General features: G+C 41.3%; 3 protein-coding genes and 1 pseudogene across 3 annotated transcripts; 2 read left to right on the top strand and 2 right to left on the bottom strand.

The window, feature by feature from the left end:
- The first annotated feature begins 1,355 nt into the window (after nucleotides 1-1,355).
- LOC112178127 lies at nucleotides 1,356-5,407 on the top strand (annotated as a pseudogene).
- Nucleotides 5,408-6,420: 1,013 nt separating this feature from the next.
- On the bottom strand, nucleotides 6,421-7,675 carry LOC112178758 (NAD(P)H-quinone oxidoreductase subunit T, chloroplastic). The gene is made up of 2 exons (XM_024316969.2): nucleotides 7,213-7,675; nucleotides 6,421-6,951 (listed from the first exon to the last, which is right to left on the bottom strand). Exons 1-2 carry the CDS (start codon nucleotides 7,572-7,574, stop codon nucleotides 6,528-6,530), a joined length of 786 nt encoding a protein of 261 aa, XP_024172737.1. The 5' UTR covers nucleotides 7,575-7,675; the 3' UTR covers nucleotides 6,421-6,527.
- Nucleotides 7,676-52,550: 44,875 nt separating this feature from the next.
- On the top strand, nucleotides 52,551-56,287 carry LOC112175360. Its single transcript, XM_024313032.2, has 5 exons — nucleotides 52,551-52,561; nucleotides 52,656-52,787; nucleotides 55,368-55,465; nucleotides 55,551-55,684; nucleotides 55,846-56,287. The coding sequence occupies exons 3-5, from the start codon at nucleotides 55,404-55,406 to the stop codon at nucleotides 56,166-56,168; spliced, it is 519 nt and encodes a 172-aa protein (XP_024168800.1). The 5' UTR covers nucleotides 52,551-52,561; nucleotides 52,656-52,787; nucleotides 55,368-55,403; the 3' UTR covers nucleotides 56,169-56,287.
- A 7,214-nt stretch (nucleotides 56,288-63,501) lies between these two features.
- Nucleotides 63,502-64,839, bottom strand: LOC112178124 (retinal-binding protein). Its single transcript, XM_040511490.1, has 6 exons — nucleotides 64,768-64,839; nucleotides 64,584-64,643; nucleotides 64,422-64,517; nucleotides 64,030-64,131; nucleotides 63,771-63,851; nucleotides 63,502-63,528 (listed from the first exon to the last, which is right to left on the bottom strand). The coding sequence occupies exons 1-6, from the start codon at nucleotides 64,837-64,839 to the stop codon at nucleotides 63,502-63,504; spliced, it is 438 nt and encodes a 145-aa protein (XP_040367424.1).
- Nucleotides 64,840-72,089: the final 7,250 nt, after the last annotated feature.

Genomic DNA, 72,089 nt, shown 5'->3' with positions numbered 1-72,089 from the left:
ATGTTTTTTAAATAAGAGGTTAAAAAGTGGGTTAATTTTAGTATGAAAAGTTGTTTCATCCATGAATGAAAATCAATACCTACTTCCCTTTGGAATGAAAATGGAGTCATTCCAAATACCCTGATCTGTTGTCAGGATTCCGATCACATCCCCTCTATGGAGAGAGATGCGGAGGAGACTAAGTAAACAAAAGCCTACCTCTGTTAGATAATGCCGACGAAGCTGCCATCACCCTCGCAAGAGGCTCAAAAGAGTCTGATGCCATTTCAAAACCAACGTGCAAAAACGCCGCTAAGAAACGCAAGAGAGAGCGTAGAGAGAGAACTAGGGCTACAATTTGGTTTGGTAATTATCAAACCGATCGAATACCAACCGATATTTTAAGTTTACCACTTTTAGGTAATCTAGACCGAGAAAACCGAAATCGAATATTATCGAAAAAAATTGTTGGTTTTGATAAATACCGAGTCTACCGATTATTTAAATATTAACTATATATACTCTAGTTTTCACTACACATACATGTGTATTAAGAAATGTTAACATAGTTATGTTCATAAGAGTATTAACATTATTACTAATACTAGATTAATAGTACATGTATTTTAAGTAATTTGGTAAAAAATCATTAAATGACTAATGTTATTGAAAATAACTAAAACTTGATGTCATAAGTAAATAAAGAGAGCTATAAATCTAATAAGTAGATAAATACAAAGTTTTCAACAACTTATCAAATTATATAATCTAGTATTGTTCATTCTAATTTATATTACAAAGAAATACTTGTTGTAAAGTTTGTAATACTGAAAACTGAAATACCGAATTTAATAGATATGATTAAAAACCGAAAAATTTTTGGTTGGTAATTGATAATTCAATTTTAAAACTGAAAGTTTTAATTTTAGAATTGATAATAGTTATAATCGATTCGAACCGACCGAGTGACAAACTAGAGAGAACCCATAATGAGTTGGTAAGTGCTGCGTTGTAATCTTGATCAATTCTTAACCAAATTAATTCAGGTAACAAGATGACTTGTCAAAAAATACATATATACACACGCGCGCGCGCGCGCCACGTGGCAGTCTGAGACGAAAGATACAGTAACGGGGTACAAGGTTTTACATTAGAAAGTAGAGTATCAGAGCATTTCAACCTTACAGGGTTTTAGCTCAAATCAATCTCTCCTCTTCAGAAATGGCCTCTCTGAAAATGGCAATTCGACGCGCTCGAAGCCCAGCATTGTCTTCTTCCATCTTCAACAAGGTACGTCCTCTCCACCCTTCTCATTTCACTGCAATAACAACACCACCAGCAGCATCCAGACTCTAAGCACCTCTGCCATATCCCAAATGAGTACTCAACCTCTGCTCCTCCGCTTAAACCCTCACCCCACGATCCCAGGAGTTTCAACAACCCAGAACCAGACCTATCCTCAGCATTAAAACCATAACCAGCTAAACCCTCCCAGCCAAGTTTCAGCAACCCGGAAGCCCAAATCAATGGAACAATCAGAATCAAAATCGAAGGTACCCACAAGCTGGAAACCGTAACCAGTCGAACAACAACAATCAATCAGGAGGAGAACCAGAACACAGTTGTTGTACCACCTTCAATTGACGATTTGAGGCGGTTGTGCCGAGAGGGGAAGGTGAAGGAAGCTATTGAGTTGATGGGCAAAGAAGGGGTGAAGGCTGATGCTGATTGTTTTCATTCTTTGTTTGAGTTGTGTGGGAATTCGAAGTTGCTAGAGAATGCAAAGAAAGTTCATGATTTCTTTTTGCAGTCTACATGTAGGGTTAATCGTGACTTGAGCCATAAAGTAATCGAAATGTATGGAAAATGTGGAAGCATGACTGATGCCAGGAGAGTGTTTGATCACCTGCTTGAGAAGAACATTGATTCTTGGCATTTGATGATAAACTGGTATGCGGAGAACGGGTTAGGGAATGATGGGTTGCACATGTTTGAGTCGATGAGGGAGCAAGGTTTGAAACCCAATTCGGAAACATTCCTTGCAGTCTTTTCGGCTTGTGCCAGTGCAGATGCTGTTGAAGAAGCATTTATACATTTTGAGTCGATGAAAACTGATTACGGATTTGATCCTGTAGTGGAGCATTATTTGGGGATTCTTGATGTACTTGGAAAATGCGGTCATCTGAATGAAGCAGTTGATTATATTGAGAAGCTCCCATTTGAGCCGACTGTGACAGTTTGGGAGGCATTGAGGAATTATGCCCAGGTTCATGGAGATATTGATCTTGAAGATCACGCTGAGGAGTTAATGGTTGCTCTTGACCCGTCAACGGCTGTTGCTGGTAAGATTCCAACTCCACCACCTAGAAAGCGTAGTGCTATTTGCATGCTTGATGGGAAGAACAGAACCAGTGAGTTTTAAAATCCCACATTGTACAAGGATTGTGAAAAGTTAAAGGCTCTCAATTCTATGAGAGGAGGGGGTTATGTTCCAGACACAAGATATGTTCTTCATGACATTGACCAGGAGGCTAAGGAGCAAGCACTGCTCTATCACAGTGAGCGTTTGGCAATCGCATATGGCCTGATTAGTACTCCGGCAAGATACCTCTTAGGATCATTAACAACCTCCGTGTCTGTGGTGACTGCCACAGTGCCATTAAGATCATGTCCAAGATTGTTGGAAGGCAATTAATTGTTAGGGACAACAAACGTTTTCATCATTTTGAGGATGGAAAAGGACAACAAACGTTTTCATCATTTTGAGGATGGAAAATGCTCTTATGGTGATTATTGGTGAGTCAGATATGAGATATCACATAAAGACCTATCTAATGAGATCTTCTCCAGTTTGGTGTGTAAATACTTTGAAGAATGCTGACCAATATATGGGATACTGTGAAGATAGATGAGCACCAGTACTACTAGTTGGTAGGAGATGAACTATCCTTTCCTTGTTTTGACATATATTTGAGCTTGGATTGTCAGCTTGTTTTGACATTGAATTTGTCATCTGTCAAATTGCCCAATCATATTTCCATATCTTCTTTGGCCTACGGATTTCTATCTTTCCTATGCAATAATATAAGGAATAACATTCTGTCCACGGTGTCCAAATGCTATAGGAGGGCAACTTACTTTCAGAATCAGCATTCATTTGTTTTTGTTGTTTTGATTTTACTGGGTCAGTAGTTTGGAGTACCATTTCACCAGGAACTTATGGGTGCATATAGATTGAATTTCTGTGCATCTCTGCTCCTGTTTGTGTTCTGTGTTACTCTGCTATTGAATCCCATCCGCATTTTTGTGGGATCTGGTCTATTTTATTGGACAAGTATGGCTTTCCTTGGTTGAGGCTAGTATGGCCATTGTTCACTAAGTGAGCAACAGCCATGCACATACTGTTATCTTGAAGCTTTCAGTGGCTGTGACTGTCTGCTCTTGTTCATGGAAATAAGAAACAGGAATGCTACTGGTGATAGTCCTAAATTCTATTATGGTTTTTGTTCCACACCCTCTGATCTAGCGGCTGCGAGAGATTAAGATATTGGTGCTAGTTTAATTTAACGTGTTTATTGGTGTGGCTTGGTCTGCACCATTCTTGTGACGCCTATTGCTTTTGTATTGTTCGATTGGTGCCTCTTAGTGTTTGTTTCCCAGTTTATTGGTTGCTGGTTTTTCCCTCGTATTTTGCTGTTAGCTCTCTTGGGCATTGCTGTCTGACTGAGTCATCTATATTGACTGGGTTCTCCATTACTTTAGTTGATATCATCTTTTATTTACCATATTTTTTGTGTGTGAAATTATAGTTACCAAAATAAGAAATAAAATAGGATCATGGCATATCCGACTTTTATTTTCTATGAATGCGATAGTGTAATAGTGTTCATTAGTTTGATTATCCATATTTTCCACCCAGAAGTCTGAATTCTGGAGTTATAGAATGCTCAATTATTGGAACGCCTGTTATTTTCTCGCCTGGTCCGATTTGTGGTGGGTGAAAGACTGAAAGTAGTCAAACATCATTCCTACAAGAAGGTAATGCTCTGGAGTTAAACAAGGGTATTGTTTATCTGAGTTACCTCTTGTCGGAAATGTCCGTTGGCAGCAGTCAGTCATCTCAGCAGGTTGTGATAGTCCTGGAACATCCGAAATGGAGATGAGGCAAGATAAAAGAATGGATGGTATGGCTCCCCTGTAAGAATTTTAGAAAATCACATTCTAGAAATGACTCTGTAGCACGGGACAATATGAAGACAAGCTTCCTTCAAGCTTCTTATTATACTAAAATTATGTGCCCTACTGAGATTTGGTCTTTGCTGTGCATAGTCTTGAGTTTGAGCAACTGAACTTCCTCCTCCTCCTTACTGGCAGAGATCATGTGCTAATCATTTGGAACAGAAATTTGATGCCTCTTGGGACCCCCATCCTGCTGATGGTGCAATGTCCCCCTTACCTGGTAAGTTTTCGCCAATGATCACTCAAGACTCTAGCTCTTTTTCACAGGGATATAATTTGCTCCAGGTGTAGGTCGCACAAGGGTGGAGACCGAAGCGGATGCTAAAGCAGTGATTCAAGTCCTTGTGGTAATGAGGGAAGCTTGCTGCAGTCAAGGAATTACATGGGTGAAAATACTATCCCTTGATAAAACTGAGGAAGACTAATGCAGGAGCTATTTTTAAAGGAATTAGAAGCTTGATGCAGTCGTTGGAATTTAGTACATGGAGATACTTTCTCCTGGGGGTAATGGAGTAGCACATAGTCGGCAAGAAGAGCACTATCTTGCTCATAATTGTTTCTTGTTTGCGGTAGAACCTCCGTGGCCGTCTTAGTGTCTGGAGGCTGATGTACTTGATGTAATTGTTGCTTAATGTTGTGATACTCTTTCCTTCACTCGGAGTTTATTCTATTGAATTTTATCCGAGTAAGGTTTTAAAGAGGCCACCATTTTTGCAAATACCTTTTCCTCCATGACTTCAAGGCACATGAGTCGCATATGTATATTCACTAATCCTATAGGGACAAGTTGCACATGACTTCAAGGCCACCATTCAACGTGATACTCTTCCAGTTGCAAATGTATTCACCAAACATGGGGAGCAGTCCTTCACTGACATTTGTGCAAGTTGCTCATTCTATACATCCATGCTCCAGCTTGGCGACGCATTACAGTATGAAAATTGAAAATGGATTTCAATTTCCTTCCTTATTAGTTGTACCATGATTCTTGGGATTTGACTGTTACAGTGATTCTAGTAAATCAAGCAGCCAATCTTGATGTAATTAGGAGCTAAACGGTAGTTTCCTTTTATTATTCCAAACTATCAATCTTGTGAACAATTTCCTTCTGTTAAATGTTGGTGGAGATGTAATCATGTAAAGTTGCAAAGCATTGAAATCCAAATCAGAGAGTTTCATCTTTCCATTTTGTCAAGGAGAAGTACTATACTGTTAACCAAAAAAAAAAAGGAGAAGTACTGTACTGTAGCTAGGCCATCATTCTCTCTTATATCCTCCGGAGGCCGGACCAGTACACGAACTAAGGTGATCTCTTGAAGGTAAGGAACAACATAAAGCTTGTGATTCCATCACAAATTTGGAGGACTATCTGCAAATCATGAAGAAAGATAAACTAGAATAAGCTTAAACGCTTCAAATGTTCACTTGGTTTTTCTCTCTCTTTAATCTGTATACGAATTTTTCCAGTACTGTTAATCAACAGAAGTTTCACTTCATTAGCCCAATTTGTTGCACACATTGTAACCATATTTCAATTATTTCAAAATATGTTCTTTTCTATATTACTTTCTGGCTAATGATATTGGATTACAAAGACTTGTGTTTGAGAAGGCTTCCCATTAGCTGCAAATTTTTGTTGTCTCCTAAGTATCTATACTCCCCTGCAATAGTATAATTTCTTTCTTCTTTATTCTTGGTATTATTTTGAGTAATCTGTGTTTTCTTTAGATCTCAATATCTCATCTACGTATGCAATTTTTGTTTCATGTAGATCTCATCTCTCGTTTCAACAATCCCCAAGGTGATGATCGATATGGAACACATGGGAACTACTACAAGCTGCCAAACTCATGGAGCTTGTAAGGAGCTTATAGACAGATTCAGTATTTTAGTCTTCAAAAATACATTATCATCTCATCAGAAGAACCTCTTCTCCAGCAAACCAAGGTGTTAGCAGACATGACAGAAAAAGAACTCTGGCCTGCAGCTTCTGTCACAAATCAATTTTCACACTTGAGTTAGCTTGACTCGAAATTCCAAATTCAGATCAATATTCCCCGGGTGGAACAATTTGCATGATGTAGACATCTGCGTACAGCAGTACTGCTAATCACATGAGGCTATATAGATATATATATATATATATATATATATATATATATATTATAGAATGTATGAGCATCATTATAGAGATCCAAACACTTGACAAAATATAGTTCATGATCAATTTCACCTATACTTATGTGCAATTTTGTCGAATCATAATGTGCACATTGCATCAGTTATAAGCTATATATATATCAAACTAGCTAGTAATATGGCTCCTTGAATACGATCACATATACAATACAACAAATAGCAAAGATGATGATGAAAACATCAATGGTAAGGGCTGTCACTGCTTGATCGCCAAGGGCCATGTTCCTTCCACCAAGACGATCCACCATGTCCGGGATAGGTTCATACGTCTCCACTTCTTTCACATAAGGATCCTCCAACCTCATTCTCATCATTTCAGCCTGGCGGCTTGCAGCCTCTTGAGCAAGTGTCCAATTGTAAAATCTGCGGCTCTCTTCGTTACTCAACACATCATAAATTTCTCTTAGCCTAACAAACTTGTCGGACGCAGTCTTTAGTGGAAGAGAAGTGGTGTCTGGATGGTACTCTTTGGACAGTCTTCGATAAGCAGCTTTGATTTCTTCTATATCAGCTTCTGCTGATACTCCTAAAAACCTGCCCAATATTACAATGAGTAAGACTCTGCATAATGGCAAGTGAAGGCAATAAAAACTAATGTACAAATATTTTATACGACATTGAACTACGTATATATCAACCAACATAGAAACTGTATTTTGAACCTAAAACACATTTTGGGATTCTGTTCGAGTTGCAGAGAACTTTACCCCAAATCAGTAACAACAAGAGTTTGAAAATGAGATGATATCCATATAAGCTATATCAAAATGAAACTAAAGACACTAAACTACTCACTGGTAGTGCGAATCAGCCGAGTCATCGAGCAAATCAGCAAACTTGTTTCCCCAGACATCCTTGTGCTGCTCTTGCTCCACTTGTTGTGTTTTGCCATTCGTCTTGCTGCTGCTTCCTCCAATCCAGCCTTCATCTTCGTTGTCCCAGTGTATTCTTGTATCTATACCCGGCGCCGGTGGGGGTCTTTCTCGCTTGCTTGGACCCTCAGCTTGTGACGATGAGGTTGATGCATGCACATGAAAAGTACCAACATAATTCACATGGCGGCTCGAGTTTCTGGTTGTTGTTGCTGCTCTTCTTGATTTTGGGCTACCAAGTAAGCTCAAAGTGTGTGAGGCCTGAGGAGCAGCAGCGAAAGCCATGGAATGGAATATGAAACCAAGGGAGACAAAGATGAAGGTGTGGCTTTAGAAAGGATTTCTCATTTCCTGACCGCCTCTATGTGGTTCAGAATAAACGGCTAGTGTCACGCAGGTTGGTATATGAGTCTGACCCACACAGGGTCTAAACTCTCGATCGGACATATATGCGAGAGCAGTCGCTACAAATCCTTTTCTTCTTCTTCTTTAATTTTAATTTTATTTCAATGTGAAACCATTAGTCCTCGTTTGATTCGCGGATAGAAAAATAATTTCTCTACATGTTTTTTATGAAATTAGAAATTGTTGAAGGATGTCGACATCATGTGTGTCTCTTCAAACTAGGGTTTTAGTCGTAGAGTTGTAATAGGAGAATGTTCTAGATTTCCTAGTTATGTTCGGCTTCTATTACCTTCCATGTACTCTGTAACTCCCTATATAAATGGCTCCTATTATCAATAATACGACACAATTCTCTATGTTATTCCATTTTTACTTAAACATGTTATCAGCACAACCCTAGCCGCAGCTCTCAACCCTAGCCTAAGAAAAAAAAAAACAAAACCCTAGCCACAAGACCTACAGCCTCCTGCCGCAAGTCCTGTAGCCTGCAGCCTTCTGCCGCAAGCCCTGCAGCCCCTGCTACCCTTGCAGCGCACCTGCCAGCCCACCGGAACCTGCACACCAGCCTACCCTTGCGCTGCAGCCCTGCTTTCCTGCACTGCAGCTCCTACCGCAAGCACCTAGCCCGTGCTAGCCATCATCCTCGCTGCTTCCCTGTGCGCGCTCCCTGCAGCGCCCAGCCTTGAAGCCTCCGCAGCCCTGCAGCCTGCCTGCCCACTACTGCTTGCACTGGTGCCGCATCCTCCTGCTGCTGCCGCAAGCCTTGTTGCTGCTGCTGCTGCCTGCTTCTTGCTGCTTTCCCTGTGCGTCGCTGCTACCCCGCACTACTGGCCCTCGTTGCTGCTGCTGTTTGCTGTTTCGGCTATTGCTTTGCTGCTACCGTTTGCTACAACACGCGCGTGTTCTCAAGCCCTAAACCATCACGTAAGTTTTTGTGATTAAAGTTGCTGCTTTCTTGTATTTTTTAAATTCCTTTTATTTTCTGCAGAATTTTGAAATATATGAACATGGTTTTGAGTATGTAATAAGCGGAATTGTGGGGATTCACACTTAACGAACTAAGAGCGTTTGTAACCAATGAACTAAGAGTTTTCATAATAAACGAACTAAGAGCGTTCGTAATCAATGAACTAAGAGTGTTCATAATATTCGGCCTAAGAGCGTCCGCAAGCATCAAATTGTGACCATATTAAAACATCATTGTTTGGTCTAATCCAAATATTCTTGGAAATTGATTTCTTGGTAGCATAGCTCGGAAATCTTATTATTTGTTGTAGAATGAACATAAATTAACAGAGAGAGGGAGGGAGTTTAGATGCAGAGAATGGAGTATATTGTGTGTTATTCTTCTCTCAAAGGAGGGTTTATATAGGAGTACAAGATAGTGCGAATGCTATAGGAATAAGTCCATTGTTGTGGCTACATTAATTACAGCTGCAACTCCCCATGGTGACTGCAATGGTGGTTGCTGCCATGCTTGTTGCTTCCCCACATGCTTTATGCCACACAAGTCTTCATACCTATATCTATACACTCAAGTATCTATTTACATGATATAGCCATTATACTACAACACTCCCCCTTGGATATTTCATGTCAATAGTGTTGCCTAGGCCGTGAGCTTCTAAGTTGCCTCGTTAAAAACCTTGCCAAGTAATAAAAACCCTATGGGAAAAAACAACCTTGGTAGAAGGAGAAAAAGAGCACAACGCGCGTTGAGTGTGGAGTATGTTTCTGGATACTCCCCCTGATTTCGACCCCCCCCCCCCCCCCCCCCGAAAATATAATCATGGGAGTTCGGATAACTTTCTCAATCCGATGCTCTTCACATGTTTCTCGAAAGGGGATTTTGGTAACGACTTAGTAAATAAGTCCGCTACATTGTCCTCTGATCGGATTTGATTTACTTCAATATTTAGAAGTGCTTGTTGTTGCTGACTGTAGAAGAATTTAGGCGATATATGCTTGGTATTGTCGCCCTTGATGAAACCTAATTTCATTTGCTCAATACAAGCTGCATTATCCTCGTAAATGCATGTAGGTTCATTTGTGGTAGACTTCAAACCACAAGTTCCTCGAATATGTCTAATTACAGACCTTAGCCATATGCATTCACGCACAGCTTCATGTAGAGCGATAATCTCTGCATGATTTAAGGAAGTAGCAACAAGGGTCTGTTTTGTAGACCTCCAAGATATCGAGGTGCTTCCCATGGTAAAGACATAAGCCGTTTGGGAGCGACCTTTGTGAGGGTCAGAGAGATATCCTGCATCAGCAAAACCCATCAAAGCATCACCGTTATTTTGATGGAGGGGAGGAGGAGAAAGTCGGTCACCATGGACGGCGCCGCCGCCGTCTACATTACCGAAGGTGGCGTTTTGCCTTGTGGGGTCTGATTCCATACTTCCGTCTTTTCTTTTCCCTCTGTAGGGATAAAACAATCCCATATCAATCGTACCTCTCAAATATCGAAAGATTGTCTTTATACCAACCCAATGACGGCGTGTTGGCGCTGAACTATGTCGAGCTAACAAGTTCACTGCGAATGAGATATTCGGTCTTGTGCATTGAGCTAAGTACAATAATGCGCCTATTGCACTTAGATAGGGCATTTCAGCCTCTAATAAATCTTCGTCCTCATCCTTTGGACGAAACGGATCTTTTCCGGGCTCAAGACTACGGTCGATCATGGGAGTACTTACAGGCTTTGCTTTATCTTCATTAAAGCGCCTTAGTAATTTTTGAGTATACGCTGACTGGTGGATCATAATCCCATCACTACGGTGCTCGAGTTCTATTCTGAGACAAAACCGTGTTTTCCCAAGATCTTTCATCTCAAATTCGGATGTCAAGTATTTAGCAGTTTCCTTTAACTCATCTAGAGTTCCAATTAGGTTCATGTCATCGACATAAACTGCTACAATTGCAAATCCAGAACTTGTCCTTTTAATGAACACGCATGGGCATATTTCATTGTTAACATATCCCTTCCTAATCAAGTAGTCACTTAGACGGTTATACCACATCTGTCCGGATTGTTTCAATCCATATAGTGAGCGTCTTAATCTTATTGAAAAAGCGCTCCGTGGTTTAGAGCCACTTGATTTGGGTAATTGAAGTCCATCTGGAACCTTCATATATATCTCTGAATCTAGATCCCCATAGAGATATGCTGTAACCACATCCATAAGTTGCATGTCAAGTTTTTCGGAAACTACCAAACTGACAAGGTAGCGGAACGTTATAACGTTCATTACGGGAGAATATGTCTCCTCGTAGTTGATTCCAGGGCGTTGTGAGAAACCTTGCGCCACAAGGCGAGCTTTATATCTAACAACCTCATTTTTCTTATTATGCTTTCTAACAAAGACCCATTTATGGCCAACAGGCTTTATATTTGGGGGTGTCAGCGTTATAGACCCAAATACCTGTCTCTTTGTTAGTGAATCCAATTCAGCCTGGATCACATCTTTCCATTTAGGCCAATCTGCTCTTCGTTGACATTCTTCAACGGAGCGAGGTTCGATATCATCGTGTTCTATAATTCTTTTAGCAATAGAGTATGCAAACACATCATCAAGGATAATAGAATCTCTATTTAACATCTCATGTATACTAGTGTAATTCATGGAGATCTCTCTATTTTCTGGAATTGGTTTTGACATTGGAGCGTCCCCCAATGATGTCTCTTGGACATAACCATAATCCGGAATATCTTCATGAGACGGTTTATTTATATCGATGATTAATGGATCTCTTTGTGCCAAACTTGCTTTCTTTCTTGGGCGAGAATCCATCGAACCTTTGGGCCTCCCTCGTTTCCTTGCAGGGAGCCCGGCCTGAGCCACATTGCCATCACTATTAGTGATGGCGGCGCCGTGCCCAATACCCCTAGGGGTGGCGCCATGTCCATGATTTTTAGGGACATCAATCGTTGCAGGCACGTTTGCAACAGGTATATGTGATCTTGTCACTTTAGCGATATCAGAAAACGCATCAGGCATCGAATCTGCTACGTTCTGAAGATCGAGAATTCCCCGCACTTCAATTTCGGACAATGCGGTTCGGGGATCAAGATGAGACAAAGTGGGGACAGACCATGACAATTCCTGTTGTTCCTGTTGAACATTAGTGTTCTTATCTCCCCCTAACGACGGGAAGACTGTCTCTTCAAAGTGACAATCCGCAAATCTAGCGGTAAATAGATCACCTGTCAAGGGTTCGAAGTAGCGGATAATGGTTGGAGAGTCATATCCAACATAAATGCCAAATCGTCTTTAAGGACCCATTTTGGTGCGCTGTGGCGGCGCAATTGGCACATAGACTGCACATCCAAATATGCGTAAGTGTGAGACATCAGGCTCATACCCAGTCACCATCTGGGACGCAGAAAAAGGTTGAGTGGCAGTGGGCCTCAGACGAATAAGCACAGCTGCATGCAATATTGCATAGCCCCAAGCAGAAATAGGGAGATTGGTGCGCATAACCAATGCTCTAGTAACTATTTGATGTCTTTTAATGGCAGCTTCTGCGAGACCATTTGGGTGTGAACATGAGGGACAGGGTGTTCAACCTCAATCCCAATGGACATGCAATAATCATCAAAAGTTTTTGATGTAAACTCTCCAGCATTGTCAAGACGAATTGACTTAATAGGATGATCAGGGTGGTGAGCCCTTAACTTAATGATTTGTGCTAGGAGTTTAGCAAATGCAGCATTTCTTGTGGACAAGAGCATGACATGTGACCAACGTGTCGATGCATCAACCAACACCATAAAATATCTAAATGGTCCGCAAGTTGGTTGGATAGGTCCACAAATATCACCTTGGATTCTTTGCAAGAATGGTATATTTTCTTTAGTGTCCTTTGCATAGGATGGTCTTGATCCTACCTTTGCTAAAGAGCAAGCTTTGCAAAACGAAGGATAGGCTTTAGAAGCAACTCCTTGGACCAATCTTTGGTTCGTACTTCTTTTCGTTTTGAAGAATGGATGTCCGTGTGAAGTCTTTAATATACGGATCATCATATCACGACCTGAATGTCCCAAATGGTCGTGCCAAAGCCTATATGTGTCAGAATCCCATAAATTATCTTTCATGACATGGTTGGATTCAATGACTCTAATAGTGGTTGCATACAATCCACTAGAGCGACACATAAGTTTCTCTAATACTCGTTTATTTCCGTAGTCATTAGAGGTGATGCAAAGGAACTCTTGTCCATTCTCACAATGTGTTTCCACATGAAAACCATTGGCTCTTATATCTTTAAAACTCAATAGGGTTCTTCCAGCCCTTGGAGCATATAGAGCTTCGGTGACATAAATATTTGTGCCATTTGGCAACAAAAATTGAGCTGGTGCTCGACCATGAATTAATTGTGATGGTCCTGCCATCGTAATCACTGAAGATCGAATAGGCGTCATCCATAAAAATAGTTGCCTATGTCGCAATATAGTATGTGTGGTGCAACTATCAAGAAGGCATTCCAACTCTCCGGGAAACATACTGAAAGATAATAAAGTTCGGAATTTAACACATGTCCATGACATTGAATAATAATGCGACACTTTATTAATCTGGAAAATAGCCAATGATTACATCAAAGTTTCCAAAGTCTATTCCAAAATAAAATCAAACTTAGACAAGTTGTAGTCACTCAATCCGTTTGGTAACTCCAATAAAATATGACTAGAGAAGTAGAGAGAGATGTTGGTGGAGCGAGGCTCTCTTAAGTATCACTATCTCAATTGCTTTCCTAGACATCATACTTCATTGGATGTGCCACATGAGAAAGAGTTAATACAATTGTCATTTATTGACTAAGGCACATTGCCGTTCTTGGAAAATAAAAAGGACTATTCTAATCAAAGTCTGCGGCATCCTTGTGCACTTCATTTCCAGCTTTGAAGTCCTCAATGGTGAGATTGACATCTTCACCATCTTGTTCTTCGGCAAGGTAGATTTCTTGCTCCCTCAAGTCCCTATACTCCTTGTAGCGTGCAGCTAGTTGGGCACTTGCATTGCATTGCTTGAACCAATGCTCAATTGATCCACATCAATGACACATGTCATTGTGGTTACCTCCCTTTATTTGAGGTGCACTTCGTGCACGTTGTGGATATTCCCTAGGAGGGTTGGAGCTACTACCACGGTTCATGGTGCTACCTCCATGGCTCATGGTGCTACCTCCACGGTCCATGGTGCTACCTCGACGGTTGGTGTTGCCATATCCACCTCTCCCACGTGTGGCGTTGCCATCACGTGTGTCCACTCTAAAGTTGCTGTTTCCTTCCTTATTGGGGCGGTTATATGGACCCATACGTCCCTCATGTCCCCCTTTTTTAGGGTACACATGTCCCCTATTATTAGGGTACCGCTCCTTGCGCCCTCTTTTGGGTGCATTATAATTCGCCTCATGGACGCTCTTAGTTTCAATGGGCCTTGAATTATAATTCTTCACGAGGTTGTTGTCATGTTTTTCAGCTATAGACATAACATTGATGAGCTGATTAAACCTCGTAATTTGTCCAACATTGACTTCAGTACGATATTGCTTTGATAGCAAAAGTGCTGCGACGGGGAAGGTGGAGAGAGTCTTCTCAATTAGCTCTTGTTCTGTGAGAGGTTGTTCACAAAACCTCAACATGGATTTGAGGCGAAGAGCTTCTGGATTATATTCAGCAACAGACTTGAAGTCGGCGAAGCGTATATTGTTCCATTGAACCTTCAAGTCAGGAGGAGGGAATCTTGGATATTGCCAAAGCACTCTTCTAGCGCTACCCATAGGTCTCTTGCATCCTTGATCGACATGTACTCCAATCTGAGTGATTTATCCATGTGGCGTCGCATCAAGATAAGTGCTTGAGCATGCTTTGTAGGTGTTTGTTGGAACACAAGACCCTGGTTAGTGCTTGGATTATGGGTAATATCCCTTTTGAAGTGAGATGGTTCTCAACGTCAGTTATCCAGCTATGGTATTCCGAGCCTGTTGAGTCAAGCATGGGAAAGTCGAGTCTTGGTTCATTCGACATCCTGAAGATAAGAAGAGAAGATATATTAGTTTCGGAGTTTAAACTTCCACGAAAACTAAAATAATAAGATTTCCGAGCTATGCTACCAAGAAATCAATTTCCAAGAATATTTAGATTAGACCGAAACAATGATGTTTAATATGGTCATAAATTGATGCTTGTGGACGCTCTTAGTCCGAATATTATGAACACTCTTAGTTCATTGATTACGAACGCTCTTAGTTCGTTTAGCGTGAATTCCTATAATTCCGCTTTTTGATTTCAAGTCCCCGAGAAAAAGAAGAGAAATGAATAAAAACTCAAAAACGGGAACTTTAATCTTGAAAACTTACTTGTTGAAATTCGGAGCAAATTCGCTTCTGAACAGATCCCACTTCAAATGGTGTACAGGTCTCAAAACGACTCCAACAGGGCTGAAATTTGGAGGTCAGATAGAAGAGACAAATATGAACAACTTTGATGAAGAAAGTATTTTGATTAGAGGTCCCGAAAAAGACGTTTCTCGGCTTGCAAGCAGGCTGATATGCACAGGAACGAGCATGCTGAACAGCTCCCACTTCGAATAGTGTACAGGTCTCAAAAGGACTCCAAAAGGGCTGAAATTTTGAGGTCAGATATAAGAGACAGAGATGAACAACTTTGATGAATAAATGATTTTGATCAGAGGTCCTGAAAAAGATGTTTCGGGGCGTGAAAGCAGGCTGATCTGCACAGGAACGAGCGCAGGGGCAGCGCACGGTATGGCTAGCAAGAGCTAGGAGCTCGTGCTGATAACGTGTTGTAGAATGAACATAAATTAACAGAGAGAGGGAGGGAGTTTAGACGCAGAGAATGGAGTATATTGTGTGTTATTCTTCTCTCAAAGGAGGGTTTATATAGGAGTACAAGATAGTGCGAATGCTATAGGAATAAGTCCATTGTTGTGGCTACATTAATTACAGCTGCTACTCCCCATGGTCACTGCAATGGTGGTTGCTGCCATGCTTGTTGCTTCCCCGCATGCTTTATGCCATACAAGTCTTCATACCTATATCTATACACTCAAGTATCTATTTACATGATATAGCCATTATACTACAACATTATTTTAGTTTTCGTGGAAGTTTAGCTCCGAAACTAATATATCTTCTCATCTTATTTTCAAGATGTCGAATGAACCTAGACTCGACTTTCCCATGCTTGACTCAACAGGCTCCGATTACCATAGCTGGGTAACCGATGTTGAGAACCACCTCACTTCAAAGGGAATATTACCCATAATCCAGGCACCTAACCCGGATCTTGTGTTCGTACGAACACCTACAAAGCATGCTCAAGCAGTTATCTTGATGCGACATCATATGGACAAAGCACTCAGATTGGAGTATATGTCGATCAAGGATGCAAGAGAGCTATGGGTAGCACTAGAAGAGCGCTTTGGCAATGTCCAAGATTCCCTCCTCCCTGACTTGAAGGTTCAATGGAACAATCTGTGCTTTGCTGACTTCAAGTCTGTTGCTGAATATAATTCAGAAGCTCTTCGCTTACAATCCATGTTGAGATTTTGTGGACAACCTGTCACAGAGCAAGAGCTAATTGAGAAAACTCTCTCCACCTTCCCCGTCTCAGCAATTGTGGTCTCAAAGCAATATCGTACTGAAGTCAATGCTGGACGGATCACGAGGTTTCATCAGCTTATCAATATCATATCTATAGCTAAGAAACATGATAACATACTCGTGAGGAATTATAATTCAAGACTCATTGGAACTAAGAGCGTTCATGAGGTGAATTATAATGCACCCAAAGGAGGGCGCAAGGAGCGGAACCCTAATAAGGGACATGAGGGACGTATGGGTCCATATAACTGCCCTAACAAGGAAGGAAACCGCAAGTTTGGTGTGGATACACGTGATGGCAATGCCACACGTGGGAGAGGTGGTCGTGGTATCCCTGGCCATGGTGGTGGCGCCAACCCTCCTAGGGAAAGCCCACAACGTGCACCTCAATTGAAGGGAGGCAACCACAATGATGTGTGTCATCGATGTGGATCAAGTGAGCATTGGTTCAAGCAATGCAAGGCAAGTGAGCAACTAGCTGCAAGATACAGGGCATACAGGGACCTGAGGGAGCAAGAAGTATACCTTGCAGAAGAAGAAGGTGGTGAAGATGTCAATCTCACCGTAGAGGACTTCAAAGCTGGAGATGAAGTATACAAGGATGCCGCAGACTTTGATTAGAATAGTCCTTTTTATTTTCCAAGAATTATGTAATGGCAATATGCCTTAGTCAATAAATGACAATTGTATTAACTCTTTCTCATATAGCGCATCCAATGAAGTATGATGTCTAAGAAAGTAATTGAGATTAGTGGTACTTAAGAGAGCCTCGCTCCACCAACATCTCTCTCTATTTTCATGGTCATATTTGATTGGAGTTACCAAACAGATTGAGTGACTACAATTTGTCTAAGTTTGATTTTCTTTATTTTGGATTAGACTTTTGGGACCTTTGATGTAATCATTGGCTATTTTTATTAATAAAGTATCGTATTATTATTCGATGTCATGGACATGTTTTAATTCCGAACTTTATTATTTTTCAGTATGTTTCCCGGAGAGTTGGAATGCCTTGTTGATAGTGGCACCACACATACTATATTGCGACATAGGCAACTATTTCTATGGATGACGCCTAGTCGATCTTCCGTGACTACGATGGGTGGACCATCACAATTGATTCATGGTCGAGGACCAGCTAAATTTATGTTGCCAAATGGCACAAGTATTAATGTCACCGAAGCTCTATATGCTCCAAGGGCTGGAAGAACCCTATTGAGTTTTAAAGATATAAGAGCCAATGGTTTTCATGTGGAAACACATTGTGAGAATGGGCAAGAATTCCTTTGCATCACCTCTAATGACTACGGCATTAAAAGAGTATTAGAGAAACTTATGTGTCGCTCAAGTGGGTTGCATGCAACCACTATTCGAATTATTGAATCCAACCATGTCATGAGAGATGACTTATGAGATTCTGACACATATAGGCTTTGGCATGACCGTTTGGGACATCCAGGTCATGATATGATGATCCGTATATTAAAGACTTCACACGGACATCCATTTTTCAAAACGAAAAGAAGTCAGAACCGAAATTCTATCCAAGGTAGGGTTGGCGCCGCCTACCCCTTGCTGCCCAAAAGTGGTATTGACGCCACCAATGCCTCCTTGGTTCCTTTTTCTACTTCTAAAGTCAATTGTGACTTCGTGGCTCAACCGGATTCTTCCCTGGTTGCTTCTAAAGACCATCTTTCGTTTTGCAAAGCCTGCTCTTTAGCAAAACTAGGATCGAGACCATCCTATGCAAAGGATACTAAGGAAAATATTCCATTCAACCAACTTGCGGACCATTTAGATATTTTATGGTATTGGTTAATGCATTGACACGTTGGTCACATGTCATGCTCTTGTCCACAAGAAATGCTGCATTTGCTAAACTCTTAGAACAAATCATTAAATTAAGGGCTCATCACCACCCTGATCATCCCATTAAGTCAATTCGTCTTGACAATGCTAGAGAGTTTACATCAAAAACGTTTGATGACTATTGCATGTCCATTGGGATTGAGGTTGAACACCCTGTTCCTCATGTTCACACCCAAAATGGTCTTGCAGAAGCAGCCATTAAAAGACTTCAAATGGTCGCTCGAGCATTGGTTATGCGCACCAATCTCCCTGTTTCTGCTTGGGGCTACGCAATATTGCATGCAGCTGTGCTCATTCATCTAAGGCCTACTGCCACTTAACCCTTTTCTGCATCCCAGATGGTTACTGGATATGAGCCTGATGTCTCACACTTACGCATATTTGGGTGTGCAGTTTATGTGCCAATTGCGCCGCCACAGCGCACCAAAATGGGTCCTCAAAGACGATTAGGCATCTATGTTGGATATGACTCTCCAACCATTATCCACTACTTAGAACCCTTGACAGGCGATCTATTTACCGCTAGATTTGGGGATTGTCACTTTGATGAGACAGTCTTCCCGTTGTTAGGGGGAGATAAGAACAATAATGTTCAACAGGAACGACAGGAATTGTCGTGGTCTGTCCCTACTTTGTCTCATCTTGATCCCCGAACCGCACAGTCCGAAATTGAAGTGCGGAGAATTCTCGATCTCTAGAATGTAGTAGACTCTATGCCTGATGTGTTTTCTGATATCACTAAAGTGACAAGATCACATATACCTGTTGCAAACGTGCCTGCAAGGATTGATGTCCCTAAAAATCATGGACATGGCGCCACCCCTAGGGGTATTGGGCATGGCACCGCCACCACTAATGGTGAAGGCAATGTGGCTTAGGCCGGGCTCCCAGCAAAGAAACGTGGGTGGCCCAAAGGTTCAATGGATTCTCGCCCGAGAAAGAAAGCGAGTTTGGCACAAAAAAATTCATTAATCATCGACATAGATAACCCATCTCTTGAAGATATTTCGGATTGTGGTTATGTCCAAGAGACAACATTGGGGGACGCTCTACTGTTAGAACCAATTCCAGAGAATAGGGAGACCTCGATGAATTACATTAGTGTACATGAGACGTTGAATAGAGATTCTATTATCCTTAATGATGTGTTTGCATATTCTATCTCTCAAGGAATTATAGAACACGATGATATCGAACCTCGCTCCGTTGAAGAATGTCAACGAAGAGCAGATTGGCCTAAATGGAAAGATGTGATCCAGGTTGAATTGGATTCACTAACAAAGAGACAGGTATTTCGGCCTATAACGCTGACACCCCCAAGTATAAAGCCTGTTGGCCATAAATGAGTCTTTGTTAGAAAGCGTAATGAGAAAAATGAGGTTGTTAGATACAAAGCCCGCCTCGTGGAGCAAGATTTCTCACAACGCCCTGGAATCGACTACGTGGAGACATATGCTCCCATAAAGGACGTTATAACGTTCCGCTACCTTGTCAGTTTGGTAGTTTTCGAAAAACTTGACATGCAGCTTATGGATGTGGTTACAACATATCTCTATGGGGATCTAGATTCAGAGATATATATGAAGGTTCCAGATGGACTTCAATTACCCAAATCAAGTGGCTCTAAACCACGGAGCACGTTTTCAATAAGATTAAGACGCTCACTATATGGATTAAAATAATCCGGACGGATGTGGTATAACCGTCTAAGTGACTACTTGATTGGGAAGGGATATGTCAATAATGAAATATGCCCATGAGTGTTTATAAAAAGGACAAGTTCCGGATTTGCAATTGTAGCAGTTTATGTTAATGACATGAACCTAATTGAAACTCTAGATGAGTTAAAGGAAACTGCTGAATACTTGAAATCTGAATTTGTGATGAAAGATCTTGGGAAAACACGGTTTTGTCTCGGACTAGAACTCGAGCAGATTAGTGATAGGATTATGATCCATCAGTCAACATATACTCTAAAATTACAAAGGCGCTTTAATGAAGATATAGCGAAGCCTGTGAGTACTCCCACGATCGGCCGTAGTCTTGAGCCTGGAAAAGATCCATTTCGTCCAACGGATGAGGATGTAGGCTTATTAGAGGCTGAAGTGCCCTATCTAAGTGCAATAGGCGCATTGTTGTACTTAGCTCAATGCACAAGACCAGACATTTCGTTCGCAGTAAACTTGTTAGCTCGACATAGCTCTGCGCCAACACGCCGCCATCGGATTGGTATAAAGACAATCTTTCGATACTTGAGAGGTATGATTGATATGGGCTTATTTTATCCCTATAGAGAGAAAAGAAATAACGGAAGTGTGGGATCAGACCCCACAAGGCAAAATGCCACCTTTAGTGATTTTGACACCGGTGACACCGTCCATGGTGGCCGACGTCCTCTTCCTCCCCTCCATCAAAATGACAATGATGTCTTGATGGGTTTTGCTGATGCAGGGTATCTCTCTGACCCTCACAAAGGTCGCTCCCAAACGGATTATGTCTTTACCATGGGAAGCATAGCAATATCTTGGAGGTCTACAAAGCAGACCCTTGTTGCTACTTCCTCAAATCATGCAGAGATTATTGCTCTACATGAAGCCGTGCGAGAATTCATATCGCTAAGGTCTGTAGTTAGACACATTCGAGGAACTTGTGGTTTGAAGTCTACCACAGATGAACCTACATGCATTTATGAAGATAATGCAGCTTGTATTGAGCAAATGAAATTAGGTTTCATCAAGGGCGACAACACCAAGCTTATATCGCCTAAGTTCTTTTACAATCAGCAACAACAAGCACTTCTAAATATTGAAGTGAATCAAATCCGATCAGAGAATAATGTAGCGGACTTATTTACTAAGTCGTTACCAAAATCCACCTTCTAGAAACATGTGAAGAGCATCGGGTTAAGAAAGTTATCCGAACTCCCATGATTGTTGCAATCAGGGGGAGATATTGACATCAGGGAGAGGTATGATATCTACATGCATGTTCGATCTCGAAGAGTGAAGGACATGTTGTGCTCTTTTTGACCTTCGACCAGGGTTATTTTTTGTCCCACAGGGTTTTTGTTACCTGGCAAGGTTTTTAGTGAGGCAACGATCAAAGCGTCATCACCAAGTTTGAGCGGCACAAGGGGGAGTGTTGAAGGATGTCGACATCATGTGTGCCTCTTCAAACTAGGGTTTTAGTCGTAGAGTTGTACATAATAGGAGAAGGTTCTAGATTTCCTAGTTATGTTCGGATTCTATTACCTTTCATGTATTCTGTAACTCCATATATAAAGGGCTCCTATTATCAATAATACGACACAATTCTCTTTGCACACTACAAAAAAAAATTGCAATAGCCACGGCGTGTCCCCGTCGCCAAGGCTATTTGGCCGTCGCAAAAGACTATTGGCGACGGCAATGCTTCCAACGCCGTTGGTGGCGTCGCCAATGGTATTTGCAACGGCAATGGGCCATCGCAAGACTATTAGTGACAGCTAACCATTTGACGTCGCAAGAATTTTACTATCGAAAAAAGCCGTCGCAAGAATTTTACTATCGAAAAAAGCCGTCGCAAATACCAATGGCGACGCCACCAACCACTACTGAAGTTTTTTGCCGTCGCCAAAAGTCATTTGCGACTGAATTTTTGCCGTTGCAAAAGTGTTATTTATGAATAAAAAAAATCTGGCTTGCAAAATGCATGCCAATTTTTTATTTATTTTTTATTTATTTTCTTTTATAGATAAAAGCTATACAAAAAGGAATGCAACTATACAAAAGGGAATGATACACTCATGAATGTTACAAAAGAAATGAAGGTTATACGAAAGTTTACAAGATAATTAATTAAGCTTTAAAGAAATGAAGGTCATACATCTAAGCAATGTTCAAAATTCTAAAATACAAAAAGCTCATGTGTGATATGCAAAATATATATTGAAATACAAACTTTGAAATACTTGGTGATTGGAAAGCTTTTTTTTCTCTGTCTCAACTAGATTATGGGCATATGGTGCTTGCTCATATAGATGGAGGTGTCCGCTTGATAACTCTCCCCTTTGTAAAGAGAAAAATATAGTGTTATGCAACTTCACTAATATTTGAAGATATCAAATATCTGATGAATTGCTTTGTGTTATTGGAAATTGCCTCTTATGCAACAACAACCCAAGTATTGAATGATAGATAAAGAGTTTTCCTTTAACGATTGCTTGTGACATGAAAAAGACCAAGTATCACAATGGAAAACAAACTAACACAAGCCAAGCAAACCTGACCTTACAGAAACCTTAGAAATTGATTGCATTTAATTCATGCTCAACCCAAAGGTATACCAACACAAGCCAAGCCAAAGTGACATTACATAAAGTTTTAAAAATTTGTTTGCATTTAATTATGGATATGCTATATTTGATGACTGGCTTACCTACAGACTAGTGGTTGGAGGAATGCATATGTTGATAGTTGACATGTAAGGTCTCTTACTGTCTAGCCTGTAGCTTCTACCAAAAAACATTTGTCAAGCTTCAGACATTGAACTTTTAACATGAATTGTTGACTAAAATATATATGCACCAATATTATTACAATTCTAGATACAGATTTCAGAAACAGAAACAACCCACCACTCGCACAAAATTGTGTAGCTCCAACTTATGACCACCATTACGTTGAACTTTTGCATCTACAAATCTCTTCACCTGGTAAAATACAATTACGAAGCTTCAGACACCAAACATTAAATGGAATCTGTAACTGGAATATAGTGATCCCTTTAGTTTATTACAAGATATATATGATATACCTGGGAAACCTAGCCCTACAACAATTCGTGCTGCTCCTCAATATCTGTTAATGGATTCATAAGTTCTGTGAGTAGATTTACTTTTGTTTCTCTGATAATGAAAATTAAAAAGTTAACATCAAGTTTCTCATCTATCAACGTGTTCACTTACCCCTAAAATTCAAAAGAGGAAAAATCATAGTTCCCACAGAATCAGAATTAGAGAAAATAATATTACCTATAAAGATGGTAATTGATAATTGAACTGAGAAAATACTCAGTGCGATTGCAGTCGGGTCTGAGGAGATCTTTAAGGGCAAAATTGTGAGGGCAATCGACTAAGGCCAGGACTTGCTTGATTCTGTTGCAGAGATTGATGGTGTGGAGCAAGGTCTATGAAAATCGGGATTCTCAAACTGCTCCAAGGCATCGAAATCAACTTGCCCAAAATCCTTGCATATCCAGAATACTCATATCAACTCCAACTCAAATAAGAAAATAACTGGAATTAATCGGGAAGAACATAAATATTGATGATTGAAGAAGTCGAGAGCGATGAGGATGCGGGTGCAGAGTTACAAAGGGAGCCCACATGTATTGGCAAAAAGTAAAGCAGAGTTACAAAGGGAGCTCGTAGCTCTTTCGATTTGCAAAATTAGACAAAAACCTAACCTATCTTATCCAGAATTTGATATTAGATTATGTGAAAGTTCACATAATATGAAACCCAATCAAATTAACAGAAACTTAAAATGAACCCAATCAAATCAAAACCCTAACCTTTTCCTTTTTCTCACACTTTTGCTGAGTTTTATAGAGGACGCTTTTGATGAACGATTGGTTGGTAGATCTTATGATAACTCGCCGGATTTGACCTAAATTGGAGCCTTTGGTGAGCATTGCATTCCGCCGCGAATTTGACAGATCGAGAGTGGAAAATAGCTGAAGGAGGTGATGGAGAGAGGAGGAAATCTGAAAGTACTTATCAATATCGGATCGAGACGGAGTCATGGACTCGAAGAAGAAAGAGGGCGGAGCAAAGAAAGAAAGAATAGGGATTCCAAGAGATAAATTCATTTAAATCTTAAAAGAATACAAAGTATGAGAAATGAAACATATAAACCAACCTAACACGACGGCAGCTACTTTGCAGACGCAAACTGTTAAAATTTTGCTACGGCTATTCTCGTTGAAGTAGACCAACAGTGGCCACGGTAATTATTACGGTCGCAAATATTTCACATAACTGCAACGTCAACTGTTTTGCCATCGCGAAATAGTAGGTTTTAACGACAGCAATTGTACGCCGACGCAAATTAGTGTAGCCATTGGAATTCTTTTTTGTAGTGGCAATTCCATTTTTACTTAAACAAAAATTAAATTTTCTATGAACTTCCCATTCTGATATTTAATATGTGGCGACCCGGAGACCGGATTACCACAGCGCCGCCTCCCCAAGGAACCCTACGCCCGCGACACTTAGGGAGCAAGTGTTTTGGGCCTAGAATTCCTCAAAGAGACAAGGCCTTTGGGTTGGAGGACAAGAAATCTATAAGCCCGAAATTCTTGGGCTTGTATAGTGGGCTTGGCTCGTAATCACAAGATTACGAACTAGGTGAGGAAGAGGAAAGGAAGGTGGTGTTGTGTTGAGTTTTAGAACCTATGTCATTTTTTTAGTTCTTAGCCCAAGTTTGCATTAAGTTCATTGAATGTAATTTGTGTGAGTCTTCTAGGTCTATCCCACTAGGACCTAAACTCAAATGGAGGTTCTAACTCTAGGGTTCCACTTTGGTGGTAAACAATCACACGCACCATCAACCATACATAACGTTACAAAAATTTTACGAGATCGAACAAGCCAAATAAAATAAACATTAAACAAAACAAATTTTGGCCTCCAAGGATTATCCTCCGTACCCAAGCTTCGACTACAACAACCTGCAAAACAAACTAAAGTAGGGGTTAGGCTCCTGCATCTAGTCATTGTCCATGCTCGCCCCCATATCTAAGTTTAAAAATATGATTTATCGTTTTGAGAAAAAGTAATAGATAAAAACCGGTTTGCGATTCCACGTGATCGTCACCATGTAATTACAATCCCACAACAATTGATCATCTTTCACACTTCCATCACAACCATCCATCTAGCCAATCACTTTCCGGAATTCAATAATCACAAGGCTAGAGACAAAGGGGAATATTCAATAATAAGGGCATGGTGCACACTGCCCACCACCGGTGGCTCAAGGAGGAACTGACCTCTCCTTACATCCCCTTCAATTGCCAACATATCAATCCAATCCACGCAAACCATTTCAAGTTGTAAAAACAGATAATTTCCAAAACATGCAAGAGGCCTCATATAAAACATAGTATATGCAAGAAAAGCATAGATAGAGTTAAAGGCATCCCCTTCCTGGAACTCGAGCTTTCTCTTGCAGCAGTTGGCCTCAATGCAACCTTGTAGCAACCACCACTTCACAAGATCCTACCAAGATATCAAGCCTAGACCAAATAAGTGACATTAATCACAACAAACTAGGCTACCTATTCACTCTCAATACTCTCCGAAGAAAACACTTTCCTTAACCTAATTACTAACTAATACCAGACCATTTGGGTTCCAATAAGGAGTTTGTTGTTAGGAAGAGGGGGTAAGAACACTTTTTAAAAGACAAGTTGCTGAAAACTGAAAACAGAGTTTTAAAGGAGTTGTCAAGGGTCACGGAATTGTTCAAAATACTTGAGGTAAATTCTTGAAAAATTTTGAAAGAAGGATGGCTTGACAACCAACTCAGTAAGATTGAAATGGTTATTTAATTTCAAGTGAAACCAAACATAGAGTAAAAGTTTTAAAGGCTAAAGTAAAACAATGCACAGATTCTTTCCAGAAATACTAGCTTCTGTACACCTTTTTCAAAAATTCATAACTAATTCTAAAAAAATTATTTTGAGGTGATTCAAAATCAGAAATGTTCATCTATGTGTCTACTATATTTCTCTAGAAGAAACTGATCCCAAATTCAGGGCGGTTTAGCACCAGTTTTGGAATAAATGCAACTGGGTCAGAATGTACCGAAAAGCGAAAAACTGCAGAAAGTTGCTCTTTTGCTCAAAGTTCTTTTGGTACCCAATATGGCCAGTCGAAGCTAACCCAACACACTTAAGAGGCATGTCTAATGCTCCTAATGATCTATAGCTCAGGTTACTTTCTAATACTATATGGGCAGGTGTTGTGGCTCGATGACATAATGCATTGAAACATGATATTTGGACAGCTACAAACAACAAATAACCTTTGAACCAAATACTATTCTAATACTCAAGGTGTAGCCATGACCTAGCAGAATCCCTAGACATTAGAATGGATGACAAATCAAAATTAAGGCAGCAAGATACCAACAATAGCAGTGACAAATTCATAATCTTCAAGGATTCGTAATAACAACCAAAAATATATAGAGTTTTATGGAAAAGATGATACTCACCAAAGACTAATAAAAAAGGTGAGCTTTTCTTGAGGGTTTCAACAGGAAAGAGAGCTGAGGGAGCTGATTGGATCGAGTCCAGTCGCAGGCCAAGAAGTTCGCTCAATCTCGAACATGCAGAGTGCAACAGAAACTTCTCAATATGTGGAATAGTTGTTTTGAACGTATTGAGCCTAAAAATTGAAGAAAGAAAGGGGAACTTGATGGTTCCAGAATCTTACCGAGTGTTTTATCAGTCTCAAGTAAGATGTGAGGGATTCGGGTGGAGCAAGAGAGGAAATTCAAGCAGAAATCCGGAACAGGCTCGCTTCCGAACAGCTTCTTCTTCAGCGAGGGGGGGGGGGTGTACAGGTCTCAAAACGTCTCCAATGGAGCTAAAGACTAGATAAAGGAGACGTAGAAGAACAACTTTGATGAAGAAAGTTTTTTTATCGGAGGTCCCTAACTAGGAGTTTCGAGGCATACAAACACACTGATGTGCCCAGCAAAGAGAGAAAAAGGGCGAGAAGAGAAGGGTGGACATCGACCTCTGGTTTGGGACTCTCCCTTTTGAAGGTCTGGAGTGATGTTCTTGGAGGAGTTGCCATATGCATGGTGATAACGTGGAAGGGAAGAGCTGAACGAGGTTTACTTTCCCTCTGCCCAATTTGACGAGAACGTGAAAGTGAAGGACTTGGGCTTTGCGTAGGTAGAAGCAAGTTCAATGTGTGGGCAGAAAAGGGTTTAGATCAACTAAGGCATGTGATAGGAAAAATAGGGCGTAAAAACCAATATAATGGGGAAATAAAAGTTGAACAAATAAATAAAAGAAAACTCAAAAATTAAAAATGTTGGCAAGACTAAATAAGAATCGGGCCTTACCAAACTTGTATGTAGATAGAAAAATGGCAAGGTAAGTTTGGTCGGAATTTCACTTGAGTTTGAAAAATATAAGGAGTAAATAATAGTATTTTTATAAAGTCGGAGGGATGGTTGACGAGCAAGTGTCGGGTAAGGCGAGTAGGAATTCAACCAACGGATAAGGAATAAGGTAAAATGAGAAATCGTAAATGCACACACAAGTATATTTCAAAATTATGCAAAGATGTCATTATGAGCTACGACCATATTGGATTAAGGGAGATGTTCGGGTCAAAGGTCGACTAACTTATTGGGCTAGGTTCACTAGCATACCCGTCTGTTGGGTGTCCAGAGTAAATTTTGGACTCTATCCTTATGCTATTCTTAGGCCCAAGGCCCAAGCCCAAACTATTTCCAAAAGTCTTTGGCCAAACAAAGGTCACGAAAAATTATCCCGTCAAAAAGTGATATTCGGAATTTCACGGGGTCTACATAATAACATAAGAAAAATTATTAGAAAAGTTAAAAAGTTTGTAATTAATGCAATAAACATTGTCGGATGTTGTTATCAAAGCTGATGGCATTCTAATTGCAGAGGTCTCTAACAAGCATTGTCGGATGCTGTTGTCATCTTCCAGCAAACCTCGTTTCTTTGCCGCTTCCTTAAAGTTTGTTTGCAGAACTCCATTAATAGTAAGAAAATCACGAAATGATCTTGGTCCTCTTATATGATTGAGAAGGACACACATGTAAAATTTCTCACCTTCAGAGGGTGAAACACTGTACATTCTCCCAATGACCTCATAGTTGTTCCTTCTTTTCAACCAAGCTTTGTGCTTACTGTCCCACCTATAGTATTGAGGGAATTCTCGATGCAAATATTGTCTTGAGTTCGGGTCCATACGGTTCATGGTGAAATACTCAGTAAGCATAGACTTCTATGCATGCTGATCTGCTAGAATGTCTTCTATAGTTTCATCTGCATCGAATAGTATTTGTTGCATGTTTGGAAGATGTATTTGTAATATGTCAACTGTTGGATATATTCTGTTAATTAGAAATTTAAATATCCTCTATAAAGCTTCTGGTGCCCAAACCCACTTTGCATCAACAAATTGACTAATTTTATCAAACTCCGGGTTAGATTGCACTTCAACTGCAACTCTATCAGGACCTTTATGGACGTACTTATTGTTGGTATGCATATACCTCCCAGGCACAAGTATCGGAAACACAAGACTAGTATCGCCAATGCATAAGTAAAGAAATCTCTTAGCTGAGGGTCCCGATACCCCTCGGGGCGATATCGGGAACCCCAAATATCCCACATCGAAAGAAATGGGACCAAGATCCCACAAATCTGCTACATTAAGGACATCTCCAACAACCCAAGGAGGTAGCTGTTTACTATCGCTTTCCATTATCATTATCTATAAGGACTTAATTAGGTATCGGAGCGTTGAAGGCCGGCACACCCAGTCTTCCCTCTGACCTTTATTGTTTTACAGATAAGCGAGACCGATAGCGATAGTAGCAGACCAAGATATCTCGTGATTTAGCTGGATCAGACCCTTCCCAAGACAACTGAAACATTTGGCTCTAGAAGGACTCCCCTCGCTCCTTGCTGGAAGGACAACACACAGCCAATGACTACCAACACTCCGGATGTCAATAGTGACGATCAGCCCCACGAGGTGGTGACCCGTGAGGTCCAACACACGCTTGAATTCCAGAGCCTGAATACCGAGGCACATTCTGTCATGACCACTGATGCGACCACCGTACTTGAGATAGCGATGCGTGAGCTAATGGAGACACTTGCACAGGCTGAGGCCGAGCACGCGGCAGCTCGTCGAGAGGTCGAAAATATGACAAACCAGAATCGCAAGCAATAAGGCATTAAACAAGGCTAGTCAGCAGGAGACCTCGATACCAACCATTGGTTGGGTCTCGACACCCGGAGCAGTCCTCACCACAGACCCAAGCACCAGTCTCGCTGGCACTTTTGTGCCACCAAGTGCAACCTCTGGAAGCCGATAGCTGAAACACTTCCCGAGACAGCTGAAACACTTATATAAGTATTTGACACTCTTTATGCTCCCACATATTTCAACATTGATGTGACAATCATATCGTTGCAACAACCATAGGTTATAGGGAACAACCCAACTGTTATCCACCATTGTGTCTCCATATCTACGTAGAGGGACTGGTAAGCGACTTGCTCTTCTTCGATATATAGGATATGCATCATTTCCTTGCACACTAAAATTTGCAAATGATTTTGGATAACTTTTATTGCATCTCCCATTCTTCATACATGAAGACTGTTGGTTTAGAGTTCCATATGAACTGTGAATCATATGTTTCAACACCAGATCATAAAGTTGAGGCTCTTCATCTTTATCTGGTATTTCGGCTCTAACAATGTGGTCATAATGTTCAGGGTTATTAAGCTTATCATTTTCATCCAACATGACCGGCATGTGTACATGTGGTAGGCCCCGTTTCTGAAATTTAACGACTAAAGCATGAGCAATAACTCTTCCCAATACCCCTTTGTTGATGATGTCTTCTTTTAGTTGCTCTAAGTTTTGAATGAAATACCCTGACCTCTAAATATGGACAATCTTGTGATGTTTGTCCAGGGAGCAGCTCAATTTTAGTTTCTTCCCAATTCAGGTTACACGTCATAGTGATAAACAAATCTGGTTTGCCATACTTTTGAACCAAAGCCATTGCATCTTGGTACCGTTGGTACATATCACGTGGGATTCCAGCAAATGATGATGGCAAAATAGTCCTATGACCGAAGTTACCTAAGAAAGCGTGAATTTATATTAAGGGATAATTACTGTTTAGTACCCTGTGGTTTTAGTCCAACATCAATTCAGTCCCTCGACTTTCAATTTCATCAAAAACACCCCTGCAATATCATTTTCTCGTCCAATAGGTCCCTCCGTTGGGATTCCGTCAATTTCAGCCGTTAATTGCTGACATGGCAGTCCAACTCAGCAAAAGTGGGACCCACATGAAAGTCAAATACCGAAAATGACCCTGGCCAATCAGATATGGAAAAATCCAAAATAAACCCCAAATTTTGAGGTTTGGGAGACTCGAACCCGCACCACCATGCATGCATAGCAAAGCCCCAACCACCATGCCACTTGCACAACATTGATATATGTCAAACAACATAATATATATATCTGTATACCCAACAAAATCTGGGAAAATCCGAAATAAAACCCAAATTTTGGAGTTAGGGAGATTCGAACCCAGACCACTATGCATGCAAAGCAAAGCCCCAACCACCATGCCACTTGCACAACATTGATAAATGTCGAACAATATAATATATATATATATATCTGTATATGTCAACAAAATCTGGGATTTATTTTATATATTATGTCAATATATATATAATATATATTTTATATATATATTAATTATATAATATTATATATATATATATGTTGCCATAATATATAATATATAATATACAATATAATATATATATTTTATATATATATATATATATATATATTGACATAATATATAAAATAAATCCCAGATTTTGTTGACATATACAGATATATATATTATGTTGTTCGACATATATCAATGTAGTGCAAGTGGCATGGTGATTGGGGCTTTGCTTTGCATGCATAGTGGTCTGGGTTCGAATCTCCCTAACTCCAAAATTTGGGGTTTATTTCAGATTTTCCCAGATTTTGTTTGGTATACAGATATATATATTATGTTGTTTGACATATATCAATGTTGTGCAAGTGGCATGGTGGTTGGGGCTTTGCTATGCATGCATGGTGGTGTGGGTTCGAATCTCCCAAACCTCAAAATTTGGGGTTTATTTTGGATTTTTCCATATCTGGTTGGCCAGGGTCATTTTCGGTATTTGACTTTCATGTGGGTCCCACTTTTGCTGAGTTGGACTGCCACGTCAGCAATTAACGGCTGAAATTGACGGAATTCCGACGGAGGGACCTATTGGACGAGAAAATGATATTGCAGGGGTGTTTTTGATGAAATTGAAAGTCGAGGGACTGAATTGATGTTGGACTAAAACCACAGGGTACTAAACAGTAATTAGCCCTTATATTAATTATTTCTACAATTGTACAACTGAAAAACTTACATATCTAATATAGGTGAAAGTAAAATATTAATTCTTACCAACATTGTTTTCCCCTGCAATTAAAGAGTCTTGAAGTCCTTGATAAAATTCTTTCCGAATTGTATCTTGATTACTACAAAGCCATCTGAGTTTTTGTGATTCAATTTTCACGTAATTATCTACAACATACTATTGTAAGAGGCATCCTCCTCGAAGTAGGGGATTTTTATCACCTGGGAGCATCTGCACAATAATATATATATATATATATATATTTAGCATGTGTTTAAGTGCGATGTTTTTTCATTTGATGCAAGGAACTAAAGTTGAAAAAAAAAAAGTACTAACCTGTAACATATATGCATAATAGTCGCAACATGACATAGGTCTTCCGTTCTCATCATGACTATTAATATCCCACCCATATGTTCCATAAGGCAATAATAATGGATACTGCATCGGGTCATAATATCTGACTGAGTCTTTAACATTCTAGAGTCTTCCACTAATTGTTTGGACAGTTAAATCTCTTCCATTCGGATTGATGTCGCCCCCTCCTACTATAATAGCAGCAACTTATGATGCAGATGGTAAACTATACTGAGGTTGATTAGAAGGCTACTCTCTTATGATGAGCCTGCAATTAAGCAAGTCTTGGTGCCGTCCGAGACTTCGAAATTGATGGACAAATGGATTATAGTGATTCAATATATGTTGTATCTTTTCAACTAGTCCCCTGTCTAAAACTGCACTTTCAGACAATCAATTGTCAAGTTCATGGTCGGTGTCATATATGTAAGCTTGTAGCTATCGTGGTTTCGCCCCTTCACTAGGTAAAAGCTCACCAATCTTATGATATATAGAACATTGAGCATGAAACGTATAAATTCCACAGCCTTGAACATTAATGGATTCATCAACATGCACACCCATTGAAGTGAATGCAAACACATTATTGTAGGCTCAAATATTTTTTCTGAATTTTCTGTCCACATCTGTTTGGTCAGCAAAGAGCTGGATCATCTCGGGCGGAGAGGGTATTAGAGGCAGAACAATATTTCCTTTCGAACAACACAAATTGAGGGTCTCTCAATGAAATATACGTGCATTGCAGTATGGACATGCATGTTCTTAATGTGGGCAATCGACAAAATGGGACACCCCCATCCCTCATTAAAATCTTTGGCACAATTGTAATTTACTACTACTCTCCTTGTACACCGCACTAGGTTAACATTGCTACTGCGCTGATCCTCTTGGTTATTCTGTAGCTCAGTATTGTCGTTCTGATCCTCATGATTATTCATATGCTCATTGTTATTGTGGTCCTCCTCGTGCTTATTGATTGTAACATTAGGCATCTCTATTTATAAGTGAAAATATACAATTTTAGCAAAAACAGCTAATAAAAATTTCACTTACATGAATGGGTTGGATATAAATATTTGGTAAGCTTACTGTAAGGCACTGAATTTTGAATGACCACATTGCTTGCTTGAGACGTAGTCGAACGAGCTAATTGTTTTGGGAATGTGATGAAACTGTTGTACTTACACTCTCGTTGTTGGATTGTACTATTAACGTAATAATAAGCAATTGTACGTCAATTATTTTAATTCCAACTATATATTAGGTTTAGAACTTTTGTTTCTTGTTATCAAGACATATATCCATACGTCGTATAAGTGTAAATTCTAGCGATGTAGCCTGTAAGTGTAAAGACAGACCCAAAAAAACAAAAAAGCTCATAACAGTGGCATAGTTTAGTACCTAGAGCCAGCCTATTCCTATTACTTGGGCCTGCCTCTTGTCCATGGTCAATTATATTTTCCATGGCTAGTCGCTTTCCTCGAGCATGTGCTCGCCGCTGTGCCAAATAGGCTTGATGTTGTGTAGAACATAGGCCTCATCATGGGCCGGGCTAGGGGTAGCCCTACCCTAAATTTTAGGGCTTAGGGTAGAGCCGGGTTGGGCTTTGACCAAGTCAATGAAAGTTAGGGTCGGGTCGGGCCGGGCCGAGGCTTCAATACATAAGCCCTTACCTGCCCTTAAAGCCCATTCCGTAAAGGCCGAAAGGGCCGGGCCGGCCCTTTGTTTAACTCACATAAAACACAGTTTTGCTATAACAAACTGAAGGGGAAAAAAATATATAAATGAAACTAAGTACTTGAGATTTGAGAACCTGAGTTAATTACAAATATCCACAAATCCCACATAAACTGAAACTAATCAAATAGTAGACTTGAAATTGAATTGAAATTGCCCAGAGGCACTAAGCCACTGAGGCTACAAAAAATGAAGCAATGTTTGACACTTTCACTTTGATACAAAAACTGATCATGTCTTCATGACTTCATGACTTCATGTCTTTATCAATTCATAAGAACTTGTAATCTTTGATACAAAAACTGAACTACTGAAGCATGGTTTGCACAGAGGCACTAAGCCACTAAGGCTACAAAAACTGAAGCAGTGTTTGACACTTTGATACAAAAATTGATCAAGTCCTCATCAATTCACAAGAAGTGGAGATCTTTCATGGTAACCAAACAAAGAACCTGCAAAGGAAACCATATAAATAATTTAGCTAAATTACATATTAAACAACTATAAGCACTCTAATTCAACTACATATATAAATGAAAAGCAACAGCTATATTTCTAGGAAAAGCTTGCTTCTGGACATATATTTCACTTTCACTAGGTTGTACCAACGATATATATTTCAGTTCATCAACAAGTTGGACAATATATAAATGCAATTCTCTTTTTGGTGTTTTCTAAGCAATTGGACATATACACACACATTCAGACTATTCAGTAATTCAAAATATACTGAAAATAAAGCACAGCAGTCCAGGATCAAAGTATTTGCACATTCAATATGTTTGTGAACGCAGCAGATCAGAATAGTATATTGAAACCACAATTACTCAAATAGTATATAAACTCTAAAGTGTCAAACTGTCAATTACTCAAATACTCAAATTACTCAAATCACCGACTGACAGACATCACCACGTGTATGACTGTGGGAATGAGTACCTCACCAAGTGGATAGTTGACCACTGCCGACATACAAAGCACATTAATGGCTTTTACCCAGAGTCGGCCTGCTAGTTCTCACCGATGTAGCGAGAGACGTGGTAGCCGTGGTTGGTCATGCCAAGGGAGTCAAAGAAGTTGCTGCGGGTGAAACCGCAGCTGCCGCAGTACTTGGAAAACTGGTCAAAATCGAAGGCGTCGTAGTAGGCCTGGGCCATCTCGCCGTAGGGGGATGAGCTTGGAGCGGAGGAGCTAGTCCATCGGGTCGAGCAACCCGACCCAGTCGTCCTCTTCGTGGAGCTCACCTGGGCCATCTCGCCGTAGGGGATGAGCTCGGAGCGCAGGAGCTAGTCCATCGGGTCAAGCAACCCGACCCAGTCGTCCTCATCGTGGAGCTAGTCCATCAGATAAATGACGCTCCGTGTTGTGATGGTTGATAAGAGTAACAGCTTCGTCGTCCTCAATATTGTCTTCGAGGTAGATTTCATCTCTGTCTTTGGCTCGTTCTCTTTCGAGCTGGTGATTGTGGAGGTTACGGATTCGCTGGATTTCGAGGCCACCTTGCATAGAATGGTGATGGTTGTGGTGGCGGTTGGGAGAGTGAGGTTTGATCCAAAGGTGATGGTGATGGTAGAAGCTGGAAGCGGAGGAGTATAGACGTTGTCTCAAGGAAGATAGGGTTTTGAGAGAGAGGTGGCTTAGTTTGTCTGAAGAGTGAAGCCTCGATGCTCGATAGCGTCTAGGTCTAACCGTCTAGGTTTTGCTTCAAGACCTAAGTTGGGCTTCGTAGCTTTGGCCTTTGGGCTTAAACAGACAGACTCAATTTAAAAGACCCATTTTCTAACATAATAGACTGACAAATTCAAATAATTCATCAAAATTCCTATACTTCTATAGTTTTATACACATGTAATAGAAAATAACAAAAATAAAATAGAAATTGTGTTATTATCACAAATGGTACCTGAATTTATCCTCTATTTTATCGATAGTACCTTAACTTCAATTTTGATCACAACCAGTACCCGAACTTTTCGATTTCATTTTAAATGGTACCTAAAGCCATTTTCGGTCACTATTCCAGCCAAAAAAGTCAAATCCAAAAAAAAAAAAAAAAAATTGTTCAGGGCAAGTCGATCTAGTACCAAAAAGATTATTACTATGATCGCAGCCCTTGAAATCCCCAAAGATCATCACTATGATCGCCTCACATGCCATTTTTAGTTGGAATAGTGACTGAATGTGGCTCTAGGTACCATTACAAAAGAACCCGAATAGTTCAGGTACTGGTTGTGACAAAAAATAAAATTCAGGTACCATTGATAAGATTGAGGTATAGTTCAAGTACTATTTGTGATTTTTACCCACATAAATTTTAGGGCTGGGTTAGGGCCGGGCCTGGCCCTTACTGGCTCAATTGGGCCGGGCCGGGCCGTAGGGTAGGGCCGGGTTTCATCTGTATGACCCATACCCTACCCTATTTTAGAAAGGGTTGGGCCGGCCCGCCCTAATGGAAGGGTCGGGCAGGGCGAGCTTTGGGCCCAAGGGCCATATGATGAGGCCTAGTAGAACTCATTGATTGTCGCCATTCTTGATGACTAGCACGTGCATGCTCTCTGCGATCCTTTTTTATATCTTATTTCCAAAATAAGGAAATTTCTAATTGTTAGTTTCAGAAAACGTACACATTCAATTTCAGTTTCCCTACCAAATTTAACCCATTGTTAGGTCAGGTGGAGAAAACTGCTATGTACTTTGGTATATGTGTATTATCATGTAATCTACTATCAATTGCTACTATGACTTCAGTGTGCTTTTCTGGCCATCTCTATTTACAACTTATAGACAAATGATGTGATTCACTGATTTCTAAAGAATTGCAATACTGATACAATTAATCATATCATCATAGGTTGCAATAAAAATACCTTTTTCAAATTCATGCTTTCTTGCGGCGAATGAAATAATAAATCATTCTCAACAACATGACACTGTCCCTATTTAGATATATGATTCCTTTACCTATGCCCAAAGACAGACTACTGGTCCATTGTCATTAACACCTTACTTAATTGCTTTAAAAAAATAAAATGATCAAGTAGTAACGGTGTGTTACTGTAACAACGCATCAGAACTTGAAGCATGGAACATATGAAGATTATGCTTTAACCTAGCTATAGCTCCTCTTGTATTTTTATGCTAGTTTCAGTATTAGCCCAGTACGTACTTGAAGCATCAATAATCTGGGTTGCCCGGCCCTGAGTCGTCTCTGTGAACCTGACTCAGTCTAGTATGTGAATCTGACTCAAACATAGTGGTATGTGAACCCAACTGGACCTGAGTTAGCCGTCGAGTTGCCCAGTCTTTTGGTGTACTATCTATGTAATCCGGTCGATGCAGAAGGGTTTTCTGCTGCATGAAAAGACATGCACTATAAATGCTTAATCAAATTGAAAAATCGATAAATGACAAAAATGGTGAAAAAGATCTTAATAATAACAGGACTCTGAAAATGACATTGAGGCATAATTAAATAATTGAGATACCTTGAATATGGATCAACAGGTCCGTATCGATCTGCTTTCAGTTCTGCTTGCTGATCATGGTTTTATCTCTATGGTCCAATCTGCCATTCATATATACGTGTTGCAAGTGAAGTGAATGCTGAAGCATCAAAAAAAGAGAAAGAAAACACGAACACATATTTGGATCCACAAACCCCAAAATAAAGATCAGTAGGTCCTTATCGATCTGCTTTCAATTTTGCTTGCTGATCATGATTTTATATGCAGTGTCCAATCTGCCATTCCTATATACATGCTGCAAGTAACTCATGATTATTGAAGCATCAGAAAAAGAAAAGGAAAAAAAAACAGAAACATATTCATGGATCCACAAAACCCCAAAACAAAAGCATACATTGAATATGGATCAACAAGTCCTTATCGATCTGCTTTCAGTTCTACCCCCATGAGTTGTATTTCTACAGAAACCAAAAGTAAATATATTCAAAAGAAGAATTTTAATACACAGAAGGCGTGAACTTATAATTTCTAGAACAGTTAGTACAACAACAACAACCAATATCTATTAGAGATTCACCAAACAAATGGATATGATATTACAGATTATAGGATTCATATCAGATGTAGGTATATTGCATGATTTCGGTTTAATTGTAATTGCTATATGAGAATCTAGCAATAAAAAGAACACAGTTTGCATGCCATCTGTTGATGTCTAAAAGTCCAGCGGTAGCTGGACCTTAGCTAACGCTGATCCGGTGGGCGGATCGATACTTGTGTTGTTCTCGAGGTTCCCGTTACCTGTCAAGCAAAATACAATGGACGTCAGAGGGAGACCGCGCCGGGCGGTCTTCAACTCTCCGATGCCTAAGTTAGTCAATGTATTTATGTTGACATGATAACAGTAGGTAAGTATTGAATGCGTGATTAATGAGGAGAGAGGAGAGAACCTTTTATAGGTGAGGAAGAGGTTGATCTTCTCTTTGTTTTCGATGTGGGACTGATATGCTTCAGTTCCCAGTTTCAGAAGCTTCTGATGCCATCTTGGCGTGGCGCGTGGCGGCGCGTCGACGGTGATCTGGAGATGGTCCGACGCTGAGGCTGTAGCCTGCCTGGTGGTGTGTCTGCGTGTCATTCCTTTAGTTGGAATTAGTACCTTCGGCGGTACAATGAGCGTGGCCCATTATAGCTAATTATGTTTGCAAATGTACATGTATGTACAAGTCCCCCAAGTCCCCAGTCAAGGAGGGCAATCTTGGTTGGGGAGTTGTTCGGCGGTTTGAAGCGTTTTCTTCCGCTAGACTTGCAAGAGCATAATTAGCGTCAGTGCGTTGTCAACCGTTGGTTTTACTGAGCAAACGCTTTATACCCTTTTGGGCGGGCCCCTGCTGGGCCCCCTAGGGAGTCCCCCACTCCCCGGCGAAGATAGACCTCCGGACGGTCGGCAAATTGTTTGTTGAGGGGGAGCTGCACGGAGTAGAGGGTGTTGGGTAGCGAGCCCAATGTGACACCAGAATGACGGGGGTCAACGTGCCTGATCAGGGCCGTCGTAGACTGTTGACCAGTCCCCGTGTCCCGTAGGGACGGTCTGACGGTAACGCCGCGTGGCGGTCGTTGTCAGAGTGAGGCGTGGCCTCGGGATTCGCAGTTTGGCGGATATCCCCCTCCAAATGTAGCAGGAAGTAGCGTCCTGTAGACGAGGCTGGCGGTACTTTGTTGAACGATACTGCGTTGAGTAAGGCACGCAGTTTGCAAGATGAAAGGGGATTCCGCCAGAGATGTATAGCGGAAGACACCCCGCTTGCAGGATGGCTATGGAGAAGTTCCGACGTCGGGGTTCCGCTCAGCGGAGACTTCATCACTTGGAAGATGACAAGGGAGAAGTTCCACTGGCGGGGTTTCGCTCAGCGGAGACTTCATCACTTGGAAGATGACAAGGGAGAAGTTCCGCTGGCGGGGTTTTGCTCAGCGGAGACTTCGTCACTCGGAAGATGACAAGGGAGAAGTTCCGCTGGCGGGGTTTCGCTCAGCGGAGACTTCGTCACTCGGAAGATGACAAGGGAGAAGTTCCGCTGGCGGGGTTTCGCTCAGCGGAGACTTCATCACTCGGAAGATGACAAGGGAGAAGTTCCGCTGGCGGGGTTTCGCTCAGCGGAGACTTCATCATTCGGAAGATGACAAGGGAGAAGTTCCGCTGGCGGGGTTTCGCTCAGCGGAGACTTCGTCACTTGGAAGATGACAAGGGAGAAGTTCCGCTGGCGGGGTTTCGCTCAGCGGAGACTCGGACGGTTGGTGAAGTTATCGCGGTGGTTACTTCTATCAGACGGTTCGTCTGGTGGTAGTAGACACGTGTCCAAGTCGCAGGGGGTTAGCGTGCGGAGGCCTGTCCCCTATGCCTGGCCGTCTTCTTGCATTTAATGACAGTAAATGTGGGTTTCGTAACCGAGGTGACGCCTCGGGTACTCCGGAGAGTGAGTAGAGGGTTACGACACGTGTACGGCTGGTATGTGATGTCGTTATGGAGCGGACGGCTTAGGACGCGTTGATGTTGACATAAAAGGGGGGGGGGAACTTTGAGAGATTTCATCACTCTGAAAATTTGAAAACCTAGTCATCGTCTTCAAGCTCCGTTTGTCCGAGACCGAAGAAAGAGTGCCGAAGCTTGGGGATACCGTTCCCGGAGAGACGACGACCGCAGCCCCCTAAGACTACCGTGCACCACCGTGTCGTAGACTTCACCACCTAGGTTGGTACCTGGATTCCTCCTCTCTTATTTTGTTTCAGTGGGTTTGCTATTTTCTGGGTCTTGTTTGTCTTTCTGGGATGATTGCTGGTTTTGTTGGGTGTGTTCTGAGGTGTAAAAAAGAGATTTTTGGGGGGGGGGGGGGGGGGGGGTTGAATTGCGGCTGGCAAAGCGTTAGCGCTTAGGGATTTGGATGGCCGAATCTGGGTTGAGTGCGTTTGTTCGTATTTTGGCATTTTCTGGGTTTTGTTCTTGATGGCCTTGGCTAAAACTGATGTAAGAATAGGCTAGATCTGTGTTTGTGCTAACTGATGTGGGTTTTAGGGTTTGGGATGGCTAATGTCATAGAGATTTCGAGCAGTGAGGATTCCGGGTCTGACGTGTCGTTCAGCGCGGCGGATAGGATTTTTATTGATTCGTTGCGTCCGTCTGCCCATGCAGGAACCTCACTGCCAGAACCGCTCGAAGTTGAGCCGCTACAGACCATCCCCTGGGAAGTAGCTATGGGTCGTGGTTCGCGTCCAGAGAGCTCTAGGGAGGGTGAGGCCGCTGCTGCGAAAGCTAGGCGCGACGAGCGTTTGGCGAGCAACAGTGCTGCTAGCGGCTCCGCTGGAGAAGGAGAAGCGGCGGGGCAAAATGCTGAGTCGGCGTGGTTCCTCTCGGATGGCACCGCCGTCGACGAGGCAGGAGGGCGGATGGACATCGCCGCCGTTAACCGAATGAAGCAGACGTTCCGGTTGCCGGGCTCGGTGAAGCTGCGCCCGCCGACAGCGGATGAGAAGGCCTCGATCCTCCCGGCGGGACTTGCTGCCGTTCACGAGGCGATATTCCGCCAGGGAGTGACATTCCCGCTGGTGCCAAATCTCCAAATCCTGGTGTGCGAATTTGGCCTTGCCTTTGGTCAGATTTGCCCCAACATGTGGCGGTTGATGTTGGCCATGAACTCACTCTGGCGGTTGTCCGGGTGCGAGGGCCCTACTGTGGTGGAAGTGCTTCACTTCTACGAGCTGGTGTACGTGAAGCGCCGAGGTTGCAAAGGGCAAGTGAACTTGAGCCGCCGGCAGGGAGCCCCCAAGCTGATCGAAAATCTAAGGGACTCAATGTCCTACTGGCGGGGGACCTTCTGCGTCGCCACAGAGGGTTGGGAGTATCACTCCAGGTCGAACGAGGAAGGGCCGACATTTAGGATTAAGTCGGAGTTCCAACCCATTCGAGGTTGGTAACCGGTTTTCGCTGAACGTAGTTGGCGGGTTTACGTATTTGCACTTGCACTGTCACTAACGATTATTGTTTTTGTGCAGCGGGACTGCGGTACACGCTGACGCGCGAAGAAGAGTGTCGCGTAGCGAGGATCAGAGGTTGCTGGCGGAACCGCAACTTGCTAGATTTCCGACTTCTGACCAGTTGGGAGTTGCTGGTCGACCAGCGGCTAACGCGTTCCATTGGTGAGAAATCTCCGCCAGACCGTTATCTTCCTTTTTTTTTTTTAGGTGTGATCTGGACTGACTAAAATTTTTTTTTTTTTTTTTTTGTTTAGAAACTCCGCCGGGTAATAAATCAAGTCGCGACGCTTTCGAAAAGGCCATGGACCGCGCGGAGATAGCCGACTTTCTGGAGGCCATGTACGCCGAGGGGCTGGCGGCTCAGCAAACGCTGGTGAACCCCGAGACACTGGCACTGAGTCAGTCCGAGGTTCCCGTGGTGCTGCCTATGCCGCATCACTCCCATCTTGGTGAGGATGGCCTGCCGGTAATGCAGACGGGGACCCCAACGGCTGGCGGGGAGAGGGGAAGTGTTGCGGCGGGGCAACAGAAGGAGCGGATGCCTGCTCAGAGGCGTGGCCCTCAAAAGGGGAAGGTGGTGCAGCCGGCGGATCCGCCAGTGAGGGTGACGAGGACCGCCGGCGGGAACCAAAGGGCGCTGGAGAGAAAACGCCGGCAGGTTGACTCTCCTGACGAGGAAGAGGAAGAGGAGGTTGAGGTAATCGGGGCCCGCCGACAGAAGAAGGCCCGCCAAGCTCCTTCGAAAACTGTTGCGGTGGAGGGGAGGCGCCCGCCGGTAGTGATCTGGACTCGTTTGCCGAGTACGCCGCTTTCATGACAGATGGTGAGCGGGAGTTCCTCTTCCATCTATGCGAACGGCTAGGGTTCGGCGGCCTAGCGGGCATCTCGCGCCCCACGGCAATTGACCAATCGCCCTTCAGCTCGGCGTTTGGTCAAATATCGGCGGGACTGCACGACATGTTCGTGGCGGCGTCGAAGCGGCCCCTGATTGAGGGGGAGCTCAGGGATGAAATCCAAGGTCTCCAGAGGGAGTTGGCGGAGGCGAAGGAGAAGCTGGCGGAGGCGGAGCGGGGGTTTGCCAAGGCGGAATGTGACTATGCCGACGTCCGCGGTAAGCTCAACGTAGCCATTGAGCGGGACTTGGAGAGGAATGAATATGTCTCCAAGTTGGAGCAAGACATCGTCCTGCTGCAGGAGCGGATAGCCGCCAAGGACAAAAAACTCATTATCGTGCAGCGGGAGTCCGCCGAGAGAATGGCTGAAGTGAAGCGGCTGGGGGGTGAGGTTACCCGGCTGAGGGCTGAAGGGAGTACCGCTGCGGCCGCCGCCGTTGAGGCGTTCAAGCAGTCGGCGGAGTTTAAGAAGGCGATGACCGAGTCGGCGAAGGCTGGGGCCCGAGCAAATATAGATATGCTGAAGCGGAAGGGCGCCATTGACTTCGCCAAAGCGTCACAGCCTGACGCGCCGCCGGCTGAGAGTATACCGCCGGAGACAAACGTTCCTGTCCCAGCCGGAGGTGTCTGCTCGGGCAGCGGAGAAAGTGGTGCCCATTCGGCGGAAGGGTCCCAGCAGACTCCCCACCCCACCCCGTCGGAGGTGTCACGTGCCGGATTCCTGGAGGCGCACGCCCGGGCGGATGGTACCATGGAGACCCCCAGTCCGACAGCGCGAGGGTCCGACCAAGCGAGTCGATCGATCGTGCCGCCGCCCGCCGAAGCAGAAAATGTCGAAGGCAACCCCTGAAGCCGGCCGAGGCCGCTGGAGACTTTCCTAGTTTTTTTTTTTTTTTGTGGCCGCTGAGTCACGACAGCTTGTAAAGAATATTGGGAAGTGAAATGAATTTCTAAATTGGTTTGCCATGATGTGTTTGCAGTGCTAGTGTTTTGAGTTATATTTATCTTCTGTCGATCAATGAAACATTAAAGGAATTAAGATTGGTCCAAGTGCACTACGTGGCGGACGAGGTCCGCCTACGATTGCTGGCGTTGCCAGTTGCCCTCAGTGCTAGACTTGGTAACAATGGTTTGAATAATTCCTCGTTTCATTGATAGCTGACGGATCAGTGTACAAAAGTGGGGTAGTACCCGTTGGGTAGCTTCCCTTAGCTAAATATTGGAACAAAAATTTAGCTAAGTCAAGATGCTCCTGGGTAGCGGTCTGACTATTTGTAGTAGTACCGAAGGTGTTCAGTATTCCAAGGGTGGGGCGACGTGACGCCGTCCCTGTCCATTAAGTGGAAGGTGCCTGGGCTAACGACTTCCACGATTTTGTACGGGCCTTCCCAAGTTGGGTGGAGTTTTGTTGGTGGCGGAATGACTTCCTTCATGACCGAGTCCCCCAGTTGTAGGTTCCGGGCCTTGACTCTGGCGTTGTAGAAACGCGATACCCGTTGTTTGTTTTGTAAATTGTGTAAATGGGCCTTGTGTCTTTTTTCTTCTAGGAGGTCCCTGTCCAAGTTGACGCCGTCGCTGTTGGTCTCTGGGCAGTAACCGTCGACCCTAGCGGTAGGCTGAGTTACCTCAATGGGAAGGACAGCTTCTGTGCCGAACATCATACAAAAAGGAGTTTCGCCGGTGGCGGTAGTTGGAGTTGTCCGGATGGCCCATAGGACTTCTGGAAGTTTTTCCGCCCACAAACCCTTGGCGTCGTCGAGCTTCTTTTTTAGCAGCTTTTTTATTATCTTGTTTGCTGCTTCGACCTGGCCGTTGGTTTGGGGATGGGCGACAGATGCAAAACTCAACTTGGTGCCCAGGTTGGCGGCAAATGAGATGAGTTCCTTATTGTTAAACTGTGTGCCGTTGTCTGTAATGATTGTATGTGGGACACCATAGCGGCAGTAAATATTCTTCCAAAGGAAGCGGATTACCTTAGCTGTAGTTATTGCCGTCAGTGGCTCTGCTTCTATCCACTTACTGTTGTAATCGATGGCAACAATGATGTATTTGAACTGACCCTTGGCGGTTTGGAACTTTCCCATCAAATCAAGGCCCCACGTGGAATGAATCCATGGGCCGATGATGACTGACAGCGGTTCCGCCGGTGCGTGTGGGAGATCTGCGAACTGTTGGCACTTGTGGCAAGACCTCGAAATCCGCCGGGCGTCATCACCAAGCGTGGGCCAGAAGTAACCTTATCGCATTGTGCGGTTGGCCAAGGATCTGGCGCCCGAGTGGTTTCCGCACTCTCCGCCATGGATTTCTATTAGGACGACCTTTCCCTCTTCTGGGGTTAGGCAGCGGAGGTTGGGATGGGTGAATCCCTGGCGGTAAAGCTTGCCATCCTGGATGTTGTAGCGGGTTGCTCTGCGCCTGAGCTGTCTTGCATGGACCTTATCTTCTAGCAAGGTGCCGTTGCGCTTATATGCCATGATCTCGTCCATCCAGCTGGGGTTGACCTGAATGTTGAAAATCTCCGCCAGGGTCTTTGTGATACTCGGCTTGTCGAGGTACTCCACCCTTGTGTCCGCTGGACTCTAATGTGGTTGGGCGGTTGCCAGTCTCGCCAGTGAATCAGCCTTAGCGTTCTTCTCCTTGGGGATCTGTGTGATGGTGTGAAATTTGAACCTTTTTAGCAACGTTTTGACGTACCCCAAATATGCCGCCAACTGCTGGTCCTTGGCTTGGAAGCTGTCGTTGACTTGGTTAACGACTAGTTGCGAGTCGCTGAATATGTTGACGCTGTCAGCTCCTGAGTCGATGGCGAGGAGTAGGCCGGCGATAAGTGCCTCGTACTCCGCCATGTTGTTTGAAGCTTTGAAGTTGAACTTCAACGCGTACTCCGCGTTCAGTCCCCCGGGTCCTGTTAAGATGACTCCGGCGCCGCTGGCCTTGGCGCAGGCGGAGCCGTCCACATGCAGGTTCCAATCCGACTATGGGGGAGTTGCCTCTTCACTGTTTACTATTTCTGTTCCGGGCTCCGTTTGAGTACCGGGTTCCGGCTGACGCTCAGTAAGTTCAGCGATGAAGTCCGCCACTGCCTGGCCCTTCATGGCGGTTCTTGGCTTGTATTCTATGTCGAATTCGCTGAGCTCAATGGCCCACTTACTGAGGCGCCCCGAGTGTTCAGGGTTCTGCATCACCTGCCTCAGCGGTTGATTGGTTAACACATGGATCGTGTGAGCCTGGAAGTATTGCCGAAGGCGTCTGGCGGCAATGATAAGTGCGAGGGCCAGTTGTTCCAACGGTGAATATCTTGTTTCTGCTCCGTTCATGCCTCTGCCGGCGTAGAATACTGGGAGCTCATCCTGGCCCTCCCGCCGGACAATGGCGCAGCTTATCGCCGTTGGTGAGACCGCTAGATATATGAATAGTGTTTCACCTTGCACAGGGATAGAAAGGAGAGGGACTGCCGCCAGGTATTCCTTTAGGCTCTGGAATGCCGCCTGACACTCTGGGTTCCAGTCAATGACCTTCTTGTGAGTTGTTTTGAGGAGTTTGAAGAATGAGGCGCACTTATCAGTGAGTCGAGAGATGAATCGAGAAAGGGCGGTCAACTTGCCCTGGAGGCACTGGACGTCCACCTTATACTCGGGATTCGCCAGGTTAAGGATGGCCTGTACCTTCTCCGGGTTAGCCTCGATACCTCGCTGGCTGACAATGTAACCGAGAAATTTGCTAGCGGTGACCGCAAAGAAACATTTTTCTGGGTTGAGGCCCATATTATAGGCCAGGAGGATGGTTACTATGATCCTGAGGTTTGCCACATGTCCACTGGCCTTTATGCTCTTAACTAGCATGTCGTCCACGTAGACCTCGATGATTTTTCCCAGATGCTCAGCGAACATGGCGTTCATCAACTGCTGGTACGTTGCGCCGGCGTTCTTCAGACCGAAAGGCATGACATTGTAGCAGTAGAGGCCTTTATCGGTGGTGAAGGTAGTGCATTCCTGGTCGCTAGGGTGCATCTTGATCTGATTGTATCCGGAGAAAGCGTCCATCATGCTGAGGAGCTCGTGTCCGGCAGTTGAATCAACTAGCTGATCGATACGAGGTAGCGGGAAGCTATCCTTTGGGCATGCCTTGTTGAGATTTTTGAAGTCGACGCACATCCGCCACTTGCCGCTGGGCTTTTTGACCATTACCAAATTTGAGATCCACTGGGGATAGATGACTTGGCGGATGAATCCAATGTTCCGTAGTTTGGCGACCTCCTCTCCGATTGCCCAGTATTTTTCCTCATCAAAGGCCCTCCGCTTCTGCTTGATAGGATAAAAGGAGGGCTTGATGGTCAGTTTATGAGTGATAATTTCAGGGGAGATACCTGGCATGTCCGCGTAGGACCATGCAAAGACGGCGGCGTTATCACGTAGGAACTAAGTGAGTTCTGCCTCCACCTCTGGATCTAGTTGGGCGCCTATGCGGACTGTCCGCTCAGGGTGCTCGTCTGAGATGCAGACAACCTTCAACGACGTGTCCGGGTTGACCGGCTCCTTCTTTACATATTTCTTCTCCTCATCTCTAGGATCCTCAAAGATGTTTGGTGGTGGTGCCTCGTTGCCCACCGTCAGAATTTCATGGCGGCGTGTCGATCGCGCTATAGTCGTTGAATAACATTCTCGTGCCAGCTGCTGGCTTCCCCTCACACAGCCCATGCCGTTGGGCGTAGGGAACTTCATGAGAAGCATGTACCCGGCAATGATGCACTTGAGCTTGTTAAGCGCTGGTCGACCAATGATGGCGTTGTACGAACTGAAACAGTCGACAATAATGAACTCTGTATGCACCTCCGCCATGCACGGACTAGTGCCAATAACTAAGCGCATGTAATCCGACCCTAACGGTTGTGTGACGTCACCGGAAAAGCTGAGCAGTGGCTCGTGATCCTGGAGTAGTTTTTTGTTCCGCTTGAGATGGTCGTAGCAGCCGCTGAAGATGACGTTGACAGCGGACCCGCTGTCCACCAAGATTCTCCCCACCGAGAATTTGCCAAGAATGGCATCGACCAAGAATGGGTCGTCATGGGGTAAATGCACTCCGCGTTCCTCCTCCTCTGAGAAGGTAATAGGTTCCCAACCTGATTTTGGGAGTTTGGCGGACCTTTCGTAGCGGATGTTGCAGACTTCCTTCGGATGATTAGCGCGTGCATAGCGCTTTCTTGCCCTGTGAGACATGCTGGTGATTGGAGCACCGCCATCGATGGTGTTGATGCGGCCCAAGGTCTCGACGTTGGCAATTACTGGTGGTGGTTGGCGCACCCTGAACTGTTCCAACTTGCCATCACGGTATAAGGTTTCGACGGCCGTTTTGAGAGCATTGCAGCTGTTGGTATTGTGGCCGCTGTCTTCGTGGTACTTGCACCACCTGCCGGTGTTCCTGGGTTTGCCCGTTTTTGGGTACTTTGGAGGGGGTGGCGGTGGGATCTGATCCTTGCACTGATTGTAGATGTCTTCATACGAGGTCGTTAGGACCGTGAAAACTGCATACCGCTACGAGGACTCCGCCTGCTTGTTGCGGTTATCCCCATGGGTTGGGCGGTTTCCCCTGTTATAATGCTGGTCCTTCTGCCGCTTGTTCTGGTGGTGGCCCTGCTGCCACTCCCTTTTCTTGTCAGTTGGCGGTGCTGAGGGATTTTTGTTAGCGGTTTCCTGGTGACTGGAGGATGGCTGTGTTGACTTTGTTGGCGTTGCTGGTGGTGGTGGGGTTTCTCCATATGTGATGAATTCCGCCTGAGCGTGAATGACCGCCTCACTCATGACGTGGTCATACGTCGCATTGGGATGATTGTAGTTGAGGTGATAGAGGAACGGTCCCTTGAGAAGTCCCTTCCTGAAGGCCGCTGATGCCATAGTTTTGTCTAGGTCGCGGCACTGAGACGCTGCCGCTAGCCACCTTGTGACGAAGGCCTTCAGTGATTCGTCCTCCCCCTGCTTAACGCTGAATAGCTGACTCGTGTTGTGATGACCGGCGGACAATAAGATGAAACGGGAGAGGAAAGCGTGTGATAGTGCATGGAATGAGCTGACAGACCCCGGCGGACACTCAAAGAACCAGTTCATTGCCTCGCCATCCAACGTTTCGCTGAACAAGTGGCACAAGGTGGCGTCGTCGAATCCCTTGTTGTTGGTGACCTTCTTGAAGGTGTCCATGTGGACGAAGGGATCGGACATTCCGCCGTAATGCGACATCTTTGGGGTTTTTGCATGTGCCGGTCTGACAGCCCGCAGAATTGCCGCGGAGAAGGGCCCCGGTCTGGAAGTGAAGAGCGGATTCCGAGTTGGTGCTGGGACGCCCGATTCCGCCCGGATCAACCTCTGCTCCAGTTGGTGCATCCTTTCCAATATCTGGGCGGTTGCATCGCCGGCGGAATCAGCCTGAATGTCCTGCTGGGATGGCCTGCGCCTTGGCACAGGCAAATTGCCTTCAGTCCTTGCCCTGGCTCCCGAGCGGTTGGTGTGCGGGAGTGATTCCGCCACTTGCTCCAGCAATAGTTGAGATATGGGCGGTGGTCCCAACAACTCAGGTGGGTTCAACGGTACCTGCATCTGTATGGCCGGCCCTGGTACCAATGTGCCGGTGCTGGGTCGACTATGCCTGGTGCTATGTGACTGCCCGCTCTGTGCTGGGCGGGCGGTGGCCGCCAGCGTCCTTTTTAGTTCCTCAAAACGTTCCATAAGCGTAGCCACCTGTCTTTGGGCCTCGGCCTTTTCCTTGCGCTCCTCCTCACGTTCTCTATTTGCCTTATGGAGATCCGCTAGTGCAAGCTCGTACATAGTGACGAGGTCTTGGCCCGGCGGGCGACTGCCGCTTGGACCTACCTCACCACCGGGGTTGACCGGGGTTGTGAATAGTGCGCGGTTAACTCCCACCGTTGGGTCGGAGGATTGGGGGATGGAGGGATGGTCTGCCTGCTCTTCAGCGTTTCCCCCGCTACCGTTAGTCATGGTGAGTGTGGTGGGATGGCCTTTTGTTCAAGGATTCCCACAGACGGCGCCAATGTTGATGTCTAAAAGTCCAGCGGTAGCTGGACCTTAGCTAACGCTGATCCGGTGGGCGGATCGATACTTGTGTTGTTCTCGAGGTTCCCGTTACCTGTCAAGCAAAATACAATGGACGTCAGAGGGAGACCGCGCCGGGCGGTCTTCAACTCTCCGATGCCTAAGTTAGTCAATGTATTTATGTTGACATGATAACAGTAGGTAAGTATTGAATGCGTGATTAATGAGGAGAGAGGAGAGAACCTTTTATAGGTGAGGAAGAGGTTGATCTTCTCTTTGTTTTCGATATGGGACTGATATGCTTCAGTTCCCAGTTTCAGAAGCTTCTGATGCCATCTTGGCGTGGCGGGTGGCGGCGCGTCGACGGTGATCTGGAGATGGTCCGACGCTGAGGCTGTAGCCTGCCTGGTGGTGTGTCTGCGTGTCATTCCTTTAGTTGGAATTAGTACCTTCGGCGGTACAATGAGCGTGGCCCATTATAGCTAATTATGTTTGCAAATGTACATGTATGTACACCATCTGACCGTAAACTGAGCACAGTTGTCTAAACGACTTCCCTCCTTAGTGGTTGATCTTACTAAATCCAACAAAAGTAACTCATAGCACAGAACCTAAGCCAAAGAGCCTAAAAAAAAAAAAACAAATAAGAAGAAAGAAGAAGAATGGGAGCTAGATTTATCACCATGTCAGTTTATGCTTTTCCTTTTTGTCTTCAATTCCTTCGTTCCTTCGTTCCCTAGTAATCTGTAGAAGAAAGATGGACAGACTCTAGAAATCAAGTAATAACCTTAATTGTTCAATATGCTCCTTAATACCTCACAGCTTCGATAAATTCTTCCTTAATTCTCCTCTCTCAAATGAATGCATACACAACCAATCATAAATTTAGTGTAAAAGAAAACTACAAACCAATGGAATCGCTAATCAAGCATGTAATGGCATACCTAATATGGACTTCACTTCCAATTTCACCAACCAAACTAAGATCCTTACTTCCAATTGTTGCTGATAACTCTAAAAGAGGGGCTGGGTTAAGGCCTATGCTGGAATCCATAGCTGCATTAAGATGAAGGTACTGCACATCTAGCTGCAATCACCTAAAGAAATGGATTCAAGACCTTTACCAGAAAGAATCAACATGACATAAAATCAGAATTGTGGACAAAAACCCATGCTCTGAAACTTACTTTTAACAATCAAATCCACTTCTTGAAGCTTGAAATTTAAGGGAGTCTGTAACCTGTACATACATAGTAAAACATATTTCGTAGTAATGAAACAGCCGTCACAAACCCCAAAACAATTCGTTACTTTGGGAATAACAGAACTGAAGCACAATTCAGAACCCAAACACAAATATTCCTTAAAAGAATGCAAAAGTGGACTCGCCTACTGCTTTTTTTTTTTGAAGGGGAATGTGGATTTCATTTACGCATGCCAAGACGGCTATTACATATCCTTCTGCTGTTTTCAACTAGACAGATCAAGAAGTTGTTGCAAAACTGCTGTGATACATAGAAATAGACCACCTATATTCGAACTAACCGCTCACTTAAAATGAGCCTATAAACTATGGATAAATGTAAAACAAAACCCAAAGATAAATAAATGTAATGCACATCTATACTATTATTAAAAGAAGAGGGTTTGTTAGCCAAAATAAAAAATTTTGACAAAAATGACCTTAGAAGATTAATTAACTTTGAAAATTAATTAAATCACAAGGACAATCATGACATTTACAAAATATACTTTTATTATAAAAAAACAAAAAAAAACCCACAACCCACTTTTTACTCCCACTATCTTCTCTCTATAATGACAATTTTTTTTAATTTCAGAAAAAATAAAATAAAAAATACTTGCACATGCAGAGCATGTGTGGAGAATGACTAGTGTTCCATAAGAGTCTGTTTGGATGAGGGAAAAAATGATGGAATTTAATTGAAAGTAAGGATTTCATAATTTTTAAAAGCCAATTCCCTCGTTTGGCATTATAAGATTGAAAATTTTAAATTTCTCTGTAGAAAAAAACGAAGGAATTCATTATTTAAATTCCTCACTTCAATTTCCACCAAAATTGGTGTCATTTACGAATTCATTTGCAGTATTCAATTTTTATTTCCAAAACAAGACTTTTTTCTATTTTATCTTTTTATTTGTTTTAAACTTCCTTAATTTATTACACATTTCAAATCCTAAATAGATACAACCAAACAATAAAAATTGCAATTAATGGAATTTTAAATGGACAATTCTTAGGTTCACCCCTAGGGTGAACTAATATATTCACCCTCATTGTCGATTAACATACTTTTACTTAATAAATTTATAATCCAACCATTCATGTTGTATAACGTAATACAAAGATTAGCTCTGTAAAAAATCAATCAAATTGAAGACTTTTTAGTTATTCATTTCTATGAAATACATGGACGGTTCATCATAATAGTAGTAAGTGTTGTTAGAACCATCTATTTGTTTGGTTCAATTAGATAATTAAACGATTTCCGATTCGATTGATTTTTTACAGAGATGATCTTTAAATGCTAATTTAAGATATGGACCGTTGGATTATAAATTTATTAAGTAAAAGTATGTTAATCAACAATGGGGGTGAATATGCTAGTTCACCCTAAGGGTGAACCTAAGAATTGTTCATTTTAAATTGATGGAGTTAAAGATTCCATCATTTATAAATTCCTACAGATTTTATAATTTTCTCATCCAAACGCACCGTAAGTGAAAGAGTGAATTCATTTGAAAAACCTAGGGCAGCCACTTGGTTTGGTAATTACCAAACCGACCGAATACCAACCGATGTTTTAGGTTTGGTAAACCGACTTTTTGGTAACGGAGACCGATAAAACCGAAATCGAAAATGACCGAAAAAGTTGGTTTGGTTTTGGTAAATATCGAATCTACCGATTATCTAAATATTAGATTTATATACTACAGTTTTCAATACACATACATGTATATTAAGAAATAAACATAAATTTTTTTATAATAGTATGAACATTACTACATATACATTAGTACATGTATTTTAAGTAACCTAGTCAAAAATGGTTAAGTAACCTAGTTTTATTGAAAATTGCTAGAATTTGATGTCATATATACAAAAGAAAGCTATAATTAGTATATGAATACAACGTTTATGACTATAAAATTCAAATAGAATTAGTTATTCTAAAGTTGGTAATACAGAAAACCGAAATACCGAATTTGGTAGATATAATTAAAAACCGAAAATTTTGGTTGGTAATTGGTAGCTCAATTTTGAAACCGAAAGCTTTGGTTTTGAAGTTGGTAATACTTATAACCGATTCGAACCGAACGAGTGACAGTCTTAGAAAAAACTGACTCTAAACAAACGAACCAAAATTGGGAATATACATACTTCACTGTGCTTCATGTGAAAGTACGGTTTTGCCGTTTGTTTTTCGTGATTTACGGCCTGCGACTGTGTATCTGGATTAGAAGGTTATAGATTTTCAGTGTCTTCGGGAAGCCTCGATCGACATCCATCTTCACTATTTCGCAGCCATCAAACTCTCAGATACAAAGTGTTGGGCTGAAAACAAATAGGAGAGGTTTGGTTTTTCAAGTCTCACCTCTCAGATTTGATATAAAATTTGGGATTTTGATTCTTTGATTTGATGTAAGATTTTCCGATTTTGATCACAGACAGAAAGGAGAAGAGGAGAGATCCAAGATTTTGGTCGACTTTGGGAGGGAGGTTTGGGTTTGTTTCGGAAGAAGTGCGTGCATGCCAATATTTTGATCCAGTTTGGGAGAGAGCTTTCAGCAAAAGAAGAGGTGTTTGTTTGATTGTTTTTTCAGTTGTATGAAATGAAAATTAGGTCTCTTTCCTTGCTAAGATTTGGGTCTCTTTCAGTTGTCTAAAATTGTGGTTTTGAATGGGATTTTTGTTTCTAAATTTTGTGTTTTTGTATATCAAGATCTGAATGAAAGTAATTTGGATTTATGTTTGGATTTGAATGGAGATGACAGTGATGATGATTTTGCTGTGAAAATTGATTAAACCAGAAAGGGGTAGTTGGCAGCAGTAGAGGTAGTCATTGGTTTTTTGACAAATCTGGTATATAGAGAAAGTGAAATTTAGTATTAGAATTTTTGATTTGAATGTCACATTGTTGAGTTGATTACGTGCAGATTGCACCTATTTGGTATAGGTTGCAGTACCCATTTTTTCTAGCATTAAAATGATAGAACTTTTTGTGCCGGGACTTGACTTTTAAATTTTGAAACAAAATTTGTGATGATGTTTATTGTTTATAACACATGTCAGTAACCAAAAGAAGCATTGGCCTTGAGGTCTTGAATAGAATTTCATTCATAGTTGAAGGGTTCTGGGTTGAATAGAATTTCATTCATAGCTGAAGGGAGGTTCTGTTACAGTAATATATAGTAATTGTCATTCTCATTTTTTTTTTTTTTAATCAATCGATCATCGAGTAGAGAAGTATGTATCATATAATGCAAGCAATATTTCATGGTGTTTGAAAGAAAAATGTAAACCCTATTCTGAAATTTTCTAGAATAGTGGTTGACAGATTTATTTACTATTTCAGAGATATTTTGGTTGTGTTATCCTAATTACTGACTCTCTATTCTCTCTATTCTGGGTTTGATGATGAGAGCATAGCATAGGATTTTGGATTGTTGATAATGTTGTGGTGAGTCAAAGAGGTATGCTTTATACATTGTTTCTAACGTATTAGATATACAAGAAAAGAAAATATTTGTTGTGCGGTAATGAAATGACAATATATGCTCAACTAAATGATTATGGTTAGTGGAACCAATTTAACTTTCTTTCTAAGGTATACAAGAAAGAAAGAAAGTTAAATTGTTTTGACAACTTCTAGATTTGAGTGGTTGTCCAGACTTCGTCTATAAAGAATTGTTTTGACATTGTCATGTCTTTAGCAATATGGTTAGAAGGTGGTGGAATGGTAGTTATGGTCTCTTAATGCATATTTGATTTAGTAACCCAAGTAAATTTGAAAAGGCTAGGTTTGTATAACAGATACAAGGAAGGGAAGCCTGAAGCCTTTATAGATTAGGTTACATGTACATGTTATCAAAATAGACGATCATGTTCCTTTTGTATTCTTTTATTAATATTGATGCTAGGGTTTTTTTTATTGTATTTTGTCCTTGAAAACTAATCGAAAGTTGTAAACTTATGCTTGATTTTTAATTTTCAAATCAGTTCGTATGCTATTCTACTTTTTTGAACATTGTTATCTCAGTGAATATTAACTAATAATAGATTATAATCATGATCTGATTGCTTTTGTGATAAGAACCTTGTCTATGACTACTAGTGTATGTAGAAGGTCAATATTTGCAGATCTAACAGATTAATATTAATGTTTTTCCAAATCTTCCATCATGTAATTTTCTGTTTACTTTTCCAGCATTTGAATTCCACATCTGATATAAGTTAGGCTTTATTAGTTAAGTTATAAGAATGAGTTGTAATTTGTTTCTGTCAACACTCAATTTTTTTGGGTAATGCAGGAGCTATGGATTGTTTTATAATCAAATACCTAATGGTCCTTTTTGAAGTTAAGCACAAACTATGAGGCTTTTGAGGTTTATCTTTGGTTAGGATTCAGTTGTTGAACTGATCAATAAAAAGATATTAGAAGGCCATGTAAGACCTTTCTGAAATTAAATACTTAATTGATATCCTTATGTCACCAAGCTGATCACACTGACTTTCCAGATAAACTGGGCTGCAATTGTTCTTCACAAGATGGGTTACGACTTCCTGTTTTGTTTGTTTGTTTTTTTTTTTTTTAACCTTTTTCTTGTCCTCCTATCTGTAATTATATTTTTATATAAGAAATGCTTAAAAGAGAGTTGCATCTTACAAGCTAGAATATGGGCGCTTAAAAGAGAGTTGCATCTTACAAGTTAGAATATGGGCTTTTGAACATCAAGCCTGAATGTATGGATACTTTCTTTTCCTGTTATCTTTAGTCAATATATTACTTGCTTTATCTTTTTATCAGTAGTGTAAATTGAGAATGAGAGTGTGAAGAGTAAATTATTGTGTACTGGTCTATATATATGCATGCACAACATTTCATCACTTCATATAAAGTTTGAGAACAAGATTTGAAACCAGTTTTATCCATAGCTATATGACGGTTGATGAAAATATATGATCTCTCTTAAATGCATCAACACTAACTATATCCTGCATATCTACCTCATCCTCTCTCTTACATACACCTATTCGATTATACACACTGATACACCCCCATACCTACTATGTTTAGGTTCGAGTTAATTCAAATGTGCCTGCTTTGTTAGTCATAATTCGAAGATTGAGACTTTTATGGTTTGATTCATTTATGACAGCTCCACTGCGAAAGCTGCACTAAATTTCTTTATGCAATGCATATGGACTACACTGGTTTGAATGAGGGATTCAACGTTTGCAGTTTAAATCAGAAGGGGTGAGCTCAGTAATGCAGTTTATGTTCTCCCAAATTTTCTTTATCAGCGTTTGCTTCGTTACATTACTTCTTTGAATGGATACAGAATGACAGTGGTAGAGAAACTCAGAGCAAAACTGCAGTTGGCATCAAACCTGTCCAGTCCAAACTCTGAAGCACCCAACTACATGGAACTTATATGCTGGAAAACCATAGGGCGGTTTGGAACAAGCTCTAGAGGTTAGTGAAAAAGTAAGATGTCTTAGTGTCAGTAAGACATCTTGATTCCTCTCATCTACTCCCCTGTTCTTCCCCTCAGTAAGTCTCACAATTCTGCTAATCTTTTGTGATTCAATTTGTGATTTTGTCCGTATTTAACATCTGAGTTTTTGTTTTTCTAGCTCAATCCGACTCGAGCTGCAGAAGAATCCAGTTGTACGGGACCGTTTGTTTATTGCTGTGTTGGTTGGAGCACTTGCTTATGGCTTTTATTTGGTGTATTTTATTGACATTGAATTCTGTTATGATTGTTATACTGGCACCGAGCTTTTTTTGTTGTTTCTTATCATGTTCTTCAGGATCTATGGACCTTATCTGCTGCTACAGAAGTCATTTATGCCAAGATGCATGCTGCACACGCATCTCTGTTTTACTCTGTTCTTTATCTCTATCTGATATGAATCTAAGGTCTTGCACATTAAATGCCTTCCTCTGTTTCTCTTAGAGCATCTCCAATGGAGTTTTCTTTTAGCTTGTATCAAATTCAAATTTGACATGTGACATGGCAATCCCCATTTTTGCCTAATCTTACTCCAACCGATATGTCAAAATTGTATGTTTTTTAATATATTTTATTCTACTTATTTTGTTTTTCTTAGTATAATTAATTTTTATAAAAAAAAAACAGATCAGAGCTCATCTCTTTCTCTGCTTCTGTTTCTTTTCAGTATCTTCTTTCTTTTCTCTCTCTGTAATCAAGTCCCACCCACCACCACCATCGGACCATCCCCGTAGCCACCCCACCGTCGCACCTCCATCAAAGGCAGACCCCATTTGTCACAACCACCATCCCCCAACCCAGATTCCTCAAAAACAGAAGCAAGGCACTCATTGCCGCCATACCTCATCCAACCATCACCAGCGTCAGCCCTTGATGAAGCGCCACAAGCTAGCTTGACAGACTCGGGGATAGACTGATCAAGCAAACCCAGATCCGGTATGAAACCAATTCGATCCTGCCTAAAAGCAATTTGATCCGCCAATCCAGCCGTCCAAACACACCCCACCCCTGGCCAGTCACTGGGAATACTCCTTCCTTGACCAACGCCCAAATTATTGATGAATCAAAATCTGCTTGATTCTCAAAGCTCAGAAGGATTTATGAAGGTTTTTTATGAGTTGCTTTGGTCTGGGTAGGATGTGTGTGTGTGTGTGTGTGTGTGTGTGTGAGAGAGAGAGAGAGAGAGAGAGAGAGAGAGAGAGAGAGAGAGAGAGAGAGAGAGAGAGAGAGAGAGAATAAAAAAATAAAAGACAGAGAGAGCTGGGGCTGTCAAATTTGACAGAGCAAGGCTCAATGTCAATTTCACGTGTGTATGACCTATGGAGATGGTATTAGGGGTTTGATGTAGCTTCTTGATTGTGATGGATTTTGGTTGTATGTGTATTTTAGGATTCAGCTAGTTAAAGGTGCAGTCCAAACATATAATGGGTAGAGCTTCAGCTTTATTAGTAGCAGTACCCTCAAGGGCAAGTGTATGGGGCTAAATGGTACCACATGCTTGGAGTTCATGTGGAACAAAAAATGCTAACATTGTTGATAGTGAGCATTCCTTTGGTCCTCATTTGGTTTTACACAAGCACCATTCTCATTCCTCTTGGCTAAGACGCTGAGATAAGACCGTGAGATATCCAACGAAGCAGGAACTTTCAACCTATGGATGATGCCGAGTCTTTTCACGTAATGCCTCACTAGATTCTTATAGATGCAAAACAATACTAGCTGTTCTAATATGTAGAAATGATAATATTTTCAGTTAAAACTTCTATGATTACTATTCTGAGTATCACGAACAAAATTTAGAAAAGAAAAAACAAACCTGCAACATCATACGGGAGTGCTACCTAGTGAAAAACTATGATGGGATAGATAGATTGTGACTATGCAACTGTTTTGTGGCTATACTACCTGACTACTACAAAAATTGAATCAGACGACACCTCTCACACGACGCATCATACTTTTCCGTCGTCTGATTGATTTTTATTTTTTCGGACGTCGTTTTTACCAAATCTGTCGTCTGATATGGACTTATGAATTAGTTCAGAAGGCGTTTAAGGACAAAACCGTTGTGTGACGCTTAAAAAATTAAGCGGCAAGTTTCCCACCATGTAAGTAGTGCCAAACCCCATCTCAAACCCCAAATTTTTCCCCCAGCATATATTAATCATACGACGAAAAATAATAAAACTGTGGTCTGATCAATATGTTTGGCTGAAGGAGGGAGATTTCCCACCACTATTTTTCTCTACCTCCCTAAAGAGGGAAGTCAAATTGATTGGAGACAGATTCCAAATTTAAAATTGCTGCATTCAGACCACATTTTTATAAAATCCTGTTGTGTGAATCTTGCCCAAATTGATATAGCCGGGCTTGAAGCCCTAACACTCGAGCAAAACAATAACAAAAATACCCGCAGCTCCTCAATCTCTTGACAGCGCCTCACTCTCTCTCTCTCTCTCTCTCTCGACACAGACACAGACCCATAACCAAAACCCACAACTATGAACTATCAGTGCCTCCTCACTTCAACCATATCTCTCTGTTCTACACGGTGTCGAAATCCATCAAATCTAAAACCTAGACCTCTCTCCTCTCTCCTCTTTCCCTCTCTCTTCTACCCTAGACCCCAAATCCATCATTTTGAAACCTTGGACCTCTCTCCTCTCTCCTCTCCCCGACAACTAAACCAGTTTCCGCCTCATAGGATTGATGGTGAATTCATCCCATCATTATCGCTTCGAAACAGACCGGAGAGAGCCTAGATTGGAAACCCTCTCTTCTCCAATTCTTCGAGTCCTCTTTCTTTTACATAATCCAAGGCGGCCTCTCTATATATGAGCAGAAGAACAAGAAGCTTGAGCTCCTTCGACCCCATGAACGGGTCAAGAAGATCGAGTCGGTGACAGGTGACGAAGAATCCCATCGCAGCAGTACCGGTGAAAGTTGATTGCCTCCCGAAAGGTAAACGTCCCAATTTAATTTCAACATCTGGGTGGATACTTGTTTGCTATTTTATTGCTTAGTTTTTTGGGCATTGGTTCTTTATAATTTCATAATGTTATTTTCCAAAGTCGAATTCTAGTGTTCGATTCAAAGGGTCCATTTTGGACAAGCTGAAGCTCAATTCTTTGATCAAAAGATCTAGACTTTAATTTGAGCATTGTGTTATTCTGAATTTGGTGTGCAGGAGAAGTAGCAGACTGTAAATGGCGGTTACGAAGCCTGGAGTGATTGCCTTGTTTGATGTTGATGGGACTCTCACTGCTCCTAGAAAGGTACGATATCTCTGGTTTTAGTTTCCTCTAAGTCTCTTTTGTTTTTAAGTAGGGATCTTAAACAATAATTTACTGATTCAATATGGATGTACTCATATGTATGTACATGCTCTTTAAAACATCTCTAATTCATACATTTCATTGGAATGCTAGGATGTTACTCCACAAATGTTAGGATTCATGCGAGAACTCAAGAAGGTACATAACTTATTTGTCTGGAAGTTTACATATATGCAGGGGCTCTTTTTTTTATGAGGGGTTGGGTGGTGAGTGTCTCAGTGGATGATTATATCCTTGTTGGATTTCAGGTTGTTACAGTGGGCATTGTGGGAGGATCCAACCTTTCTAAGATAACAAAGCAACTTGGAAAGACAGGTATATATTTCTTCATTTTTAATGTAATCAACAACTTTAGATGTATTATAATTTAATTGTATGGAGAACTGACTTCAAACTATAGGATTTATTGGGATTTGGGGGGTTTGTGAAATTTTGTTTTGGGATTTATTGGGTTGTTAAAGGATAAGCATGTAGTATTTTTCTTATGTGATTTTATGATTCTTTTAGTGAATTTGTCTGACTTTTTGCTGTGGGATTGAAGAAAGAATTGCAAAGAACAAACTTGGAGCTGGATTCATACAAGGAAAAGATAAAGGAGAATCAGGAAAAGATTAATCTCAATAAGCAGTTGCCCTACTTGGTCGGCAACATTGTTGAGGTATGCTCCTTTTTTATGTGGGATTTAGGTTTTTTAGTCTCAGTGTTTCTTGCTGTAAGCATAGTTATTGTGGTCCTGAATGTCTGGGATGCAAATGAAGAAGTGTCCAATTTGCCTTGTTAGCCTAATTAATGTGCCAGATATGCATTAGCTGAAGTTTTAACTTATGACAGACTTGTACCAATTTAATTTTAAGCTGTTGAAAGACATGTTTTGAACTATCATATAACTTGTTTGGGTCATAAGTATATGAATATGTAATTTCACTCATGACTCTTTTGTTGCATATATAGACTATATGCAGACCTTTGAGCTCTGAACCTGTTTTTTAAGATGATGAGTTTGTTGTTCTTCTAACATTACCTGGTTCTGACTTGTAACGTTTTCAGATATTAGAAATGAATCCAGAAGATGAAGCTGAGGAAAATGGGGCAAACATTGATATTGGAGGGCTATGGAGGTTGATGAGAAACCAACTGAAGATTACAATGATATTGGAGGGCTAGAGAAACAGGCAAGTTTTTGACATTAGGCATGGGCTGCTGACTTGCTCACTGTTTGTATCCCATACTCATATCTGTATTAATGGAGTCAAAATTTTAAAGTCAATAGCTTTCCTGATTGAATTTGTTCTCTCATTATTGGTTACAGTGAAGTGAGTGGTGATAGGGAGGTGCAGCGTACAATGCTTGAATTGCTTAATCAACTTGATGGCTTTAGTAGTGATGACCAGATCAAGGTTTGTTTGTTTTCATATATTCACTTCTCTTGTAACTATGACTATTTGAGAACACTTTGTAGATTTTGAAGTATTTTTTTTTTGCTATTATTTTGTTGTGACACATGGTTGCACACAGATTATAAAGTATAGTAGACCTCCAATTTTGTGACTTATATGATTTTATCATCAAAAGTTTAATTTCCTTTGTAAAGTGTAGTCATTTAAGAAATAGGGTCAAAACTTCAAAAGTTGAAATTATTTAGTATATAGAGGAATAGGAGGTTTACATATAAAAAATTTAGCATTTATATTACTAGTCATACAATATAATATAACTTTATACAAAGATTAGAACAATATGTTCTGCATCTGGCGAGTATTCAACATTTAGACTTGGAATATAGATAATGATGAAGATTCTCATGCACTTTTCGGTTGAGTTAGACTAATTAGTCTGAAAATTACAGGTGATAGCAGCGACAAATCATGCTGACATCCTTGACCCTGCTCTTATGCGTTCCGGTCAATTGGATCGTAAAATTGAGTTTCCACACCCCACTGAAGAAGCAAGAGCTCGGATTCTGCAGGTTTGTCGTTTGCAATTGGTTATGTTTTGGGAGAATTTCGCTCTTACCTGGATCTAACTTAATTTGTTGCATTAATTTTGTAGATTCACTCTAGGAAGATGAATGTTCACCCGGACGTCAATTTTGAAGAATTAGCTCGCTCTACTGATGATTCAATGGTGCACAACTAAAAGCAGTTTGTGTGGAGGCAGGCGTGCTGGCCCTTTGCCGTGATGCAACTGAGGTACTCCATCTCATTACATACCTATTACTTTGATCTTTAGGGGAACTGTGTATACATTATGTGCAGACGACTAAGCAGTTGGTACATCATCGTTTGGCATACAATTCCTTATTTATGATATTTTTCTTTCGCTTGCTCTCGAGTCAATTTGATTGTTTGGTATTGTACCTTTTTTGTTGTTTTCAGATGAGCCTGATGATTCCATGCATACATTTACTGGTCATACGCACTACTACAAAAAGGTCATCAGACGACGGTGGATTTGTGTTGTGTGATGACCAAGCTCACCGTGGTCTAAGTGAGTGTTGTGTGATTGAAAAATCAGACAACGGTGATTTCACCGTTGTGTGATAATAGTTTGCTCAACAGAAATACCTATTTCCATTATGTGAGTTCTGCGCAGCATGTGCCTGGCATGGCATGCGCAGCGATGCCTCGGCACATTTAGACAACAGAAGATGAAATTTTGCCGTTGTCTGAGATTCATAACACACAACAGATATGACTCATTCTTTGTTGTCTGAGATTCATAACACACAACGGATATAACTCATTATTTGTTGTCTGAGACTACTAACAGACAACGAATATAACTTAATATTTGTTGTCTGAGGTAAGTAACACACAACTGAAGTAAAATTATCTCCCTTGTCTGTTGATTACTCAGACAACAGTGATCATTTTATTTCTGTTGTGTGTTATGAATCTCACACAACAGAATTTTGTTTTCTTTTGTTGTTGGTTGTTAGTTCACATAACAACTATATTTGGTTATCCGTTGTGTGAATATTGTAATCAATTGGGTACCAACCAGTGACTGTTGTAGGAGAAGCCTCAATTTTGAACTCTTTTATCATCATACAACACATGGTTTTGTACTATGTTGTATGACTGAATATTAGATAGTAATTAACACATAAACAGTACTCTAATCCATATCATTCAATCACCATTTTTCAAACATCCATACATTCAAGATAGATAATGTACCAAACAAGAAATCATTCCTAGCTACCTATACATGAAACAAAAGCTGATATAATATCTTTTTGCTTCAATGAAGTTTCCTTTTGAAGAAGAACAAGGGCAGTCCCAAGAGACTTGGCATTTGGCACTACTCTGACTGGTGCGCGCTTCTGCACTGAACCAATGTTAAAATCTACTTGATGAATCGAAAGAATCTATGAAGAATTCTATCATTCACATTATCCAGAAAAACAGACAAGGAGAAGGAGTAAGTAACATTTGCAGTAGCATTTAGACACATTCTATACAGAAAAATGAATCATGACAATGAAAACAAAAAAAAATTAATCTACAAACCTTTATTATTGATTGACTTAAAACCATACAGTTAGTGTTCTAATGTTTGCTTTGCAAGTTCAACACATCAGTTCCAAGATGCTCTGTGCATCCAGAGCCACAAGAATAGCATTACCCCCCCAAAAAAAAAAAAAGACACTTCATTACCCACCCCCAAAATTGCTAGATCGATGCATACAATATTGTGAAGCTTCCTCTATCTTCCTGTTTAATTTAGCCTAAGAGAGAAATTAGTCATCTCAAAGATCAAATTCATATGAAGAGCTTGACACTTCAGTAGCAATATACCTCTTTATCGTTCATGAATATTATAGCAGAATCGGGAATCTTCTTTGACATTTTCTCACGCCCTTCCTTCAAACCAGGTAATATATCTGCAAATCATTAATAAAAAGAAAATGTAAGATAGAACATTTAGCATTAGAATTAAGTAATCTGTATAGCAGATTAGGATGTTGCATACGGTGTGACGAAAATAGGCATGTTCAATGGATCCTACAGTTTTTTATAATTACATAGTCAATTTTCCTGGTAAGGTTACTCCATTGCAACCATGTATGAAATGAGAAACAATCTCTCCTCAAGTGAGCTTGTATCTGACCCTCCCTAGATTCTGCAATGGCAGGAACCTCATGGAGTGGGCATTGTTTTTATATAGCCGAACTTATAAGTCTAATTATGATTATTTTCTTTATAATATAGAATCAATCTGCTAATTTTTGTAACCCATTGAAGTCTCAACATATAAGATCAACTCAATAGCAAGAGGTTCTCATATACTGACCAATTTTGGAGGAAGTGTTGATATGTTGTTGTCAGATAGGCCTAGCTCAGTGAGTGAAGTAAAATTTTTGAACTCCTACATACCATTATTAAGAAGACAATAAAATGTGAATAGCAATTGAGTTAGTACAAGAATAAATGAGAAGTTCATGATTTAAGAACGTTGAATATAACCTACAATGAGCAGCCCAGTAAGCACTCACAACTAATCAAAAATACTACTACATATAATTGAGCCCAGTATTCGTGTATACCTATGTATCTAAATTTATATTTTTATATGAGAGGTAAAATTTTCAGTCAAACTAATGTCACTTCCTAGCTAAAGCACTATTAGAGACATGATTTGTAGATAATTCACACATATTCAAGTTCCCAATATTAAAGCACTAACCATCACAGGAAAAACACCTTACCTTCAACAACTCATCTGTACCACAACCAGACAATAATTGTACCTTTTCCCTTATCCTCTCCTGCAAAAGGGGCTTGACAACCTGCCAACAGTCCAAGAATTAAACCACTGCTATTTCCAAAAGGACCTTATAAATAACATTTTAGGAACAAATATGAGCATCATACCTCTATAGCGGCAACATTGCTCATACGATAAACTCAGTTAAATACAACACAAGAATTCAGTATATCACAAAGATCAATAATGTAAAGGCTGACCTTCCAACAAGCTGAGAATATGTACGGCACATTTACAATGCAGTACGTATTTGTCTTCTCTGGGTAGTTCAAATCATCAACTGTTGATATAATTGTCAACAACTGCGCTGAAGTAAAACATAAAGGTAATAAATATTACAAGGTTTAACAAGATTTGCATTCAAGAGCTCATTTCTATACGTAGAAAGTATAATATTGACAGTTACGCATCCCTTGAGACATGAAACCAACCTGACTTTAGCTAATTTCCAAATAAAAAATTATAATTTCACCAAGTGACATTGGAGTTTTGGACAAATCTTGCCATGTGTGTACAATAGGAAAGAAGAATGCAGTTGAAACAGTAATGAATTAACTAAAATTATGTGATAATAAGTTATATTGATTCATACCTTAATTTGGCTTAGTGCTAAAACCTTCAACCCAGTCATATCTAAAACCTTCACACACGTGGTGATAGGTTTACCATACTTCTTCGATGCAAAGGGCTGCAACCAAATGCACATATCAGAAAATGACTTGAGAAACTTCAGACTCCAAGATATAATACTAACCAAAATAACACGATCTCGATATTCATTTATTTGAATGTGTGACTGCACATAGTAGTGAAACTGCAATGAAAACAAACACCTATTTCATAAGGAGCCCAAGCACCAAGGTGAAGAGGTAGAAGCACGCAATTCAAATTCAGGAACTGTTGTCTTAAAAGATGGTCTACATAATCATAATACTTACAGATATTGCCTTGTTCCCATAAGTTGCACGGATAAGGCATCTGTAGTCAATTGCTTGACCAACAGTTTTCATTTTATTCCTCCACAGTCTGCACTTTAGATTTCAAGGATGCTGAAATAACAAGATTGAAAAGTAATTAGCCATTTGAAATAATACTACCCAAATATTGTCAAACTACAGATCATTTTAACATGAAAGGAAACTCATTGCATCCACTATTAATCCATTACATCTTAAAATTGCAATAGCACACTATAACTCTGATTTCCGCCATCAACTTTTTCATAATATTCAGCAACAAGAATTTTACACATCATTTTGCACTGATGTCCCCCTTTTGATACGAATGACTCTAATAACTTGTATTGCAGGAAAGGTTCACTTAAAATTCTGATTACAAAGTAAGTGTTGGTTTCACATTCGTCTGTGAAATTGAAGAAGAACCCTAATCTTGCACATTTCATAAAGAAAAAAAATACAAAAACTTGGTAATGAAGAAGAAGAAGACCTTGGTTTTGGTCTCTATTTTGACGTCGAGGGATTGGATTCTAGTGAAGTCGTGGAGAGGATTCCGGCGACCAATTGACCAGCGCAGGGGTTGAGGAGGTGGAAACCGGGCTCGACCCATTGACCCTTCACAGATTTTTGCCTTACTGTTCGTCCTGCAACAATCACAATTCCATTGCAGCTGAAAAATCAAAACACTTGCATCCAATTTTCTCCAAATTCAACAACTTTACACAATCCAAACAAACAAGAGAGGAGAAAATAATTGCTGACCCCCATTGGACAGTGAGGGCCTCATAATCCCAGTGCTGCTTGGGGCGGATGACGTTGACATCGGAGTATATCCGGGCCTTGGAAGCGGCGTCGGGGCTGCAAATCGATTTACAGATCTTCTGCGGAGTAGCGGGAATAGCGGCTTGGAGTGAGAAGCCGGCCGGGAAAGGGAGAAAGGAAGAGGAAGAAGGGCGGTTGAGGAATCGGGGAGAGGAGCTTGCGGTGGCTGGAGATCTTCAATCAGGTCACCCATTATTCAATCGAGAGAGAGAGAGAGTGTCGAGAGGTCGAGAGGTCGAGAGGCTAGGTTTAATCTGAGAGTATCGAGAGAGGGTCGAAGGCTAGCTAGGTTTAATTTGTTCTCTCTTTTTGTTTTCCCTTTTGGACACAATGCGGTAATTTTTTATATTCTCAGAAGTTACTCACACAACATAAACCTCACCAACTGTTGTCTGAGTGCACTATATAAAATCAAAATGTGAAAACATGGAGGGAAACATGCCGCCTACAGCATTTTGGCTCAAGATGTTGCCGCCTGTTTTCCTACTTCACACAACAGAAAAGTATAACTTCTGTTGTCCAATTGCTATAGCTTGCACTAACTTTGCCCACTAGAAGACATTCAAGCAAGCTTCCTCAAATTTTGATGCTTGGTTTTTCAATCACACAACGGAAATAGTAAAACCCGTTGTCCTAGTAGCCCAAATTTCAGTGTTTGAAGAGCCAACCAAGACTCCAAAGTGGAGGGAAATCTGCCGCTAAATTTTTTAAGACTCAGACGACAGACATTACTTCACTTCCGTTGTGCAATGTAGTTCTGATAAAAAAGTTTTCAATTTGTTGGCATTCACACAACAGAATATAACAAGCACCGTTGTGCAATAAAGCTTACTTAAACACACAACAGATGATTTCTTTTCCGTTGTGTGATTAGTGTTGTGTGATTAACTTTTTGTAGTAGTGACAGGTAAGAGTTTGTCTTTCTGTGGTTACTTCCTATTTGTAATGCTCCTTACGTGTTTGTTACAGGCATAATGCAATCTTAGTCATTAGAGTGTTATCAGTAGTGACTTATTAAAAGCTAGATCAAATTGTTAATTTCAATTGGAAATGTGTTATACACAAAGTTTATAATTATTACTACATAGGGTAGCCACTGTATGTTCTATCCATGTCAGAGTTACGTTTCTTTGGATTTAGAATGTGAGAGAAACAATTGCTCAGAAACAATTGAATTTTGCACTGGTGTGTCCAGTTAGCAACTAACTTTAATTCACATAGATCCACCCTTCCTTGTAATATAATGTAATTTCTATTTACATCAACTAGTTCTTTATTGGGCGTTTCAACCTTAATTCGAGATTGTCTGATGCCATCAACTAATGCCTGACAGATCAGGCTTTCTGATACTTGCTTCAAACTTGTAATTTATTACTGAAAAGTTTCGTCTAATCTTTCTCCGTTTATTCTGAGTTGTGTTGATTATCACTTATTATTCCAACATCTGCATCTTTACATGAGTCTGTAGCAGGGACATTTTTTAGGAGAATCTCTTCAAGCTGTGTCTCTTAACTCATTGAGTTCACTGCTTTTGTACTCATGCCTTAATAATTGTGTGTAGTTTCCCTTGGGCTGCAACAGGAGGTATGGATAACAAGCTTATCATCTGGGAATTGCAACATTCGTTGCCCCGTTCTACATGTGACCACCTCTGTGAGAGTTTCATCTCTACATTATCTCAAATGATTATCACCATCTGGTTCTCTTTTTCCTTATCTAATTTATTATGGTCACCAGCTTGTTTGCTTACATTAAATGTCAATTGTTGGATGTCATACTTCAGATTTTAAATCTCTGCAACTGGTCTAATGGAAGAAATCTTCCTTGTATGGCAGGATGGAGTGACATGCTTGACCTGGCTTGGGGTATCTAGGTACCTAGCAACAGGTTATGTGGATGGGAAGGTCCAATGGGATAGTCTCTCTGGTGTTTGTGTAAGAACCTTCAATGGGCATAGTGAACCCATTCAGTCTCTCTCTGTATCTGCCAACAAGGACTTCCTTGTTTCAGTATCTACTGATGGAACTGCCCGAGTTTTTGAGATTGAAGAATATAAGCAAGCAATATACTCTTCATAGTTGGTAACAAGGATGGCCTTGGAGTTATATAGTACTTTTTTGTATAAACAATATGAATTACATACTTTTCTTATGGTATTTGAGCATTCTTATGGTACTCCTTTTGTAGATGAAAGATTACCTTTGCACAATCTATTTTGGTGCATGATGTGGATTATAACCATTTCTTTTATATATTGATCGGCTACTGTTAATTTGATCATTTTTATTTCAGTTTCAGCAAATACAATGCATTGAATCATTCTATTAGGACAACAATAACCACAAAAAAACGGTCGTATGTGCACAATAGTCACAATGACTTAAAAATAAAAACTGTCGTCTGAATTTAAAATAGATAATGGATACTTTGAAAAAATGTCGTCTGAATGAAAGTCACACAACGGGCATAAAACAAAGCGACCTCTGAATTGCAATCACACAACAGTTTCTAAAGTCGCCCGTCGTCTGAAGAATAGTCACGCAACAGCTAATGCTGTCGACAGGCTGCTGGCATGCTGCCGAGCCCTTCACACGACGGTTCCCTACAATAGACCTTCATCAGACGGCACCTCTATATACGACGGTTTGCCTCCATATCAGACAACGGTTTTTAGCCGTCGTCTGATTCAATTTTTGTAGTAGTCACGCGCCTAAATTTCATACTATGTTGAAAATTGCAGGAAGATTATGAGTCTCAGGGTAAGGATGTAGAGGTGATGCAGATGCAATCTAAGAAAGAGGTTAAGGAGAGTGTCAAAGATGAGTACTTGGAGGAATATGGAGGTACAATGTGTGGGGGTTGTGACCTCTTTTGGTCTTTCGCTGGGAATATTTTTGGTAGGCCAGTGGCAATTGATAGTCGGCAATGGATATGATATGTGTCCTGAAAGAGGGATATGTGTCCTGACAGATCGCCACTGCGAGGATACTGCTTCGATGGGGGTGAAGCTTTAGGAGTTCCGATCTTTCATTCAGTCATAGTGACTTAAAGTATGTAGTGTACTACATGGACTCAGTTCCTGACTATGTTTTTTGACTATGCTTGCCCTAGAAGAGTATGATGCGTTGTCTGATGTACCTAGGGTTCCGATCCCTATCTTCCTGGTTTGGGTGGACATTTTTGGCTTGCCATCGGCGCTGTTCACTAAAGAGGCGGTGTTGATTAGTGGTTCAACTCTGGGGAAGGTGGTAGGGCTAGATAAACTAGCGATTAGATGTGGAACAGCGACCCGTGTCTGGATCCAACACTGCCTATCGGATCCGGTGAAGTAAACTTACCCTCGTTTGTTGTTTGTCTTCGGAAGCGACTATGAAGTATGAGAAGGTAGTCGGGTTTTGCAAGATCTGCAGTCTTCTGGAGCATCCAGTTGATGGATACGTTGGGCCGCCAGAGGTCGACTTAAATAGGGGAGATTCAAAGGGTCTAATGGTAGTGACCATTAGTGGTGGGGCAAGTAGTAACGACTTGAGGGCGGCTCAGCTTACTGGAGTCATGGCTAGGGAAGCTGGCCCGAATATATTTTCTGCGACACCTAAGTCTCTTAGTTTCACTGTTCTTGGGTTGTTTGCACAGGCACTGGAAAAACACACTATATTTCACCCTAAACTACTAGAGAGGCTTCCCCACCAGAGGGGGTGCTAGAGTTGTCATTCTTGCATTGGTATGGCTCCTTATGAAGCTTTATATGGGAAGCAGTATTGTACACCATTGTGTTAGGATGAAGTGGGAGAAATCAAACTTGTTGGCCCGAAGTTTATTCAACTCACAGCCGATAAAATTAAGGTGATTAGGGAAAGACTCAAAACTGCTGAAAGTAGACAAAAGAGTTATGCTGACAATTGCAGGAAGGATTTTGAGTTTCAGGAAGGTGATGGGGTGTTCTTGAAACTATCTTTGTGGAAGGGTATTGTACGATTTGGAAAATGTGGGAAGCTCTGTCCTAGATACATTGGTTCTTATGAGAATTCAGAGCGAATTGGCCCAGTTGCCTATCGGTTGGTGCTACCTCCAAAGTTATCTAGGATACATAATGTTTTCCATGTGTCCATGCTCCATAAGTATATTGCAGATCTTTCTCATGTCTTTCAAGCACAGCTTATTAAGTTAAGAGAAGAGTTGACCTGTGAAGATAAACTGGTTCTGATACTTGACTGAATGGAGCATGTCCATAGAAACAAGATAATACCTTTAGTGAAGGTATTTTAGAGGAACTACTTAATAGAGGAAGCTACTTGGGAACCAGAGGATCAAGTGAGATAGCAGTATCCCCATCTCTTCTAACAGGTATGGAATTTTTTAGGACGAAATTTTTAAAAGAGGGGGAATTGATAGTTTGATACGCCCGGTATCTAGTTCACCTCCTTACTGTATTCAAGTTATTTACTTCAAGTTTTACTTTCCTCAATTTCTGTTTTATCGTTTAGGGGGCCCGATGAGTTGACTTTTTATAGGATAATAATTTGAGAAAATTTTCCTCATGAAAGTTGTAAAGACATTAAACCGAGTTCGTGGAAACGTAGCATGCAAAAATCGGAGTTCGTACGTAAAAGTTATGATTTAAAAACCTCGAGTTACTATTTCAGAAGATTAACTATAAATAGCATTTTCAGCTTTCCATATTGGGTCGAAACCTTAATTACCTTTCCTCTCCAGCTCGAGTCGAGACGATGATCCGCCAGTTTCTTCACCGTTCGAACCGTCTGTTATTCTTCTTTTGATCTGTGGTGCTGGTGTGGTGCGAATTGAAGCATAGAAAGCGCAACAAGCTGAAATTCCTCGCTGCAGTCCGTACAGGTCGACCCGTTCAGAATTTCACCTTTCTGGCCACCATTTCCGGTGAGACCTGTTGGATTTTGGAGCCCATGAGACGTACTTCAACCCATCCAAGCGGCTTTGGACGATTCGTAGAGAGGAGGGAGAATCAAGCTCCGAAATTTTTCGGCCTTGATTTGCTTCGAGGTAATTTCCCGGCCTATATGTTTCGAATTGGCTTATGTTGTAATTCTAGGAATGGAAGGGGTTGATTATAGGAACATTTTGGCATAGGTATTGTGACCCAATTCAGAGTCGAAGACGACGACTCGTGAGGCCCACGTGCAACCAATTTTGGCAGCACTTGGGGGCTCGTGTCGACTCTTCTGGCTTTCTGGTTTAGCCCATTGGGTAGTGCTGAACATATAGAACTTGTTGATATGATTTTGGTAGAAATCGAAAAGAGTTTGATATCGATCGAGAATTTCCGAAGTTCGGAGTTTCGGTTGTCGATTATGGAAATCCGATTGTTGGTTTTCCTTAAGTTTTGCCCTAAAAAATTTAAATCGACGAAAGGATGTTAGTGATGAAGTTTGGGTTGAATTTGAGGACGATATGAGTTTTCAAGTTCGAAGTAGACGATTGGAGTTTGGTTTCTAATTAATGTAAACTTAAATTTCGGTCTTTGGTAAAGTTGTTCATGAGTGTTGCTTTATACAAGATGTGAGGAGATTCCACGTGAGGAGAGTTCTGATCGACGGTTGCCTTAGTCGTATACTATGATTGAACTTTTATTTTAAAATTAATATGCATGTAAATATTTTGTTGTTGTTGTAAATATTAGTTTATTTTCATGGGGATGTGTTTGGTTTTGAAAATGGATTGTGATTTTGTTTACTTGAATTAATATTCGGTTATGACTTTAAGGATTGGACTGGCTTTATTATTTGAAATGATATTAAGCTTTCCGATGAATTTTTCTGAAACCTGATTATTATTTGAATTATGAAATTCGTTAATCTCGCATATTATTATTTGATTATCGATTTGAGAATCTTACTAAATCTATTAATTGCATTTGTTGACATATTTTCCTAGAATGACTTTGATTAATGTTTTTCGAGTGCAGTTGGGAATCATACTCATATTTTTAGTTCACAATTATTTATTTATTTTATGTCAGATTTTGAGGAAATATTTTATGTTGATTTTAAATTGTTTTCTTCACCATACTAGGGTTGTCGTATATTATTGCTAGCTGGCTCAATGCTCTTCCTCAGAATACCTTGTAGGTTGTAGTCGAGCCCTTAGCCTGGGAGACTATTATAAGAACCTGGGAAGTTCTGACTCGAGCGTGGGAGGCTCTCTTTATTGTGTGTTGACTTTTTTCCCATACTATCCTTTTATGCTTTATTAGCGGGGCTGGTTCGTTTTTACGAGATTTTAAATTTTAAAGAAAAGTGTTTCTTGCGTGCATCAATAATTTTAAAGGAAAAATATGTGGGAAAGTATAAATTTTTCTTTCATTTCGATTATTACGAATGTTTATTTTTGTCCACTGACATTAACGTTTTTGCATGCATTCTCCCTGGACCCTTTGTTTTCAATTACCTAGTTTGCAAAGTTGTTGTTCAACTTTAGGTGTTGACGCTTACCACCATCACTGCCAT

The sequence above is a fragment of the Rosa chinensis genome, chromosome 7 (genome assembly GCF_002994745.2).
Source record: "Rosa chinensis cultivar Old Blush chromosome 7, RchiOBHm-V2, whole genome shotgun sequence".
NCBI lineage: Eukaryota > Viridiplantae > Streptophyta > Magnoliopsida > Rosales > Rosaceae > Rosa > Rosa chinensis.
This window is presented reverse-complemented; position numbering and strand designations above follow the sequence as displayed.

Excerpts from the sequence above, each read along its gene's own strand:
- LOC112178124 (XM_040511490.1), bottom strand. The coding sequence starts at position 64,839 with ATGAAAACTGTTGGTCAAGCAATTGACTACAGATGCCTTATCCGTGCA. Across the intron at positions 63,852-64,029 it reads TATTCTCAGCTTGTTGGAAG|GTTGTCAAGCCCCTTTTGCA; the intron begins GTCAGCCTTTAC and ends GACTGTTGGCAG. Across the intron at positions 63,529-63,770 it reads GTACAGATGAGTTGTTGAAG|GTTATATTCAACGTTCTTAA; the intron begins GTAAGGTGTTTT and ends TGCTCATTGTAG.
- LOC112178758 (XM_024316969.2), bottom strand. The coding sequence starts at position 7,574 with ATGGCTTTCGCTGCTGCTCCTCAGGCCTCACACACTTTGAGCTTACTT. Across the intron at positions 6,952-7,212 it reads TCGGCTGATTCGCACTACCA|GTTTTTAGGAGTATCAGCAG; the intron begins GTGAGTAGTTTA and ends AATATTGGGCAG.
- LOC112175360 (XM_024313032.2), top strand. The coding sequence starts at position 55,404 with ATGCATATGGACTACACTGGTTTGAATGAGGGATTCAACGTTTGCAGT. Across the intron at positions 55,466-55,550 it reads TGCAGTTTAAATCAGAAGGG|AATGACAGTGGTAGAGAAAC; the intron begins GTGAGCTCAGTA and ends GAATGGATACAG. Across the intron at positions 55,685-55,845 it reads GTTTGGAACAAGCTCTAGAG|CTCAATCCGACTCGAGCTGC; the intron begins GTTAGTGAAAAA and ends TTGTTTTTCTAG.